Here is a 63,762-nt window from a genome sequence, read left to right as displayed (position 1 = left end):
ATTACTAGTTTTTTCTTTCTTTTATTGAATTAAAAATTTAGCAATTTTTTCTCCTTTATTTTCTTCAGAAAATCCTCAAAAGTAAAGTTGGAAGTGTCTACTGCCACTCTTAATTGGTTATTATCACTTTTTTTAACTACTCTTATCATTTTCTTCTCAAAAAATACACTTGACTAAAATGTTGTTTTATAGATTTATTTTTTCCCCGGCAAATGTTAATTGTTGTGCTCTCTTTTTCAAAATATTGGACTTTTTTTTAGGAAAAAAAATCAAATATTTTGATTTTTCTTTCATTTTCCTTATTCTTAACCATCCAACCAAATCAATATTATATCTTTATATATGTTTATTCTTTCGTGTGACTCATACACCTTAAATTTGAAGTTAATAATTACGGCAATGAAAAATATGATGAAAAAATAAGGGGAAAAAAAGAGTGAATGTAAAATTAAAAAGAACTTGAAAAAATCAAAATTAAAAAACAATGGTTTTGCCTTTTGAATATCCCATTCCGGCATGTGATTCTTTTGTCCTCTCCAGCCAAATGCCAAACTTGATCATGAAATGTCTAGTTAGCCATGGGAGCTCCGTTACTTTTTTGAAACAGAGCATAAAATTGCTCATTTCAAAGCAGCCAAAAAACAATTGGGTGATAGGAACCCTTCTTTGTATACTGATAAATTTTCCAGAAAGTTTCATTCGGATCAGACACGCTAGCTAATCAAACAACTTTTGAAGCAGCAATGGAGCTACTTGCAGTTATGGCTGGCAAAACCCTTTCCCCCGATTTTATTTTTTTCTTATTTTATATGTAATATTTATTAAAAAAAATTAATGTGCATTTGTTGCAGATTATTCTAGAGAAATAATTAAATTTTTTTTATCATCTTTATGGAGCTTTAAGCACAGTTGTTGTTTTTTAAAATAAAATTAAAATTGATATAAGTACTTAATATTATTATTAATTTTTTGACAAAGGAAGACTCAAATGATTTCATTAATAATAATAGAGTAAATATATGTTATTATTTTTTTAAAATTTAATCACTTTTTTAATGATATTGTATGATTTTAACTAGTATTAAGACAGTCTAATTATATTGTTAAGATTATGTTTGACAAAATTAGATAAAAATTAAAAAAAAATATTTGAAAAAAATAGTTGGAAACCGAAAAAACTAACAAAAAAACAAAAAAAATGAACTTATTAAATTAAAAATATTCGATAAAATTAGTTATTAAAGTAGGTGAAAATTGTAAAATAAAAAATATCATAATTTATTTTAAAAAGATAACAGAAAATGTAAATAAATATATTGAGGATAAAAATTAAAAAAATATAAAAAAACTAGAAGCTAATATTTAAAAAAATATGATTTTCAATAGTATTTCAAAAAATTAAAAACTACTAAAAAAACTATTAAAAAAACTTGTTTATTAAATAATTAAATAAATTTTTTAATTAATAAAAAATTAAAAACTAACTAGAATAACTTGTCCAACATCGTACCTATTAGATAACTAAAATTTTAGCCTATACTGCCATTGCAGCAGCACATGTTTTGTCTCAGTTGCATGGTTGTAATTAATAGGAATCCTTATCTGCCAACTATTCAATAAGATAGAGCCATGCATCAAGCTACAAAATAAGCATCATGTTAGCAACGACTAGTTGTTTAATTTAAAACACTGTCTTCATTAATAGTTTTATTATCCTTTCATAATCCAGATAAAATTGAACCAAGCATAATGTCAAACTTGGAGTTCTCTCTCGCACTGCCATATTTAATATATATAATTTAATTTTGATGGGTAGAATTTTATTGAATCACTTTTGTGAGAAGGAGGAGGTGAAGGCCGAAAAAATTAATTTAAAGGAGATGAACTGTCTCATATAAAAACATCATTATAAGTCATGTTATTTGATTTTCCTTAATTTTATGGGACTAAGTCGTGAAATCTGGCTTGAATATTTTTGAGTATCATTGCCAGCGCAATTATGGGCCTTAATAGCAGACAACTAAACAAGCATACAAGTATGAAACAAAATGAATAATGACAACAAAGGTTCATGTAATCCGTGGCGACCAATATTGTAGTTTATTCCGATTAGTAACTAAGCTATGCCTAGGGACAGTGGCCACTCTAGTTTTGGACCAAAAGTGATTCTATTAGATGCTTCATTTTCAAAACTATATAGATCAATTTGTAAAGCACGGGATGTGGTATGTTGTGCCATTTGAAAAATTTAGGGTGGGCATTTTCATTTTCTATTTTTATAATTGTTTTTATTTTTAAAAAGATTAGAATTTTGAAAATATGTTTGGTTTCACTTGTTATTTTCTGTTTTCATGAAATAAAAATACTGAAAATTTATGATATATTGACTTCTTATCTTTTTGTATTTATAGATTTGCTTAAAATTACATTCATTATCACCACAATTTTATTTTATCCGAAATGAAGTTTCTGTTCTCAACTGAAAACAGTGTATCACTCATCACATTATCAATTATCTCTTTCTTTTTTTAATTTTTTTCCCTCTCAAAATATAAACTAATATCAGATTACCACAAAACATTTTTTTTATATGGGGGATGGTTCCTATCTTGCTTTGTGTATGGTTCAAAGAACATGCCAAGTTGTTATCGGGTTATTTTTTTTACACCTAATAAATTTTTTTTACACTCAATATATTTTAAAAAAATTTAACTTTATCATTTTTCACTTCTTCTATAAGCCCAATAGCCTCATAATCCGTATAGGTTATATATAAGGATATTTTGTATTTTTTTCTGGTGTGTTGGAAAAAATATTGGATGCAGGAAAAGAAGATTCCTGTTATCTTATCTTTTGCTTTTGGGGGTCCATGTTATCAATTGATCTTTGGTCCAGGGCAATTCGTTCTATTGGGTGGGCCATTGCTATATCTGTGCTTGGGCCTTTCGGCCTTTTTGCTCTTTGTTTCGTTGCTTTCCTGATTATAGGAATAAAAAAAAAAAAGTTTGGAGCCTTGGTCTACGATTTTATTTATGAACTTTTAAACCAAATAGATGTGAAACTTGTTTATTCCTTAAACAATCAACGATAAACTACCAATTAGGAAGTTGAAGTTTACAAGAGGCAATATCAATTGTTGAGGAAAACACTAACTAAAAATTGATCTAATAATCCCAGGCATTTTCTTTTGCTGGTAGATAAGTTTAATATATTTGGTAAGGCTACCATCCAAATCCTTATTCCATACAAAAGAAAGTGAGGCAACAATCAACAAGACACCAGTCATTCTACCTGCTTATTTTCAGGAAAAGGAATTGAAGCACAACAATGATAGTATCCATTTTCGTTGAAAGAAAATCTCTGCGAAAGATGAGCTTCAGGAATAAGATACTGCCCCCAGTCCTCTGATCAATACTGCTTGAATATGCCCCGTGCATCAAAAGAATCGACCTTTCTTGTCCACTTGTTCTTGTTCCTCAACACCGGTAGCACATATCAGCAATTTAAACTGAAAATTATCTAAAGTTTTACAAAGCAAGGGAGATTGTTGAGCTGCAAAAATAAGGGGGGATAGAGTAGCACCTTTTCCTATGCCTTGCATTCATCACAGTGGCGTGTAGCTGTAAAATAAGAGAAAAATCAAGATGATCACCGAAAACGGTTAAAACTACAAACAAAATTGCACTTTTCTATTACTATTACAAACAAAATGCACATAAATCTATATTTAATGACCTACACTTAATTTAAGGAATAATTTTTTCCATCAATGAGTATGGTCAAAGACTTCATGGTAAGCATAAGGGTATAAAAGAAATTTAACAATTAATATATTTGAAAATAGGTTTATGTTTTTATATAAAGGACTAGAGGCAGTATTACTTATCCAAAAGCAATAAATGAATCTGACAAATTTAATTTACCTTCAATTTCTGTTTAGCATCATTCTCTAATACAAGTCCAGCTTCAACATATGCATCAATGATGACTTCTAAAAAGCTTAGAAAACTCAAACAATTCTTTGAGGGTAATATATGATTAAAATCAGGTACCAACACTGATTCAAATTTCTTAGTTAACCCCCCCCCCCCCCCCCCAAAGAGAAATATATATATATATATATATATGGATACGACAGACATGTAAAAGACGATCCTCACCGCCAGTCTCTTCCACAGGAGCATACAGAACACGGGCTTTTGCCAAAGAACCTTTGATGCATTCCTACAAGATTAAGCATATGTTTCCCTCATTAAAGATATTAAACAAATTACACAGAGGTCAATTTTAATGGGGTAAAAGTTTCTAGCAGACATAAAGTGCTACGAGAAATCTTTCAATGAAGGCTAAGGTTACATGAGTATTAGGATTAACATCTCATGATGCAATGCTATAAATAATGAACATCTTATTAACAAGGTTTCAAACATAAAACTTTCAGATTGTTAATAACAAACAAAAAACTTACAGATATCAACTTTTTAACTTTTATATTGTTCAGTTACTTCATTCCATAGATTTAGTGAATGTACTAGTAGCAATGTCATTGTATATCTTGTAAACAGATAAGCAGCAACTAGGAATTCATATGAATAATGTATCAGAAAAATGGAGCTCAAAGTAGATACCCAGTCCCTTTAATCTTATAGAGAGAGGCTGATTATCCAAGGCTTCCATAACTTTCAAGGAGATACTCTACACAGCTACAAACGTAAATACAAAATTCTAATTCTCAAAATAAATTATCAGGTTGAATTTAATAAAACTTACCTGCAAGACCTCAGAGGCTGTCTTAATTCGCTCTTTGTTCCATAGCTTAAGCATGAGTACTGTAAGGTGAAATGTTTTAGGCTTGATGAATATGGATTTGTCAATACCCAGGTCTGCAAAAGTGCAACATAAATCAGCAAAATTTCATATTGAAGATGAATCATGGGGGAAGGAAGAAGAAGATTAACAGAACAAGTTGTTATTTGAAGTAAAGCATAAATATTTGATCCTTGTTGAGTTTCTATCTGATAAATTAAATTTATTAGCCATGAAAATGATTGGTTACTAGGTAATATGAACATGTCTTAGCCTCTTAGGGTTCAGGAGAGTAACCAACTAACTCCGTAATATCCATATATAATTTAACAAGAATTCAGAGAACAGGCTCCACAAGTAGAAAATGATGGGAAACACATATCAAGACATACTTAAGAATATTTATGCTGCTGGGCTGACTACACAATGGATATAATTTCACTCTTGATTCAAACTCCTTAAGCTATAAATATCAGAAGCATAGCAAACCAGTTTGTTTTGATACCAGACGGAGCGGAAGACTTGGATGCTTTAGGTGCATAACTGACAAGGGGTATGTTAGTAACATTAACTTTAACCGATTTACTGTTGTCATTAACTTTAAGCTCAACTGCAACACCAGAATTTTCCTTTGATAGTTGATCCACTTTTTTGGTGTCAGTAGTAGTACTCTCATCCTCATTGGAATCAGTCTCAGTATCAGTATTCTCATCCATGCAAGAACCAATTTCCAATATTGAATGTTGAAAATTGATGAGTTTATCAACTAACTCAGGATGAATGGCCAATGGAAGGGATATGAAGTGTGAATAATCAAGACTTCGACTATTAACCGTCTGTTATCAAACACAAGCAAACATGTGAATTAGTCTGTGACTGTGAAGTGTGAAGTAAACACAAGAAACAAATTGGAAAAGGAGATAAATATAACCAAGGATCATTTGAATCTGAGAGACTGCGCGGACAGGCAACAAACCTCATCAATTATAGCCTGTATCTTCTCTGAAGCTGAATTCCCGCTGTTGATTGAAATGCCTTCAGTGGCTGCAAAAGGCATTTATATCGAATAATTCAGATAGCAAATTTCGTTATCCACTCAAAAAGTATGAGAATAATAATTATTTAGAGGAGATCCCTGTTACGAATGCAGAGCCACACTTGGGTATGAACAACAAAAACAGAGCAGCCAGGGTGGATTATGCAAAAGAGGGGGTGTCAACAGAAGATAAGCCCAAAAGGAGGATCAGAAAACCCACATACCTGGATGACTTCGTCTGAGAATAGCGACAACACCAGGAAATGCTGAGTCATTCACAGAATCTTCGAAAATCTTCTTCCAACGACATTCTTGCTCAACGTTATCCAGCCTGCATAGCAGCACTAACAAATTGGTGATTGTAATATTCCTAGGATCTTTCCGTTACTAGGAGGATTATAAATACCTGTAAATAAAGAGCAAGAATCAATGAAAAAGTTTATGAATTTCTCTCTCTCGTGTTATCCTCTTCTTTCTTAACTTCTGGAGGGGCTGGTCCTCATAAAACCCAGCACGATCGTAACAATCCCACTCCAAAAAGCCAGGCAATTAAGGATGGGGGAGCTTCTACTTTGAACTGAAGTTCTGTATCTCAGACTCAGCAAATATAAGACTCATGCTCATGTCAAACATAATTATGTTCTAGCCTTTTAAAGAAATTGGACTTTATGTTTCTATAGAGTGAAGAAACTCAACTTGAACCAAAGACCTATAACATCATTATGATTGTCAAATGTCAACACACTCAATCTATTCTTTTGAATAAAAGAGAGCTATGTTTATGTCAAATCAATCAGCTATAACTTAAAAATCTCAAAGAATAACAATAATCAAAATTAAAACACAAACACAATAAAATGATAACTATTTCAAAGCTGATCTACACAAGATAGATAGCAGATTAGGTAAACCCAAAACTTACTAAAAAATCCTCTTCTTTTGAAGTAGGTATTATGATTTTAACCCCCATATCCTCTTCTATCTTTTTCTGTGTGGATCCCCTGAAAATGTATTAAGCATAGTAAGATGTAAATAATCTACTTCACACATCATAAGCACAATATTCTAACCTTTCCCCTGATAATAACAATAGCAACAAGATTTGTGTAATTGTATCCCACTTCCCACATGGTGTTGGCAACATGAACCTCAAGTCAAAACTATTTAAAACTCCTAACATGCACAATTTTGCTTTTCACCGTATATCATCAAAGCACACTCTTTTCTCTTGTCCCTCTTACAATTGTATGAAAATTATTTTTCTTTATCACTTTCACCCATGTCTTAATAAAAAAATGTTTATAATAGGAAGAAAAGGAGGGCCAAAGGGGGAATATTCTGTCATAACAGAATTGAAAGGAAAGTTGTATATAAATAAAGGTAGAGGGTGTTTAGTGAGGGGTGGGGAATTTTAGCAAATAGAGAGGAAAGATTTATACAATCTTGAGAGCGTAGGATTCTTCTGTAATCCAGAGAAGCTTATACATTCTAAGATTGTAATTCATTCTCCTTCACATTGGAGGAGCAAGTTCTTGCAATAAAAGTCTACATTTTCAGATTCTTTCCCTGCCAGTTTCTATTAATGTCATATTGAGCCTCTCTTTATCTGAAATTTATCTACTTCAAGCTGGCTAAGCAATGTTGTTATTAATTCCATTATGCAAAACAGAAATTGAAAACTAGTTTTTACCCTTTTCCTTTAATAAAACGAAATAGGGAAGCACCAACCTGCACAACAAACGCAAAATTAAAACAGATGAAAAGGCTGAAGCTTTTGGCTGTTCAATGCAATGCATAATCAGAAAAGAGAACCAAAAGGAAGTATAGTTCTTTATTAAAACAAAACAAGACAAACTAGAGATCAAAATTAAGGACGCAGAAAGATAGTACAATAAAAAATTTCTAAAAAAGCAACAAGTGATAACATTACTTTCCACTGTAAATTAGTGACAAAAAAACAAGAAGAAAAATATCAAACAACAATAAACACTATGGTTGGATTCAAAGAAAAGCAAGGAGAAAACACATCAGTAGCGTAGCCTTGCATGCAAGTCTTCTAATGAAATCCTTCCATATTTTAATGAAGTCCTGTCATCTGATAACTGATAACAAACTGATTAATTCTAGCATTATAGTAACATTTAATGTAGATTGAACAGCCAACACTGCATGAAACCAAAACGTAATGAAAAACGACCAACTAAAAGATATATGGTAATCGCTAGCATGTAACAGACGAAATGAACAAATATTGGGTTGGTATCATCATAAAACGTAAACTACCAATTCAAAAAAATAAAAGGAAGTGGAAAATTATAATCTTGCCTGCACAGAAATTGAATGCTTTTCGGTGGAGACAGATGAATCTCCTTCTAGCACTCTGTTTTCAGCATTATCCTGCAACTGGCTTGAACTAGTAGCTGAGTCAGCAACTACCTTCGTGAGATGTTCATTTGAAATATTGCTAGATGTGCTACAGCCAGTTTCTTGAACTTTGCCTCCATCTACTGACTTAACAAGTGCATCCTTCATCAAGCTTTCTGCAAAACCACATCATTTTATATGAATAACCCCCCTCCCCGGTCTCTCCTAAGAAGTAAAAACTAAAAACTAAAAAGTATCATGCTTTTTGAAAATCACGCTACTGCATGGCATCAAGTGCTTGCCAAGTACTTTTAGGTAGCAGAAAACACATAAAATACAATAATACTTATTTTTGGTCTAGGAAATACACCATATGCAAACATCGGATAAAAGTAACTAGTTTATATGTTAAAGAATTATATTTCCCAAAATGTCACGTCATGCAAAAGAAATCATAAAAATCATAACCATAACGCAAAGTTGTCGGTACAACTGAAGTTGAATATCAGTATGTCCTGGGACAAAATAGACAAACCTTCATAAGAACTGGCATTGGTGGCAATTGGTCTCCAGATAGAATTCATTTTCTGCTGTTCCATGCTATGGTCTGCAAGACATATTTTCTTCTTTCTACCACTCATCATAAAATTGCAGCTTAAGCAATGATAAGCGTTCTGCCCCTGTTGCAAAAAATAAAATAACTTTAAGCTGAGAAAGGAGTTCAAAACTAGAGAAAATTTGATACAATTGCAACTCAACATTGAATGTAGTATAAGTATAAAACAATTTTTTTGTGAGTGTAAGAATGAGTCCCAGACTCCCCTAGTAGTAGAAGCTGGGAACCTGAAAACAATAACGTGTAGACCTTGCTGCCACATAAGTATTGGTAAACTTGAGAACTCGTTCCACTCTGCAAACCAAAAGAACATCAAACTTATAATTTTGTGAGGCAAAATGAATAGAATGGAATCAAAAGATAATTTATTTTGTAAGGAAATAGCTTTTTCAACGAACCTGATGAGAGACCTGCAAGCTATCATTCCCAAGGAATGAATGAAGATGACTGTGGTGTGCGCCGCAAGGCCCGTTTGCTGAGTTCAATTATGTTTTAAAAAAAAAAACAAGATTTTCGTTACAGAGTTTAATTGATTTGTTCCCAGAATCCAAACACGGCGCTAAGGTTAGATGCTAACGTGCGCGAGGAGAGCAGAATGAAGTTTGGACTCGGCGTGGGTGAGTCAGCAATAGACGTGGCAAGTCGTCGCTGAATTTGCGTATTTGGTGGCAAAAAGCCCCTCCTTTTCTCTCTGATAAATTTCTCCAAGGAATAGAGGGGAGTTGTGAATTGTGAAAGAGAAGAGAATGGAATCGAGTCGAAGAGCGGTGGAATCATACTGGAGATGGCGCTTGATCGACTCAGCTACCTCCGATGAAGACAAAGTCACACCTGTCTACAAACTCGAAGAAATCTGCCAACTCCTACTCTCTTCCCACGCTACTATCGTCAAGGAGCTCTCAGAATTCATCCTTAAACGCCTCGACCATAAAAACCCCATCGTCAAACACAAGGTACATACGCATGCACTGCACCATTATTATTATTCCCTTCCTGAAATTGAAATCGGATTCAGATTATTGTGTTGTGTTGTGTTGCACTTGGCAGGCTTTAAGATTGATCAAATACGCGGTTGGAAAGTGTGGTGTGGAGTTTAGAAGGGAAATGCAGAGACATTCGGTGGCAATACGTCAATTGTTACACTACAAGGGTCCTTCGGATCCTCTCAAAGGCGATGCACTCAACAAGGCTGTGAGAGACACTGCTCAAGAGGCCATCTCTGCTATTTTTTCTGCAGATGATAACAAAAACCCACCTCCTTCAGCTCCTCCTGCTGCTTCTGATCTCAATAGACGGATAGAAGGGTTTGGGAACACGAACTTCCAAGCGCCTTCTCATGATAAGAAATCGTTTCTCAGTGAGGTGGTTGATATTGGAAGTGCAACCATTAAGCAAGGGCTCAGTGCCTTCACACAGGGCCATTCTTCTCTCATCAAGAATGAGGCTGGGACTGGAACCTACAAGGGCCCCAATAATCTTCATGCCTCATTTACAGCAGAAACAGAACGTGGCGACAGATATGAACCCGTTGCGTATCGCGGTGGAATGCAAGGTGCTTCTGGACTTTCAAGGAATCATTCTGGTGGCCCTTTGAATCGGGATACTAGTGTAACTAGGATCGAAATGTCGATTGCGAAAAGTGATGCTAGTTATGCTGAGAGCAAGACACAAGAGGATAGATTGCTGGAGACAGTTGCAAGTTCTGGTGGTGTGCGCCTGCAGCCCACTCGAGATGCCATTCAAGTTTTCCTAAGAGAGGCTGCAAAGTTGGATGCCATGGCTTTATGTCATGCCATTGAACGAAAGCTCCAGTCTCCGATGTGGCAGGCATGTCTGTTGTGTTGACGTTTCTTCAAAAATACCGAATTCAATCATACATGAATGCCCATATGAATTGCTCAACGCTTCATTTGATATTTGCTGCATATTATTGATGTATTTGCCATCCCATTTTTACCTCTTTTGGGAACAATATTTTCAGGTTCGTGTGAAAGCCGTTTGTGTCCTTGAGTCCATCGTCAGAAAGAAAGACGATGACGATCATTTTTCACGTATGGCGTCTTACTTTGCTGAAAATAATGATCTGGTGTTGAGATGTTCTGAATCCCCCCAAGCATCTTTGAGGGAAAAGGCAAACAAGGTACCCTATTTCAACTTCTCGTTCATCTCATATTTTCTTCTTATATCAATTCATATCTTCTTTTTTGAATTACTTTTATTTCTTTTGACTTGAGCATTATTCTGAGCATGAAGTAATTTTTAACCAGAGTTATTGAACCATAATTACATTAAATTGGAGTATTGGTGATAGGCATGTAGTTGGAAGTCCTATAATGAGTTATAGATTCATCTTTCATCTTTACATTCTCTTAACATGATGTTAACATTTGCGTCTGAGGCACGCGTGGGAAATGACATGGACATAGTTAGACAGAATAACGTAATATCTAATGAATAAAGAGATGTAATATGTGATGTTTGATGAGTGTAAAATAGAAAAAGACTTTCTCGGTGCTAACAAATAGGTCAAGTACTAGTGTATTGCAATTGGTGTAAACCCAAGCCCACTAATACAATAAGGCTTCTCACCCTAATTAAATAATGAAATAACTCCCAAGATTTTTTCCTTAGTTTGAGTACTAATTGATTTTACAATATATTTTGAGATATTGTAACAAATGTTTGGTGTAATATATGCCTAAAGATCCAAGTTGAGGATTTAATTTCTTTCCCTTTTAATAAATCTGATAATCCAGCTTGTATTCATTCCCCCTTCTTCTATCCACTCAATTATGTGTGCCACTCGTTAAATCTGCACAATAACATGCTAGTTACTATGAGAGTATAGATACTGGCAGAGAATTTAAGTTATATCTCAGAACTCTGCAAAATATTGTGCAGTTCTTTCTGTTTTTTGGTCAAATTACACAGACAAAAGGAATCACTCTATACCAAATAGCTAAGTAGGAACTATGAAGCAGAAAAATTTTAGAGCAATCAAAATAAGAGCAACCTTTTGATTGCAAGATTAATATTTTGTAATTAAATTTAGCACTTGGCCCTTTGATGGACAGGTTCGTGGTCTTTTAGGTGGAAACCAACTAAACAGTGCTATTAACTCGGAGAAGGCTGTGAAAACGGATAGTGCTGCCGTTGCTGAGTTACCTGACTTGATAGACACTGGTGATTTGAATGACTATCATGGAACAGATGATACTACAAAGAGTAAGAATGATCAAAATATAGCACATTTGACACCATCCACACCTCCAGCTCTGGCTGATGATTTATTTGGAAATTTTATGAACTCTGGAGTAGCTAGTAATGAACTAAAAAATGATGATGATCCCTTTGCTGATGTGTCATTTCATTCTAATGACAACAAAGAGCCTGCAGATATCTTTTCAAGCATGACTGCTGGTGATGATAAATTGGGTCATCATGTGAGTCATGGTCTGGGGAATAGAACTGAACCTGAAAATGATGATTTATTGGCTGGCTTGTCCATTGATGAAAATACCTCTAGTACTAAACAGAAAGTAACATCTCCTGCCATGCAATCCGAATCTTCATTTTCTGGTTTAAACAATCATGTTAGCCATCTGGGACCTGAAAATGGTTTAGGTGGCATGTTGGGCACACAAGCAGTTGGGTTCGATGTAAATTCCATATTTCCTTCTGGTCATCCGCCTTGTACTGTACAGCCTGGCATTATGTTGAACCAGTCATATTCTTCTCAGCCACTTAATTATGGTGCCATGGGAAATCTCTTGGCTCAGCAGCAACTTCTAGCAACAATGGCTAATTTCCAGCACCTTAATAATGTCAACAAGAATGATGGTGGTACTGCTCAAAATGCTGGATCCAATGGAAAAACACCTCTTCCGGACATATTCCAATCAAAATTTTCAACTCAAGCTCCTAGCTCAATGATCAACAGTTCAAAGAAGGAAGAAACTAAAGCATTTGATTTTATATCGGTAAGTCTTGGAGTAAATCATTTATTTACCATCCAACGATTTACTTTAAGCATTGTAATGATCTGCAATGATTTGTCTGCTTTGTAGAATCCAATCTTGTTTAGATTCAGTGGAATTCAATCATTTGAATGTGATTTATCTTAAGAAACAAGTCATTTCATTTGCTTTATTGTACAAGCCCTTTTTGTGGAATTGTAGATGTCATCAGAAGTTCATAATTGAACACCTTGAATACCAAATAATAGCTACCAGGATGAACAATTTATCCTGTCAGGTCATGGTTTCTGCTTTATGGAAACTATAGCTTGAGTTTGATAAACTGGGTTGTTCCTTATTAGTGTCGCAGCTCATAATTAGATTTATTTCTTCATTATTTGTTCTTAGGACTGATTTCCTTATTTGTAGTAATCAGACCATATTTCCTGCCCATAATTATAGGCTAGCATTTAGTATCAAAGTGGTATATATTGTAACCCTCACTTTACAGTTTTCAATTATAAAAAATAATATTCATTTTTCCTCATATTTCAAGTTATAGTTTTAACAATACTTTGTCTAGTTTTTGGTTGACTCACTTGATCATGTTGTCTAACGCTTGTAGGACCATCTTGCTACTGCGTGCGATTCAAGGAGAGTAATTTGAAATTTCAATGTTTTGCTATTGTGGAGAAAGACTTATGGTGCTGTATGATGCCGTAGTGGATTTCACACGAATAGATCAAACTGGTTTATAATTTCCAATGAAAAAAGTTGATTGATTTCCTTTACCATGATGGAGCATTGTCAATGTTATTTGATTCGTCCATGTCGTCAACGAAATATGAGCAAAATTTTTGCACTTGGAAGAAGAAGAAATGGTTACTACCGGTTCTCTTATTTTGAATGGAAATGAGCATTAGAATGTTGATATTTTTTTTCCTTTAATTCTTTTTGTACGTAGTTGAGATTTTTTATCTGTATTCCAGGCACTATCAGCATTATCATATGAGTGAATTCGGCGTAATGTCTTGCTTTTTCCTGCTGCAATGTTTATGAGTTCTGTTTGGCCCTTTCTTTACAATTTTTTTCTCAATAGAAAATGGTCCCTCCCATCTCCTTAAAGTCCAGTATAAATCTAGCACCCCTTGGAAACAAATTTCATACTTGGTTCAATTGTTCGATCGGATTCAGCTTTCTTGGAGTGTTTTAAATTCTTAATTTCCTTTGCCTTTTGAAAATGACCAAATGATGTGCAGAATAGAAAAGGAAGGATTTAATGGGGATCTGGCATAACTCGAGAAAAGTAAATTGACAAGAAGGAAGGTCCTTCAAGAGCCCAACCCCCAAGTTCTTGTAAGATTTTATTCATCAAATCAAGATAGTTTTGAAAGATTTTGTTTTAGATCTTTGAACAAATTGAAAAGGCATTTTTTTATGATCATTTTAATCTTTTATATAAGTTACTTAATGAAAAAACTGAAAAAAAATTAATATGATCATCTTTTAAATTTAATTTTTTGATAATTGAACGACCAAGTTAAATTTTTTAATAATTAAAGATTAAATTGAATATTAAAATATAATTAAGTTGAATTTTTTAATAATTAAAGATTAAATTAAATATTAAAATATAATTAAGGGAAAAATTTAAATTAAATTTTTATTTTTTTTAAAATATACTTGTTAGTAAACAAAAATTAAAGGGCAGTAGTGTAAAATAGTTATATATTATCAAGTAATATAAAAAATCTGTTAGTGTGACTTTTAAATTAATTTTGTGAAGACAACAAATTTATCAAAAATGATAGTTTATGATTAAATATAAATATAAAATTATTTTATACTATACATAATTTTTTTTATTTTTTTTAGTCACTTAGCTCATAACCAAAATATAACAATGGACTATAAAAGACCCACTTCTATACCAAAAAAAAGATGGTGGAAGAATTGCATTAAAGGACCAGGTACCAATGCCACTATTTTCGTTTTAAACTTTAAAGTAATAATGTATACCAACCAAAATTACAGCTTGAAATTTAAACATTGCTTAATCAATTAGCTACAGTTTTTTTCCTGGTAAATATGTGGGATGGTTAAAAAAAAAGTAAATATGTTGGATCAAGCACAATTTTGTTTTTCATTGGCTCCTTCAGTTATCATTGGCTCATAGACAACTATAATTCTTATTTGGGGAAAAATAATAAATACATCCAAGGTACATACGTATAATACCTAAAGTAGTTAAAGATTTCAGTATGACTGTTATGTATACACCAATGTTTAAGGTTACAATGAAGGTATGGAGTGAATGTATGTTTGATAGACTGTTATGTATACACCAATGTTTAAGGTTACAATGAAGGTATGGAGTGAATGTATGTTTGATAGAGTGAAAAGAAAAATAAATAAATATAAAAACAGATAAAAAAAAAACTTAAATTAAAGTAGAGAGAAAAATGGGAATCTTAGAAAATTTACTTTTTATTTTACTTTTTTTTTCATTCTCTTTTGTCTCTAGCAAATGAATCTGAGTGTGATTATATGCAGTCACATATTGCAGATTACACGTTTGTCTAATATTAAACCGATTCCCTAGGTTGCGTTCTTTGAGTTTATACATAAAAATCACAACACTCTAATTGGGTAATTTGTTGTATTGAAATGAATTTGAGGGGTAAAGAAGAAACCCAATTGGCTGGAAACCAACATAATTTGTGTGTAAAGTAATAGTTGAAGCTTTTTTTAAATTACTCAGATAAATATTTTGGTGAAAAAAGTTTGTGTATCTCATTACTTTTCAACGTGGGAGCGATTAAATACTAATACTAAATAGTATCAATAAAAAAATATACTAAATAGTAATGCCCCCAAGTGTCACATCTTGGTAACTTGGATAGGGATAGCTTGTAAATAATCCATACCATAAGCTACCTCCCTCTAGAACATTGGAAATTCGGAATCCGCGGGAAGGAAGGAATGCTTTTGAATCAGCAGTGCGCACAGCACAACGATATAGCAAAGCATCCTAGGATGGAGATATATGTTTCTTTCTATTATTATCTTTACATAGGATAGGATGATTATGACCTTAATGGAATAATAGACTCCCTAACTCCTAATGTCCTCATTGGCTGAGATTATTGATCTTTTTTTCTTACAAAGGATGCCTAACTTTCTTCCATACCAATTAACTTCACAAGTCCTTATCCAAAAAAAAATGAAAATAATAAAAAAAAGAAGGGAAATTTTAACGAAGGAAAACAAGAACAAAGGCTAGTTAGTGGCGTCTGTAGACACCACCAATTGCTTTGTGCGGAAGACACTGCCAATTGGTTGTGAATTTCTTTAAACAAATGGAGAATCAATGAGAATTGCACAAAGCAAAGCAACGTTGAGACAATTCGACCCCAACGGGCACAAGAAAGGTGCGATGTTGACACATGAGACTTGGCCAGAAATGTAATGTTACACAATAAAACTAAAACGTATCTAGAACAAAAATACGATACCTGGGTGGGACCAATGTACCCGAGTGAGTGCGTTCATCCTTTCTTTCTTCCACACAGTCCTACACAACCTTATACTTAACCAAATTAATATATCTTTGGCAAGAAAAGGAAAAATCCAATCCTCTCCGAGTCTCTTTATGCATTTCTATTTTTTAACCGCGTTAGTTTTATTACTCATAAAGTCTTCTCTTTTTTTCTTCTTTCCCATCGTACTAGTAAACCTAAACTTAACACACTATGCATTGTCACGAAATATATTATTGGTAGGTTAAGGGTCGCTATATCTATAATCTATCCTCACTACAAAAAAGCCAACCCATATGCTCTGTTTCTCCTCTGCTCAACACCTCTCCTATGTTACCTCCCCCTACATCCTAGTACTCACACTCACTCCTCTATCATGCGCAACCCGTATTCTGCTACAAAAACATTCTTATTCTGAATAACAATGACTGAAACAGCAAGGTGTCACGAAACTCCAAGCAGCAGCACCAGCAACTCCTCCACCTCAAAACCCCTGAAAACAGAGACCCCGAAACAGAGCAAAGCAAAGAGAAACAGAGACCCCACCAAGCATTCCGATTACCACGGCGTGCGAATGCGCAATTGGGGCAAATGGGTATCCGAAATTCGCGAGCCTCGCAAGAAATCACGCATCTGGCTCGGAACTTTCGCCACCCCTGAAATGGCGGCACGTGCGCACGATGTTGCGGCTTTGAGCATTAAGGGCCACACGGCGGTTCTCAACTTTCCAAACATAGTAAACATGCTTCCCAGACCCGTCACGTGTGCCCCACGTGACATTCAAGCCGCGGCCGCCGAAGCCGCGGCGATGGTGGAGTTCGACCGGGAGAGCTCGGAGGCGGAGTCGACGGAGCTGAGCGAGATTGTGGAGCTTCCGAACATTGAAGAGAGCTTCGACTCGGTTGAGTCGAGAAGTGAATTCGCGTTGATCGACTCGGTGGATAGTTGGGTGTACCCTCCTCCAATGACAGTGGGGAGCATTTGTGACATGATGATGCTTGGGGAACATGAGTGTGGATTGTTCCAATTTGGAACCGATCACCAAACATGTTCTGTTTAGTTTAAACAGTTTCGGTTTTTCAGAGGCTATAAAACTAAACGTGTCCATCAGACACTCTGTTCTTCTGTTGTTATGAAATGTATGATCATCAAATCAAATACTGTTTCGCTATTTTTGATCTCCCCGGTCAGCGGTTGATGGTTTCGTTAGTTCCTTCACTTTTTAATTAATATCACACACATATATATATATATGACACATTACTTTCAGTTTGGGGTCCTCTTCTCTTCTCTTCTACTCCTTGTTACCTTCACTTCGTTATTGAACTTTAAGGATGTGTCAGTGGAGTGTGTTTTTTTTATTATTATTTAAAATAATTTGTTTCTAATTATTATAGATAAAAATAAAATCGGATTTAATGGAAAAAATGAAATGAGTGCTTTCTCTCCAATCCGTTATGGACGGTGGTGGGATAGAATTTCTTTCTTATCACTTTCTGTGACTACTAAAGGTAAGGAGATTTTATATTGCTAAGGGCTTTGATAGTATTTGCTTTATTTGGGAGAGGGATTCGTGGGCTGAGAGGGTAGCAAAAGTGTGGCACAGAGGGTAAATTTGGAATAAAAAATATATTATTTCATTATTAAAAAAATTGACAAATGTCATTTTATAACGAGAAGATGAGTTATGAATTTACAGTGTAAATTTGTTTTATAATTGGGTTAATTGTTTTGAGAGGAAAACTGTTGAATTCTTTAGCATTTTCTCTATTTGAATTAAAAGGGAAATAAAAGGAATAATAATACATAAATTATTCTTTATTTTAAATACTTCATTAACACAGTTTATTTTTCTTTATTTCTCTTCTTATCATATCATAAATCATATCATATTCATATGTTGTTTTTTCTTTTTTTTTTTCTTTTTATTTAGGTGTTGGATAGCATATTAGGTGTTTATTAAACATTTTTCAAATAAAAAAATGAAAGAAATAAAAAATATTTTGATAAATAGAAAAGAAAATATTTAGCTTTCTCCATTTTAAGGCAAATTGGAGAGGATTTTTTTTGTGAATGGAAAAAAAATCCCTTTCTACTTTTTTTCTCTAAAATAAATAATAAAAAAACTAGTCTTTTCTCTTATTTCTTTCTATACATTTCGTTCCAATACTCACTAATTCCTCTTTAAATAAGTAATGGATTGAGGTGATAGTCATATGGCATACAGTACTTTAATCACTCGTTGCTAAATAAGTTGAATTTGCATAAATAATTTATCGTTGTTGTATTTTAGTGGTGATCCATTCTTAATTTTTTTTTATTTGTTATGTTATTGCACCAAAATTGTTTTGATCGGAAGTTATTTCAAACATGATGGCAATTCATGTATAATTAATTTAATATACATCAAGTTTTTTTATTTTAATGTATACGAATGAAATATCAAATAATTTTAAATTAACATAAACTTTTGTAAATATAATTAATGTGAAATAAACTTTTAATTAAGGTTTTGAGATTAAATTGTCTATTTAAAAGTGATTAAACAGTGTAAAAATAATTTTTTTTGGGTAATGTATGAAATAAAGTGTAAAAGTGAGTATAAGTTACCTTTAATTCTTTTAAACTTTACTCATATTTTTATCTTCAATTATGCATATTTTGTTACAATTTTAAATATTTCTATTTATATTTTTCGATTTTTTCATACGTTGAAAAAAATCTTACATGATATACACTTATACAGAACAACACTTGTTAGTTTGATTCAAACACACACTTAACCAGTCATTATGTTTTTATCTATAAGTTTATACAAATGTTTGTATGTTTAATATATATACATTTTATAAAGATAATTATTAATTTAACTTTTGATATACCTTTTTTTTTAATGTATGTGGTTACTCTGACTTATAACTAAATTAGAAAGAAAACCTAACGCTTCTTACAGTTAGCGTTAATAAGTAGGGTTGAAGTTTTGTTTCTTCTTTCTCTTGGAAGTAGAATGAAAAATTTAAAATTTTAAGTGGGGTTTTTTTTAGATAAAACTAGCTAAAATACAAATAAGGTTTACGTGTGGTTCATGTCAACTGATGTTTGGTACTGCCAGTACGTATATGATTGTTTCTTATCACGTAAGGTTTTCGGAACTTAATATGAGCGTGTCTCATTCTAAATAAGGTTTTAAAGTGGATCTATTTAAGAATTGAAAAGTTGTGCTTATAGATTGTGTACAATAACAGTTTATAATATTTTATCAATATCTCATGTAGATAATAATAAATATTTTAACTAAAAATGTATTAAATTTAATCTTTATTCATACAAAATAAGTGTAATTATCTTATTTAACAGAGAATAGAATTTGAAGTTTATTTTGTAATAATATTTTTTTATCGGTAGTTTGTGATAATATTAACTCGACACTATAATATTATCGTATTTAAAAAAGCGAGATAAACCAATTTTTTAAAATTAGCAAGAATTTAAATCCACTAATTTTATTGAGTGCATGGCTTCTATTTGTTTTTACTCAAAGTATTACCTTGCAAGTTGGGAACAACTTACTCTATTTGTTTTTTAATTCACCATCATCGACATTCGAAGCAGGCGAAACAGATACAGATTGGCATTTGCATGTCCACAAAAGAAGATAAAGCCTTCGAAATTGGCTTTGTTTTCATCACTTACGTCTGAACTACTCGAAGCTTTAAACTGTTTTATCTCAATATATTACTAATTATTAATATTTAATGTGGTTTGGGGCAATCACACTACTTATATATGTAGTAGGATATGATGTGTGTGCGAGACGGGCATGTAAGGACTGTTTTTATACAAAAATGAAAGGAATAAATGCAGGTTGTTAGATCTTTCGTAAATAATTAATATTAAGATATAAAAGTTATACAATATTTAGAAGATTTTTTTGTTTTACAGAATGTTTAGAAGATGTTATATATATAAATATATAATTGAAATGTATTAAGATTTGAGAATGTATATTTTTTTATACCATCGTATAATCACATATAATTTATATGATAAATTTATTGATTTTTATAATTAATATTTATCTTAAGAGTTATATTTAGGATAATTTTTAAGTGATTTACAGTGTGAAAATATTTACAACAATTGGCATGAAAATTAAACTTATGGGAATGCAAAACTGAAACCTAGATCTTTGAACTATTGCAAATAATTTTATCATATGAGCTCGTTGAAATAATTTCCAATGTAAATATTGCTTGGTTTTTAAAGTGTAAATTTAACTTAATTAAAATAAATACGCTCGTTTTTTTAAAAAATATAGTCTTCAAATAAATTGTCGATAGCACTTCATTTTTTTAAAACAATCGATAATACTTCATAATCACCATTTTTCTCTCAAAATATCAATGGTTGAATAATTAGGTATGACGAAGCAAACTCTTGTGTGGCCCCTAATTACAAATTTGAAAAGGACAAGGGACAATGAACGCGCGGCAGTAGTTGGTGGCTTTGCAGTGCTTATCTGTCAAATGTAACAGCGATGTAACTATAATTAATTAAGCCTTAGGAATTGTACTAGAATAAAACTTCAACTTGATCACTAATACAGTGCAAATAAATAAGTGAAACGGAAAAAATCTCCTTCCATTGAAAAATTCCGCAGGGTTGGTTGTTTCAATTCACTTATGAATTAATTAATTGACGATCTTGTTGGGATAAGTATAGAGTACGCATATGCTTCTTAGTAACACTTAAGCATACGTGCTATCAAAGGGACACTCCAAATCTGTGTCGTGTGTCATTTGGTAGGTCTCAGGAGACTCCTCAATGCATTTATACCAAAGTACACTAAAATGAATCTCCCAACTTTCTATAGTCCAGTCGCTGTTTAGGACTCAGGCTGGACACGTTGCTTCTTGTTCATTTCTTAATTAATTTATCGTAACAAGAGATTAGCTTAATTAATTAACTGTTTCTGAGTCTCATAAACTATTATTAACCAATGATTATTTGTAGTCTTGCATATCTTTCCTATCTTTTTGGTAGTTTATTATTCTAGATAGCCAAATTAGCAAATGAAGATTTTTGTTGAAAGTGATTGTAATTTAACTTAATTACACTTTCGATTTATGATTGAGCGATTTTAATTCTTTCTATATTGACAGTGGGAATCAAATTCAATATCATATCATAATTAGCATAATTTTTAAAATAATTATTATATAATTTATTAAACTCATATTTATATATATGATAAATTATTATTCGATGATAATATAAAATTATTTTATTTTTCTTATAGTTTTTTTCTCAAATTATATTTACATGCATTAAGATTTAGTGATATTACACATTATATTTATTTATTTTTATATAAAATATAAAAATTACTCATACAAAGACTAAAATGTAAAAATTTTAGGTATTGAAGAATTAAAACGAAAAGTTAATGCAGACATATTTAAGAACCAAAAGATATATTAAACCTTTATTTTATCTATTCAACATTATTTTTCTATAAATGTTGTTTGAAAAATGTATCTATACTATTTCTAAATGAAATAAGTGAATTCATTGTAACTATGAAATCTAAAATATCTATAACAAAAATTTAATTTAAGTTAGATAAAATTATAGCAATTAAAAAATTAGTAGCTAACATTTTTATTAGCATATGAAATTTTTTATAATAGAAAAGCACTGTCAATATTGGAAATGAAAATTAGTATTCTTATTATCCCAAGGGGAAGGAGAAACATTGCTCGGATCACACTTGTAGAGGGGAAAAAGCTCACAATTGTAAATATACATTGCCACAAACCACGGAGAGCAAAATGAGTATTTTGTTGAATTAAATTCCAAGAACAGACACTTTTCCTATACTTTAAACCAATGCATTAACATGTGATGGGTTTTGTTGGCATGCCAAAAATTTAAAATATAAATTATTCGAAAATAAAAGTACATTAATATATTAAATATTTAAAATTGTGTTATATTTTGATTCCCGCTCATGAGTCGTTTAAAACTGGTTAGAAAATTTCTAAAAAAAATTAAAAAAAAAATCACATTTGGATTTATTGATAATACCAAATGTTATATTTTTCATAAAAAAGATTTTAAAAAAATTAACTGTTGTGCTTAAAGTACTAATAAGTAATTTCACGTTATATTTTTAGACAAGATATATAATAAACCTTATTATTATTTTTTTACAAGACTTAGTTAACTAATTCACTTTAGAGAAAAAAAAATTATCGTTCATAACGATCTTATCTGATTTAAATAAGATTATTTCTAATGAAAGATACATGTGATTTAGGAAAAAAAATCATAAATTTATATGTTTTATTTAAATGAAAAAATAGAATTTATATTATTTTAAACAATGTATACCATTAAACTATTTTAAAATTATCCCTAATATTAATTAGACATGTATACTCTTATATTTTTTTCAAATATTTTTATTGACTTTAATTCTTTTAATTTCTCCCATTAGTAATGTATTTATTGTTTTAATTTTTATTAATTATGTATATGAAGAGACAACATAAGCTTTTCACGGGACAAAGTTAAACTTTCAAAAAACTTAAAACATTAACATTTTACACCTACTGTTTACTAAATTAGAAGAAATGACCCATGATTAAGACTACTTTTATAAAAATATAATTAATATAAGAGATATTTTAAGTTGATTATTATAAAAAAAAAGTATATTGCTTTTTTTTTTAAGCAAAGAAAGTATATTGATATTTGCCAATTTTCACATTAATATAACTTGCCTTACCAACAATACAATTTTTCTTCATTTTTTTTTCTCAGATTTTAAGGATAAAAAAAGGTTACAAATCCGAAGGTAGCACGCTAAAATTATAATGTAGTGTACTTCCTTGACACCCACCCGAAAAGGGCGAAAAAGGAAAAACTCAAACTCTCATATTGACATTACAATTATTGGAAGTACGGCAGAACCCACCATTCAAAGGGAATCAACAGCCCCTTTAAATTATTGCCAATTGCCAATGTCTCTAAAATTTGTGTGATTCACAATGCAGATATTGAAACTAAGCAAATGCATAGTTGGAATCTACAGCTAATACGCTTTTAAAATACAAGCCAACACTTGTTTTTTAGTTATCATAAGAAGTGCCTTTTCATTTTTCAAGATGATTGACATAAAATGTTCTTAAGTATCACATGGCAATATTAACTTTTATATTATAAATTAAAATATATAATTTAAATATATTTTTCATCCTTTTTATTCTCTTGTTTTTTTTCTTTTCATTGGCTTTACACGATTAGCAAAAAAAAATAAAATCCTGTCAATTATATCAAATAATTCTCATTTCATATTTATCTACATATTAGATTTTTTTTTTAAAATGATCTCTTTTAATCTATCTTTTTTTCTATCTCTATCTCTAAATTCAATTTTAATATTTTTAATATATATATATATATATATATATATATATATATATATATATATATATATATAAAAGAAACTTTACTAAAAATAATTAACGAGTTTTTCAACCAAGATTATAATTGATGTATATTTTTTACTAAAAAATATATGCTAATTAGAAGGCTAATGGAAAAGATTCAATTTTTTAGCAGAATTTGTTTTCTTTCATAGTCTTTTTGAAAGCTTAGATAGACATATCCAACTTCCCGCTTCTTTAATGGGATATGTAGCTATTGTCACTAAAAGCTTGTTTCTTAGCAACCGTTCACTTAAAATTTTCTTAACTATTGTGAAATGATAAATAATAATTAATCATAAAGAGATTGGGTCCATATTAATTAATTAATAATAACATATTTTATCTTACGACAAGTCCAAGTCCTGTGCACCAATCATAGAAAGCACACAACAAAGTTATGAAATTCAAAACAACAAATAGCATCATGATCAGAAAAATCCATAATTTGATTCACGTTTTTCTTTAAGAAGGACAAGTGTGTCCATCTTGGCAAGTTACATCATATTGAAAATCTTTGTCACTTTTTTTCTAGCTAACAAGCTTCAAGGACGACATATTGTCCTACAAGGTTAATTGATATAATTAAGTTAGCAATTATGATTTCTCGATAACTTTTGTTTTCATGAAGATTGAAGTTGACTAATGCTCCAAAGGTAGGTGCCGATTGATTATTAGAGAGTTTTATTTTTTTCTTAGACGGGTTAGGAGTTTTTATTTAATTATTATTATTTTAAGAAAAAAAATAAAAATTTTACGATAATTCATACATTTTTTTTGAAGGGCACAATAATTGATATATTCTTCAACCTCTTAATTAAGATAGGTTATGAATCATCCTATAAATTATCCTAAAATTCCACCTAAATTAAATTTGAAAAGGGAATTTTGCAGGCACATAACTACATAGTCACTTCCTTAAAAAAAAAAAAAAAAAAACTACATAGCTAGTCATAGAAAGAAGGCAGAAGGAAAATAATCATGTGCTAGGAGTGTCATAATAATAATTTTTTTGTTATTTATCTAATTAAGTAACATGTTAGGGGTAAAGACAGAGGAAGTATGATTTATTTATTTGAAAAAATGGACGATCATAACCTGTACTTAATGCCACAATAGGCATATACTAATATATATTTCTTGTTAATTCTTAATAGTTTCTCTTTTTTAATTGATAAAATAGTATAATTTGAGATTTATAAAAAAGATCAAAAGAACTTTACACGCCCAGTGGGACTCGAACCCACAATCGCTTGATTAGAAGTCAAGCGCCTTATCCATTAGGCCATGGGCGCTGTTGATAACTTAGCACAAAGTAATTTATAAACCTATATCCAGTGGCCGTTATTCAAAGTTTAAATAAAGAGTAAATACACTTGTATCCCCTCTATTTTTTTTCTTAAATTGCACTTGATATTCTTTTTTTTTATTACTTTTATCTATATTTTGTTAATGTCATTAATTAACGTCAATTAAAATATGTGAACAGACGAAATTGTCCTAACATCTTTGTTATATTCACACTCACTGTGTTTTCTTAATTTACACCCAGTACCCCTCCCTTTTTTTACATTAATTTTACCCCCTTCTGTTAACTAACTAACGTCAATTGAAATATGTGAGCAAATGAAGTTATCTTGATATCTTTGTTAAATACTCAATTACAAATTAACAATTGATCCTTTGAATGGACATTTCTTAAGGCAATAACATTTTTTCCTTTAATATTTAACTCTTACTTCATTATTGCTAACACTTGAAGGAGATGCAACTCTTGATTTAGATATTATAACAAACACCTAACCATCAAAACTAAATATTTCAAAGAAATGAATTAAAAACACAAATATAGGAGCAAAATACTAAAATTTGAAGCAAATGACCATATTTAATCAATAGACATTGCTGGAAATACGTCAAACAAAAACGTAACAACTAAACGATCCAACACACACCCAAAAAAATTAAACTAAAAAGAAGAAGAAGAAAGAATGATGTTAACACATGCGTACCAACAAGGTAGATTCATATCCAACAAAAAGTCGAGTTTACATCCAATTAGAGAGAAAAAAAGAAGGAAGAATGTTAAAATATTTTTAGATTGAAAATGATGTCATGTCTTTTATGGAGTTAAAAAAAAAAAATGAATGTATCTTAGACATAAATTTTCATTAAAAGTCATGTGACCAGTATGTATCTACGTTCTGTTAAATTATTAAACGATATTTGGAAGGAAGGAGATTTAGGTGTAATGTGAGCAAAATAATTAAGTAGTTTTTGTAGGGTGCAAAAAAAAAAAAAAGAAATATCTGATGCAATTTGAAAAAAAAAACACAGAAGGTACAAGTATAGTTTACTCTTAAATAAATTTAAAAGTAAACCTAAAAACCTTTTAATCCCGATAAAATAGGATATTTTTTTTAATTTTCATTGTTTAAAGGTTTAGTTTAGTTTTAGTCCCCTATAGTTTTTTTATTTTATTCTAAGCATTACTATCAAATAACAATGTTGAATGGTATCATGACAACAACATTAACAACTTTTTAATTTTAAAAAGTTTGACAAGATAATTATATATATATATATAGATAAATTATGCTTTTAAATCTTTCATTAACTAGTATGACAATATTTATTGTTTTGAGTGTATAAAGATTTAAATATGATTTTAAAAAAGTATATAAATATAATTTTAATTATTGACAATAAAAATATATAATCCATAAATAATATATACTCGAAAAAATCTCACGAATGTAATTAAATTAACAAAAATTGTGGAAATAATATCAAACAGTGAAGATAAAATTGGAGAAGAAATAAAAACTTCTATAAAAAAAATCAAGTAACTGTTGATCAATAACAGAAAAAATATGCAATCAAAATTAGTGGTTGATGAGTTACTTATTTGATAGGATTGTTTAAGGGTAGTTTAGGAGTGTTCGTTGTGCGGTTTGACAAAGTTTTAATTTAAAATTAATTTGAATCAAACAAAAAAATTAAATGTGGTACAGTTTGGTTTGATTTAAATTATTTATGAAATCCAAATCAATCTTTTACGATTTTGTTTTTGATTGATTTTTGCGATTTGAAAATTCCTCTAGCAAGTATTAAAAAATGCTAAAAAAAGTTTATTATAATTGGACAAAACTTGAATAATAACTAATCCAAGTTACAAAGACTAAAAAAAAATAGTAAGACAATATTCATATTACTTGCTTCCAACCATAGTTTTAGAGTTCTAATTTTAGGCGTTGGATGAGAGAGAGAGTAGAGAGTAGAGATTAAATGTTAAGTGTTTTAGTCATAGGGTATGACTTTATGTAAGTATCATTTTCACGTAAGGTTAAACTTAAACTGCATGTTGTATACACATAAGTCTTGAGTCTTATAATAATTAAACTTAAACTAATAAGTGTGATTTGGTTTAGTTTCCGCATATTAAACTGAAAACCAAACTAAACTGCTTGATTTGAAAAAAAAGTCAAACCAAATTGATGCTCTTCGATTTTTCCGCGGTTTGCGGCTTTATGTTCAATTTAATTTAGTTCTGAATGCTCCTGGAAACTCGGTCATATTAAGAAACTAGTTTTTGTACTCGTGAAATGCACTTTTTTTTAAAAAATATTTAAGAATTATTTATAATATCGATTTCAGAGATAAAAAATAATGTCATGTTATATTATACAAATTTGACCAACATATTTAAAGAAACATAACAAGTTTACTTATCCAAAAAGTATTTATTAGATGCCCAACCAACAAAAAATTAAAGATATTTGTCTCATTTCATTATAAAAATTAATTTTATGAGAACGGATTTATTTATATAAATATAAATAAAAAATAAAAATGAAAACAAAACAATCAAAAAAAATATTCATGTGTCTTACTTATTATAAAACAATAAAAAACTTGAGTTGATTCAACATAATTTATCTTAAGTACAAATTCTCCCCAAATAATCGACATTAAAAATCTCTCAAACAAAGATGCATATTGAAAGTTGTTGTAGCTGATGAAGTTTATTCAGAATTTGGATCCTAATCTTGATTTTTAATTTCAGATATTCATTTTTTCTAAAAATAGTCAAATTCAACAAAGAATACATTTATAGTTGAATTGATAAAATCATGTCGAAAACAATAAAATAAGTAACGCCAAAAATAGGTATCAGACTAATTAATAAATAAAAGTTTATGTAATGTAAATTCTAAAATCAACATTTAAAATAGACAACATGTATAAAAATATTGCACACATGTCCCTTTATTTCAAGTAAATAAGGACGCATAATCATATGTGGTTTCATCGTTACATTATTTTTACCAAGCATAAAATTTATTTTAATCACCTAAACCTACTAATTGACTACCGCTGCTTTAATCATCAAAAACTTGTTTCAACTTGCACCAAATGAAGCACACTAAAATCTTCTTGTCGCACGAGGTGGACTTAGTATAGTACAAAATGGGTTTATACAAATAATTATATGGAATCTTGAATAATCCACATAACAAAACATGATAGATTGATTCTGAGTGAGGTTATAAAGCATCCTTAGATCAGATCAACCTTGTGTTATAAAAGGTTGTTTTCTAATCAAGTTTACACTCACTCTATGTCTATTTCTTTTGGCATCATACAATGATTATCTCCCTACGAAGTTCTTGCTTAAACTCATTCTAGAAATGTGACTCAATTTCTCCATAATGTGATTCTAAAAAAATAAAATAAAGAAAGACACAATATTACTTGTAGGTTTTGTTTTGGATAAATAAAATAAGAAAGTACTTGTTGATTCTTGTGTATGGTGAAAAGTTTTCCTCTGATTCTCCTACGCAAAATCATTCGTGCTTTGTTCTTATATTTGATAGTTAAACAATAAATTCCGTTCAAAAAATTTCTAAAGAACTTTCAAAGTTGGCTAATATACAAGAAACAACACGTAATTACTCATTTATAAGAAACAACACCAACCTTTAAACATCAATAGGTTGTGACTCATGACTCTTAAAATTCTAATTTAATTATCTTGAAAATTACAATTTCTCAAGTGTGTAGCGCATTTTCCTTTGGCTATAGATTGAATCACTTAAAATGGGTCATAAATTACATTCAGCCCAAGTTGAAAATTCTTCAATCTATGATTCCTTTCATTGCAAGACTAAATTTTGTGGAAAAAATTCATACATCACAAAATCAATCATAAAAAAATTATTTTAAAGTTTTAAATTAACGAACTTCAACATAGATGAATCAAAGAAAGAAAAATAATACCACAACATTACAATAGAAAATGCATGTTGCAAAAAAAAAAAAACAAAGGCTAACATTAATTCCACAAAATAAAAATGCATCTCAGAAAAGAAAGAAATAACGAAAATAAAAACTCATCTTGAAATAAACCTAGCTAGGGTTTCAAACAAAAAATGATCCATTGAAGCTTTTGCCATGTCCGTCCATAGCTTTTTGATGTTGTTCGTGTGCTCTTCATAGATGAGTTTTTGGGAAAGGTTTTGACCACAATGTTCTCCATTGAGAGTGCTAGGGAAAAAGAGAGTAAAGTTAAGGTAGATAAGATGATGTTGGTATTTTCTCAAAGTTTTTTTAGGGGATATAAAGAGGAGATGATGAGAAGGGCGTTCGTTGATTTGTTCTTCCAAATATCTACCTGAGGAGGTTGAAAACGAAATAGGAACTAGTGGTAAAAAAGAATCAACTTTGAGAGTTTTTTCGAGGAAAAGAATAAGGATATATGAGAAAGAGAAAGATGTGTGAGTGGATAGCTTTTGGTGATTATTAAAAAAAACCTAATTTAAGTAATATTGATTTTGAGGACAATGGATAAAATATATTTTTGTAGGAAACAAAATGAAATTCATCCATATAAAATATCTTGTTGATACTAATTAAAAAAAATATTTTAAAAGTATATGTACAGATTATTTTCCTTAAATTTATTTTATGGAATAAGTAATATGTGTTTTGAAGTATTAGATATTAGATATTTAATTTATTTTGTTCTATTTGTAAAAAAAAATAAAATTAAAAAACACCTTACCAAAGAGGTGAAATAACATAATGGCTACGATGTACAAAAATAATATATTTTTATTACTTATGTTGAATAGTCCCTTATTCAAACTCATTCGAAATGAATATTTTTTAAAACACACACATTATAGGTTGCTTGACAATAAGAATGAAAAATTAAAATGAATTGTCACATAACTAACTTGTAATTTGTTAAGTTAAATTATTATAAATTTGTAAAATCATCCTCAAAATTATATGAATCATTCTAGCATTTTTTAGTCGACACTTGTAGATAAACATTTTCCCTCATATTAAACCAAAAATCAAATTGAACCTTTTGATTTGAAAAAGATAAAAACCAAATCAAATTGATCTCCTTCAATCTTTCAGTGGTTTATAATTTTATGTTTGATTTGGTTCAGTTTTGATCACAATTTGAAAAAAAAATGAAACTTGATCATATTAAGAAATAATAAACATTTAGAAAATAGTAATATTAATAACTCCATTACATTTTCCCTTTTTTGAGTAATTTTGTTTGTCTAACATAACATTTTCCCTTCGATCAGATGTTGATATTCTTTAGCTCCTTAGTAGAAAGTGGTCTGTTGAGTTGAAAACTGGCTTAATAAAGGGGGAGTTGTATACCATCCAAGTTTTATATTGCTGTAAAAAAATAAATACATATTTGAGATATTAATAATAAAAAAATTGTAATCACGCCCAGTGGGACTCGAACCCACAATCGCCTGATTAGAAGTCAGACGCCTTATCCATTAGGCCATGGGCGCTTCTTGTTTTACGTGGCCATCTTAGTTAAACAAGACGTGATTAAATTAAATGTCGTCGCTTGCTAAACTTGGGAATTCATGAAAGAACTCAGGAAAAAAAATCAGTATTTCAACTTGTTTTTCTTCTATTAAAATATTGATATTTGTTATATATATATTCTGCATCTTTAGGCTCTTAGTATTGCAATTGTATGATTTTGATTTTCAAATTTCAATTCGGCTATGCTGATCAAGTTTTTATTTTTCCTATTTACAAATCCCTTCAATTTGATTTCATCTAATATTTAATAGAATTAGCTGCCATGACAAATTAGATATGATATGACAATGAGTAAACACAGTGTACCACTTAAAAAAAAAAACACAATATTTGACCTACAATAATCTAAAAATGTGTTGTAATATATAGTGATTTAATTGTCATGTTGATGATACTTAAATTATTGTTTTTACGAAAATAATGAACAACAAAAGAGATGTCTTTTTATTCTAAGTAAATTAAAGACTTATTATGGTGTATTCGGGTTATAGTTTAGTTAAACATAACTCACATTTTTCTTCTTCTTTCAATTTAGCAATGTTATTATTTATTCATTTTGTGCATTGGAATGCACATTTGGATGTTTGGTGCTTCTGAAACAACAATTAATCTAAAAACATTGTAAATAAAAGAACGAGACAAAGTACAATTAAACCGGTAAATAAAGATTAAACTAGATCTCTTCAAAAAAACATGAAACTAGACGAAACCATTGTAAATAAATTTACTCGGAAAAACTGATCAATAAATTTGACTTTTTAAATAATTATAATTTTTTAATTTTAATCTAAAACCAATGTTAGAGTTAGACCATTCCCTCATAGAATCACTTTACAATAAATTAATTGAACAATTGTTTATTTTTTTATCATTATATCTTAATTAAAGGTATCAGCCTATCAGGTTTTCATGCAGCAAATATTGTTGAACATTGAATTGGCGTATAAAGCAGTTTGAGCCTTGGCGTTTATGTAAGTCAAAAGGATGATCCACTTTGCTCCTTTTTCTTTCGGTTTGGTTTAGGGTCGATGAACAGAGTGCAGTCACATGGGGATCTGGCGCTGTTGTCCCCCTGAAGTGCAATGTTTAAAGCCAAGCACCGACGAATCAAACAGTACTTGCACTAAAACCAAAGTACATAATGAAGTAGTTGATCATATTCATAGATGTTATTGTTAACCGTCACTATCAGTGCCACCAAATTGAAGCTATTCAAAATATGTTAAACTGGAAGTTATTTACAGCACAGGATTCCATTTATATCAAATGGTAAACTAGTAGTTTCACCAGAACATCATCAGTTTTTAAGTGTAGTTGGACAAATTTAGATTAGGTAGATCATGCACCCTTGACCAGAGAGTTAGTTAATAGTAATTAGCTTGGTCATCTAATCTTTGTGAGGACTAAGGAGGCTTCATATAGTGGCAGGGAGAAATGCATCATCAGCTTGGCTTGTGATATGGAACAAAGAGGCAGAGGTAGAGTGTGTGTCACCGGGGCTTCAGGCTTTCTCGCCTCTTGGCTCATTAAGCGACTTCTTTTGTCTGGCTACCATGTCATTGGAACTGTCAGAGATTTAGGTTTCTCTCTTCCATATGTCATTTAATTACAAATATACAACATTTATGTATTATGTACATACAGGGAAGCAGAAGAAGTATGAATACTTATGGTGTCTAGAAGGGGCAACAGAGAGGCTCCAACTAGTCCAAGCCGATTTGATGGAAGAAAGCAGCTTCGACAACGCAATCATGGGATGCAAAGGAGTCTTCCATGTGGCCTCTCCCGTACTCAATACTATATCTGATCCCAAGGTTCTTAATTAGTGTGTGACATGGCACATGGTAGCATTTAATTAGCTTTTTAATTTCTCTGTTAATCTACAACCTCTCAAATTAAATTATCCAAACTTTCACATAACTGCTAGTATCTCTCACCATGGTATTTTAATTTGGTTATCAAATTTGACAAAAAATAGTCAGAAATATTGGAACCGGCAGTTAAAGGCACGCTGAATGTTCTTCGCTCTTGTGGAAAGAACCCAGCCCTTTGTCGTGTGGTATTAACCTCATCATCTTCAACTCTTAGGCTAAGAGATGATTTTGATCCAAACACCCCACTAGATGAATCATCCTGGAGCTCCTTGGAAATTTGTGAGAAACTCCAGGTAGGTACTATTGCTTAACCTTAAGTGATCCTACATAGTACGTACATAAATATGGGCACACTCAATTATTCACAAGCCCAATTTTTTTGTCCCTCCTAGCTAGGTACATGTTAATTTATGTTTTTTAGGCTTCAAAAGAAACTGCTAAGTTGTAACATGTATTGAAGGCATGGTATGCGATGGCAAAGACACAGGCAGAAAGAGCAGCGTGGGAATACTGCATAGAGAATGGAATAAATTTGGTGACAGTTCTGCCATCATTCATCATTGGACCCAGCTTGCCACCAAATTTATGCTCTACTGCATCTGATGTGCTAGGCTTGCTCAAAGGTAACACAAATAAATATGCTTAGCCCCCCCAAGGTTGGTACATTTTCTTTGAATAATTGTTGGTTATTATTCTAATAATGAACAGGAGAAACCAAGCGATTCCAACTACTTGGAAGGATGGGATATGTTCATATCGATGATGTTGCCCTTTGCCAAATCCTTGTTTATGAAAATGAAGGCTCCCATGGTAGATACCTTTGCAGCTCTACCGTAATGGATGAAGATGATTTGGCTGCATTGCTAGCAAATCGTTATCCTACCCTCCCCATCTCCAAAAGGTTGGTTAATGCTTTCTCATTGCACTATGTAAGTAACCATGTTAGTATATTAACACTGCTTTCAATTTTTAGTGTGAAAATTGGTATTAAAATTGTCTTACAAAATGTAATTACACACGCACATTTTTGTGTGATGATAAAAAAAAAAAAAATGTATGGAACAACCGTAGCTTACTATCTTTTATTGGATTTTCAGGTTCGAGAAACTAGATAGGCCAAATTACGAACTAAACACTGGAAAGCTGAGGAGTCTAGGATTCAATTTTAAGTCTGTTGAAGAAATGTTCGATGATTGCATTGCATCCCTTGTGAAGCAGGGCCATGTCACTCTTCAGCAAGGCCACGGTCCAATTTAATAAACTTACATAAGTTGCTAGTTGAGATTGTACTCTGAATCCAAATGATCAATAACATTGTTAGGTTGATGGTACTTGCTTGCCAAATTAATGACCCTATATTTCAAATGTAGAACTGTGATATTATATCGAGACTCGGAAGTAACTCATGGGGATTTTTCTTTCCCTCGTATAAGAAGCTCCTTATCCTACAGTAGTAATAAATATACAATACTGGACAGGTAAAAGATCAAACACTCACCCAAGAAATAAAAGATCAAACATAGAAATGGACATATATACAAAAATACTAAATTATTTTAAAATACAAAATCCCCTTAAAAATGAATAGAGGTTTATACTTTGATCTTTTTCAATAATTATGAAAGCGTCTCTCAATAGTATTTTATATTTTTAAGCCTTATAATTTCACCAAATATTAGTTTTGGGACATTAGTTTCAGTATTTCTAAAGATAAAGTGAATTTTTCAATATCTCTTTTATTGACTTTTTATATTTTTATTTCCCGTTTCTAAGGTCATATAATTAAGGATAAAATATGTTCTAGGTCCTTCTAAAATTTAAAAACTATTAATTTTGTCTTCATAAATTTTTTTATATTAATTTGATTTTTGTAAAAATAATTTTTTTTCGCTTAGTGATAACTCAGTTAGACAATTCTTTGATGTGACTAATAAATTTAATTAATTTTTTTTACTTTCTTAAACACACTTAGAAGACACCAAAAATCACTTAGAGAGGTGACGGAAAATTACAATTTATAAAAGTTTTTAGCTGTTAAAAATTATTTAATTCATTTTTAGAGAGTTCTAACCGCTACAAATTATTTAATTCTTTTATAATCAAATTACACATGTAAGCTTGATAGTCATTTCAAATTACTGTTTAACGGAGTTATCAATGAAAATCAGAAAAAGTATGTTTTAATTTTACAGGGACCAATTAATATAAAAATATTTATTGAAAATAAAATTAATATTTTTCAAATTTTAGAGAAATCCCAAACATATTTTATCTTATAATTAATAATAGATGTCCAAAACTAGTTATTAATTACAGTAAAAAAAACTAGTTATTAATCATGTTTAGAATCACTTCGAGAGAAAAAGAAGAAGAAAACTCTAACCTATTCATTTTACATTAAAATATTTTTTTATGAAAGATATTATTTTTAAGAAAGTGAAATGTATATCTTAAAATAAGATGAAAGGAGAGTCAATTAAGTGTATTTTTTTTTTATAATTTAAGTGTATCTTGAATAAGACAAAAGTAGTTTATTCTAAAAAAAAAATGTGATGTGAAATAATCAGGTCACTTGAAAAAAAAAATGAAAGAAATGGTGTGTGAATGGAAATATCACAATATGGCATACATAACTGCCACGCCGGAACCTCTTCTCTTGACAATGTTAACCCAAAAGAGTAGATGTTGTTGTCCCATGCAAATTGCTGCGTAGTTTATCACTATTCATTTCGAGTTACCTCTTTTCTTGACTACCAAATGGGGATGCAGCTGAAGACTACCAAATGGAAAGTGAAAATTCAGATTTTGAGAGCTCTTATTTACAGGGTTACCATTCATACTGATTAATTTGGCTTTCAAAATGAAAATGTTTTGTGTGTAAAAATGTGCATACTACCACTTGTACCATAATAATGTTAATGATGTACATAAATAAATAGTCTTTTAATTAAACTATTTCACAAGCCAGAATCAGACAAGAACAAAATCTAAAACTGAAATGAGAGCTTTGGAAAATGAATTTATGAATGTTAAATCAATTAATTTTGCTAGTCAAAGTTGTATTCCTTCTCTTGAGCAATGCTAAAAAATAACAGTAATAACATTTCAAATCCAAAATAAAATAAATTCTAATACAATAGTACTGTAAAATTTTGGATTCAAGATGATTTATATTTAGGTATATATGAAGCCACGTAAAAGGTTTTTTTTTTTCATTTTTTCTTAAAACCCCGTCGAAATTTCTACCTTATAAGATCGTAGAAATAGTGGAAAATATAATATATTCCCTCTAAACCGTTTAATGGGTGAGAGTATACGTGGTTATGGAGCTTGACCTTACTAACTAACTTTGACATGGTTGCCCACAGGCCACAACCATTGTCTTGGAAAATGTTGTATGAACCACTTCAGCTACGTACTTTACGTCTAAGGAGAGAGAAAAAAAAAATAAGTATAATAAGTTTACTGATATAATATGATAGAAAAATAGAGATAAAAATAAATAAAATAGATATCGATGGATTGTTTGTAAATAGTAATGTCTATAGTATCACCCTATCCGTAGTTCTTATATATTTTACTTGGTCTTCTCTAGGTACCATACGATTAGTCAATTCGAAGACGATGCACTCCTGCTGGACATGCTTAGAATTGATTAATCTTTCCCTTGGCAAATCCAGCGAAAGTGAATCTCAATACCAGTCAATTCAATAACTTACCCTGCTCTTCCATAATATGTTTTCATTTTTATAAATGTAAAAACTTTCATTTTTATCCTTTCAACTTCCTTTACACCCCACTTTCACAAAAATATTTTCAACAATTTTTTTTAAATAACCAAAAATGTATTCACTCCATTATAACTCTTAAATAAAATTATTAATGTTACAGGTGAACGTTTAATTATATATATACCTCGTGGATTCTAGAGCATGAATTACACCATTTGTACGTTGAATTATATATATACATCGTGGAGTGGAAAATGGATTCTAGAGCATGAATTATACCCTTTGAACGTTGAATTATATATCGTGGAGTGGAAAATCCTGTGATTAGATGTAGAAAAGGAACGCTCAATAAATTAAAAGCTAGAATGATAAATGTGTTTGGCTCTAGCTTTTACTTTTCCTAGTCATCCATAATCGTTTTTTAAATATATTTTTGTCAGGATTCTAGAGCATGAATTCACTTTAAATGTTGAATTATTTAGCTAGAGTTGCATTGCATATTCCTCACGGAGAGTGAATGGTCTTAATCAGATCACGCAATAAACTAATGCAAATGCTTCAATCCAAAAGCAAAAATTTACACAAGAGAAAGTCAATCCATGTTCATAAATACAATAAAAAAACCAACAATGATATTAATTAAAGTGACTAGAAGAGTAAAAAAAATTAAATGTTGGAACGATAATGCCTAACCTAAACAACTGACACTCGATCCAGAAGCAATAAACAAAAGAAAAACAACTAGTTGTCAATTGTGACCTTAACAAGACATTCAGAATGCCAACAGCATGACACTAACAGATGTGACGAAAAGAGACATAAACATAAAAGTAAGAAGCACTGAGGCTGATGAAGCCTCTAGGCTTTGATCATCAGAAGGTGGAGGAGCCATTGGTGGAAACCCTTCTGGTGGAAGGGAAATGGGTGGTGGAGATTTAAGGACAGTATGTGGGTGCATCACATCCACAAGTAGTTTTTGGCCATTCTTGCAGTGATCATCGGTTCCACTGATGAAGTAGAAGTTCCCTGGCCTGTCAAGATTAAACGTGCTCTTCCCATTGTCGAAGGCAGTGATAGGATTACTTGCATCGCAATTCATGTAATCAAATTTCTCCACACTAAGAACCGAGTCATTCTGGTACTCAAAAACTGCGTAAACAAAAGCATTGATTAATACATCTTTTTTTCACACTTACATATATTTAAAGCTAGTTCAGTTTTCATAGAGTTCACTTTACCTCTTTATTTTAATTTATTTTGGTGTTGGAAAAATCATGTCACACAAGAAATGCGACTAAGAAAAGTTGCACTATGCATGATGTAACTTCAACGTAAGCAAACTGGCATAATAAAAATCACACAATATATATAATGCATCTTCAAGTGAATAAAATAAGGCATGCATGTGAATTGATATGATACAAGAAGCTTACCAAGAGCATCACCAACTTGAAATCTGTTCCTTTCAGCCCATTGAATATAAAGTTGATCAGTATTGTTGGTGCCTGCAGGTTCATGCCAACCGAAGCTACCACCAACTTTGAATTGCACGGAAGCTTCAACACAAGTATTGGTGGCAGCCATGAAAATGATCACACAAGTAGAAAGGACGAACAAACGGGATGCCATGGATATTGTCTAATTCTTTATTATAGCAAAATGTATGTATAGAAATAGAAGCAATAAATGATGGTAATCCAATGCCAACAGTAGAGAGGAGTATATATAGAGCACATGAATATTTGAGGGAGAAAAGGTTTAGTGGGCAGTTTTTGTGATAACGTGGGGGCAGTACGTAGTGGCGGTTACACGTTGTTGTTGTAGCTCAATTCATCCAGCTGCAACTTACTCACATTTTTAAATTAATTTCGCATTTGTATTTTACCGGCTTATTTTCGGGTGATAAAACATGGTTTTAGCATAATAATCAGATTCAATGGTTTAACCGTTGAACCATTTTTATATTTTTAATATTATATAATATTTTAAGTAATAAAATATTTATACTTGTAAAAAAATCAAGATCTAAAGAATTGTAAATTAACATAAATGACTAAATTATATGTGTTATTAATAAAAATTAATAATAGAAGATAAAATAATTGATTCAAATTTAAAATACCTAAATTAAGTATTTTTACTTATCTTAAAAAAATAGATTAAATAAAAACAAAAAATAAAATAAAACTTAAAAAAATTAAGAAGACCAATTGAATTCCGATTCTGTGTCAATTCAACTCTGATTTTCACTACTCTAATTTTCACTAATTGATTATTTATCGGTTCTCACCAGTTCTAAAATATTCCAATTTTTAAGAGTGTCCGAATCGATCACCAAGCTAATTTCCACGGTTGGTTGAACCAATTAGTCCGATCCAATTTTCAAAACATTGATAACAACATATTCCGTAAAAAAAAAACCCTCATTTTCATATAATCATTTTAATAAATTTAAATAGGAAAAAATCACACCAAGGATTTTTTTTTTAAAGAAAACCAAGGATGTGGTTAGGTAGTTATTTTTGTTGCTAGTTCACTATTATGACAATAAAGGCATAATCAGAAATCCGGAGAGATTAGAGGTACTTAAAACAATAGTTCAGGAATGTCTAGATCTACACTTGGCTTTAATTCAGGCTGTAACTTGGCTTTCCACCCAAACGTAGGAAAACAAAATATACATGTCCCCCTCACGGGCTAGCAAAGGCTACCTACCTAAAGACTCGACAAATTATGGCCATACTCCGTAGAGTTGTGGTAAAGAATATAATGCATGAATAAGGTACATGAAATCAGCATATAGTAGAAATATTCCCCAAAATTGGTGGGGCATTTGCCCCTGCAATTTGTTATGCGTGGCTACTCAAACTAGTTGTTTCCTTTCCACTATCGATCAATTTTTGGAATTCTCTACACTTAGCAACTCGTATGTCAAGTATGCTGAGAGGCATTGGTTTTAGGAAGCCGTGCAACTCTACTAGACGGACGAACTCTTGTTTGGTTAAGCTTTTCTTCTCAACAAGCTCATTCACCAAAGCATCCATCAGCGTTCTATTTTGCTCGAGGATCTGACGTGCAAAACAAAGTTGTGACAATAAAGAGTTATGCAAAATAAGATTGAGACTTTGTTACTAAATCAAGAGAGCATAAAGTTTTTTAATCCATCTTCTTTCCATTCTTACATACCTCTTTTGCACGTTCATAACACGAGTTGACAATCCGCATTGCTTCCGAATCAATTTCCTGACAATGAAATATAATGTAGTCATAAGTTGGCCAGATGTTATCATTGCCAAAAATAAGGGCAAGTCATAGTAGAAAACATTGGGCTACATTCCTTACACTCTTTTATTCGAGATACTTTACAAGGAATTCTTGTTTCAACTTATAATAAGAAACATCATAAGAAAACAAAGTTGAGACAGAATTCATACATTAATTCGGTCTGACACCCAGAAATTGGACATTCCGTGATACTTCTCAGAAAGCCCACCAAGAACAAATGTCCTTGCTGCAGACCTAGCATTGTCTGCAGTTTCAGCCCATATCGTACTCAACTGAAAGATTGCAAATTAAGTTAAAATATTTCTACATGTCCAAAACTGTATCCATAATCTGACAAGCAGATAAAAAGGACGCACAAAAGTAAACATTTGACATAGATAACTTGTGTACACAATAGTACTGATATAAAAACTATAATTTACAATGGAACAACAAATAATCAATAAATCATAATGAACAAAATCAATAAAGAACTTAGAAAAAAGCCATTTCTCATTCTCTCTGGCCGTATAGGAAATCGGAAGTCCATATATTGTTTTTTTTTATTTTCCTTCTGATCTCTCTAGCAGATTTTATGGACGTGTGTTTGTAATCCCACTCATAGAAATCCAAAATGTCCCTAGAAAAATCATATTCATGCCATTCATTTAGGCTAGTTAGTTAACAAATATCTTAAAACGTATGTGCACAAAGTTATAAACAAATTTTGTTCATTGCATTATTTGTTTGTCCTGCTACTGTGTTTACATTTAGCTTTACAATTACAATAGAGTGAGGAAGTTTGTAGAAACTAGAAAGCATGTAAAACTATTCTATTACCTGACCACTCCCAAACCAAAGTTCATCAGCTGCACGGGGAGCTAGTTGAACAGTAATATGATCAAGAAGGGATTGACGTCTGCACGACATTAGCAATTTAAAATTAAGAGGAAAATAATATGGGAGGCACTAAAAACAGTTTTGTAATCCAATTTGATCAAGCACATAATTTAAATCAAATGCATAAATGCAGGCAGCATAGAGCCTGTGCAAACATTATCATCAATTAATGCTAAATAATAAACAGACAAGAATTTCATTCGGAGAGCATTCTCCAATAACTATATTTTTTAAGGAGTAAAGGTTTAATTGAAGAATCCATACGTGAGCATTCCTTGATTAAATTTGACTGAATCCATCTTCACCCGAACATAACCCAATTCCCTACCAGCTCTAGGAGCAATTGTGACCTACATCAAAGCAACAAAAAGCTAAAACATCACATTTCTTGTCAGCAACAGTCAGACAACGAATATTCATAGAACAAACTAAAGAGAAAATATTATTTTTATGTGAATAAACCCAATAACAAGTAGATTTTAAAAAGAAATAGAGCAAAAACCAAACTCTGAAGGTCAACTTCCTTAAGTGCATGAATTTTAATGTCTACTCTAGAGCACTGAGGATGCATACAGATAACCAGACAAGAGGACAACCTTGAATTTTGCAATCCATTGTTCTTAGATGCAGCTATATTCCATTCAATTTAACAGTCAATTATGTTTTGGCTACATATTCTTTACAGCATTGCATTTATGATGTTATATTTCCAGCTTCAAATATCATCCATATGTACCACATTATATGATTCAAACACAAATGGCATGGCACGGTATAATATTTACAGAAATAGGAATAGAAAAGGCAGGAAAGACAATTATTTTTAAGAAGTAGTGCAAGCAGAATCTTGTTTGTTTCCTTTTCCCCTCAACTTGGTTTCTTTCAAATTGACTTCAAGCTTAGTTATATTATTTTGGCTAATTTTTGGCATCTAATATGTTCAGAAATAATTAGCAAGAAATATTGCATGCAGATGGGATTTGCAAATGACAACATTCGCAAGAACTATTCAAGAGAAAAATATTTTTAGAGTATTCTACAAATAATACAATTCAATTCTAACAGATTTCCTCGTTTCAGACATGAGAGAAATGAGAATATCGCCAACCAAAAAACAAAATGGATAATGTAAAGCCCATACAAACTCTATATTTTTAAGATCAGGAAAGTTCACAGCCACAACAGCCATTGCAGCTTCATTTATAGCTACTTGTTTCCATGTCTCAGTGCTTCTTTCCTTTCTATCTAGCATTCCTCTTTCTTCCATTTGTGCAGCTTGCAATAAGTCATCAGTAGTAATCTGCAATAGTGAAAAGAAGAAATAAAGAGCTGCCAGCTACCATGTTACTGCAACGAGTAAATCCTTTTCTTATTATTTCCTCCTTTGATCTCTATCCCCCTTTTTTGCATCCTTTAAGAGACTTCTTATTGAGGAGACTCGACTCGAGACACAGAAATTGTTCTTATGCTTTAAGAGTTACAAAGTACCATGAATATATTATTCAATGAAGCATGCATGCCCTTATAGTCAGATAAATACTTTTAGATTAAATTACTCATTTGGTCTTTATAGTTTCACAATTTGTATCTTTTAGTCCTCTTATAGTTTAAAAGTGATTTTTTTAGTCCCTATAATTTAAAAGTGGTCTTTTTATATAGTTTGTATTTCAATTCTCTTTTAGTCCCTATAGTTTGAAAGTGATTTTTTTAATTTCTATAATTTGTGTTTTAATTATCTTTTAGTCCTTACTGCAAAAATAAATATAAAAATAATTAGCTACAAATTAATTATAAATTATCAACTATTTTTTTATTACAAATTATCTTACGATAAATTAGTTACGAATTACTTGCTAATATTTTTGTAGTTAATTGTAATTGATAATATTACTCATGTTTTGATGGTGAGGACTAAAAGGAAATTAAAATATAAAATATAGGAACTAAAAAGAACACTTTCAAACTATAGGGACTAAAAGGGAATTAAAATACAAAGTATAAGGACTAAAAAAATCACTTTCAAACTACAGGGACTAAAAGAGAATTAAACTGTAAACTATAAGGACTAAAAAAATCACTTTAAAACTATAATGACTAAAAGGTACAAATGATGAAACTATAGGGATCAAATGAATAGTTAAACCATACTTTTATTTGCATGCTTAATTTTGGAAAATGCTAAGGAGATTGAATGTGTCATGTCATACATGATGCAGAAAACAATATATCAATTTCCTATAAAGAAATACCTGAACAATAACTATCTGGAAATATTGTATATCAAAGCTATTACCTCAGTCCTTGAATCACGCATCATATTGATGGCAGCAACCTCAATTATGTTTGCCAGCTCTGCACCTACCATTCCATCAGTCATACTAGCAACAGCCATGTAATCCACATCTTCAGCCATTGGCTTTTTACGAGCATGGACCTATGACAACAGGGGAAAATTGAATAGGCAAACTACTTAATGTGCCATTAGTAACAAATCAACAACTATGAATTCAGTAAAAGAATAACCAAATCCTAAATGCTGCATGCAGGTGAAATATTACAGAAGCTGCTACCTTTAGAATTTCTATGCGGCCAATAAGACCGGGTTTGGGGATATATATTTTCCGATCAAACCTGCCAGGTCTCACAAGTGCAGGATCCAGAATGTCTGGTCGGTTTGTGGATGCAATAGTGATCACCTCTCCCCTGCCTTCAAATCCATCTAAGGACACCAGGAGCTGGAGCATTCAGTCAATAGGAAACATCAACCAATATATACACAAAATTTTACTTATGAAAAGCAGTTGGGAAGTTCAGCACTGCCAGCTTAACCTGATTAAGAGTAGCATCACGTTCCTGTCCACCTGAACCTTTAATCAAGCCACGCTCCCTTCCAACAGCATCCAGCTCGTCAATGAAGACAACAGATGGGGCCTGAAAAATATAATACAAAAATAGTGGCCGATTAGAAGCAAACACTGACTGAAGCTGGAGAAATAGGTAAATTTCAAGAGACGACAACAAAATGCAGTAATAAAAAAGAAAGGACTCCAATCAGCTTGAAACAAATATAATGAGGAATAACAGGATGTGTCAAGGTTACATACTAATTGACAAAATAAATTATTTTAGTGGAAATCAGTTGCAAAAACCAAACTCTCATAATTTGACTTTAAACAAATAAGAAAAATTGTGAGAGAACAGTGGAAAAGCTAAAAAATATCACATACATTTTCCCTGGCTTCTTGGTAAAGTGCTCGGACACGAGAAGCCCCTACACCGACATATATTTCCACAAACTGTGAAGCGGAAATAGAGAAGAAATTAACCCCTGCCTCACCAGCCACTGCCTTTGCCAGCAATGTCTTTCCCACTCCAGGAGGGCCACAAAGAAGTATGCCACCTAGTGAAGTGACCAATTTACATTTCAACCTTTAGTAAGTCAAGTGTAAAACAATGCAAAATCAAATGTTTCTTGCTTTCCTTATTTTTTATCAGATAAATGAAATAAATACTATGCAAATACAACAAGTTAATCAAATATTTATCTAGGTGCAACATTGGCAAAATGCCAGAGCTGGTTCCTGAAAACTGTCCTTTAAAATTTCATAAGTTTTAAGATTTCCTGAAGGCCAAGTTAGTTCATTCAAATTGTTCTGTTAAAAGTTTATGAAAGTTGAGGTGAATGAGACCTGGTATTTTCACTCCCCTCCTTCGGTACATCTCTCCGTGAGTAAAGAACTTGACAATCTCCTCAAGTTCAAGCCGAATTTTACCCAGCCCAGCAACATCACTAAACTTCACATCCACACCTCTCTCTAGATACTGAGGAAGCCTCTTGTTCTGTGCTCTCCTCACACGCGCTCCCGATTTCATAAACTGCTTGGCCATTTTCAAATAAGCATTCTCCTCCCCTTTCCCCTGCTCACCCTCCTCATCATCACCTTCAATTCCCTCCATCTCCCTCTCCAACTCCCTCATCTTCCTCCTCTCCTCAGCCTCGGCCCTCTCAATCTTGAGCCTGTCCTCGTAGTCCTTCTTCTGCTTCCTATAACTAAGCACCACAGTCCTGTAAAAAATGTAGAAGAAAAGCACCCCAAGTGCATTGGCCACATTGCTATTATTTGCCAAATCAGACCAGAAATACGCCATTCTCTCGTTTCGGTCACTCGCCTGGCGCAAGGATTCCTTATACTTCCTCTTCCTGATCTCCCTCTTCTTCCTCCTCTCCTCCTCCTTCTTCCGAGCCCTCGTGTTCCTCTCCATGGTCTCCCTCTCTTCCCTCGACTTCCTTAGCTCCTCTTCCTTCTCCCTCTGCAACTGCATCCTCATTTCCCTATACTCCGCCGCTTTCTTGGACTCCTTCTTGGGCTTTGTTTGCCTCTCTTCAAAAACGTAAGTAATGAATTTCTGCACAAAAGGGGGCACCCAAATGTTTGCCAACAGAGAGGTAGGCAACTCTGGACTCTTGATGGGTGGCGTGTACGCATTCACACACACTGAATCAATCTTCAACTCATCCCATGAATCCCAAAACTTGCTATGGCTCTCAAGCGAGGGCAACACTGTCCTCAACACTCTCGAATCGTCCAAAACTACAAGAACTGCTTCGCCACGTTGCCTCAATTTCGCGGAATTAGGTTTAATTATGTGCTTCAGCTTCCCGCTCTTCTTCAGTTCGATAATTTCGCTGTAGGGAAGGCGATCGGAGACCACGGGAAGGCCACTTGTCCATGTTTTTAGCTCCTCCGGCGAAAGACCTTCGGCTTTTTTGGCTGATTGTTTTTTCGGTGACCGTTTCTTTACCTTCCTGGTGGCGGCGGCGGCAGCGGCAGCGGGTTGAGGGAGGGAGGCAGAGATGACAGTGAGGGTTACGGAGAGTTTGAGGAAGTCGAAGCGGTTGTCGTTTGGGGTTTTGTCATTGTCGTCGTCATTGTCAGGTTTTGGGGTTTGAATTCGCGAGGAAATGGAAGGGTAATAACGGGGTTTGGGAAGTCTTTTGTATTTAGGGTTTAAGGAAGGAGGAAAACGAAGGAAGCAATGTGAAGCCATGGAATGTTGAGTGTTGTTACATTCTCATTCTCTTCGTCGCTGAAGCCATTGCTTAGAGGACCTCAAGCTTCCCCCTCTTCGTTGTTTTCGGATAAATAGTTCGTAAACTAATAAGTCATAATTAATTAAAAACAAAATTGAGTAAAATATGTTTGACTTCCCATAAAATTAATAGCAAAAATTTTATGAAATTAAAATTAATATTTTTTAAATTTTATAAAATCTTAAACATAAATTACTCAAACAAATATTTTAGACATTAATTAATAATCGTTTATTTTTTAAAACAAAATTTATAGATTATTTAGACAATAATTAAAAATAGGATACAGAAAGCTAAAAACATTTTCACGTGGCAAGAAAAAAAAAAACATGAATATGAAAGAATTAACTTTTTTTTTGAAAAAAAATGCAGGGTGATGCAGTCATGAAAAAAATATCATTCTAATTTCTATCTCATGTTTATTAAATTTTTTAATTATAAAATCAAGGGTTCAGATTTCATGAAGTTGAAAAAGCAACCGCAGGGATTAGTTTGAAGGAAATGGCTGAGGCTCAAAGCAGTCGGCATGAGAATGGTAAAGTTGGTAATTCGACAAGTAGGGACATTTTCTACATGCGTCACGATTAATTTGCCTAGATTTGCACGAGATCAACTGCATAAGTTAAACGTCATTATGCACTCATCCAAAATCTCAAGTGCCATGGCAATGATCAGATTTACATCCACATGAAGTTATATACTATTTATGTTCTCATTTCTCAAAACATAGGCTAATGAGTACTGTTCTTCTATACTATAACCATCCATAAGATTGATATATTAAAATGCCATATATTCTGACAATTGAGATCCATAGAGTAAACATTCCAACTCAATTCAATGAACAAGACATGCCGAACACTTCAAAAAGTATGAATAATCGAGAGAATAAAATCATTGCTTACAACAAACAGAAAGATATTAGTTTGATTCAGCAGAACAGCTAATTTAGACTCCAAACATCAAGTCCATGATCTTGGACACCAATGATTTTGTTGGGGAAGCAATGGTTCCTCCAGTCTGCCGTGCAGTTGAGTTGCCATTCTGCAGATAGTAAGGTCGAGAAGGAGCTTTCAATGTGCTCACTTCTGAGTTTCTGGCAGAGGCTAGAGGTAACGGCATAAATCCCTGATTCTTAAGCCTTTCATTTAAAGCTTGGCGTTGCATGGGATCCAACAGTTTCACACCAACAATTAGTACTCCATTAATTTGCATTCCATTCTTGTTGAGAGCTTTATGGGCATCAGATCGATTCTGTATTAAAAATAAATTTGTTAATTGGTGTACAGGCAAACACCAAGTTGGTTAGCAAACAATAGAAAAATCACTTTCAACAAGAGTATTGCAAGGTTTGAAAAACGGTATTAGGTCCTGATATATCTATAAAATAGAAACAAGTACTATCGACTCTTGAATTAAAATATATCTATTGCTTTATAAATAAAAAATTAATCAATATATTCATGCAAGCAAAAGATTGCAAACCTGATACAAAATGTGCACCCAGTTAGCATCTCTAGGACCAGGAACATGTTTCAAAATTTCACCGCATTTTTCAAACTCCCTTAACACCATGTTAGTATCACCGGGGGAAAATCTGCACAGAAAGAACATTGTTAGAAGAATGTATAATGGTATATAAAAAATACAATGTTTAACTCTATAATATCCATATGATCTAAGAAAAAGTTCTTTTTTCACAGATTTGTTTAGCAAACAGTGAAAACACAAAATACCATTTTTCACTATTCCACATATAATTTTTTGTTACCCCCTTGGCAACAATCAACAATGTCGCGTGTCAAACTCTTATGAGTTGTTTTTAAACCAAAAATCCACACCACTCTTCACATTAAAACACAGTTCGCGTACTTCTATGAATTTGCCACAAACACTCTTAATTATTGTTGATCCGCTATATAATCAGGATTCTCAAAAAACTCATAATTTTTTATCTCCCAAGAACTTACTGAAAATATCATACTAAGAGGAATTCTTTCTATTACACAAAACTGGGAATCTAACCCAGAAATTACAGAATCAGAAATGGAAAATAGCAATCACTAGGATAGCTCTTTGTGGTGCTAACTTCCTCACTGCCTAAAGGCCTGATAACTGCTTAATAAATGTTGTTTTTGATAATAAAAATAGAGTTAAAATATCTTTAAAAATAATTATTTAGCAGTTATCCATGCTTAATTGGTAGGAATTGATGGTTTTCTGTTTACGGCTTGCAGATATAAAAATTGGAGGGATTAAAAGCAAAAAGATGCAGAAAATGTGAAAAAAGATGAAGATTTCAACATCAGGCTCAGCCCAAGACGCGCACTAAGCGCAAAAACAGGCACCTGCACTAAGCGAGAAGAGCACGCTAAAAGGAGTCAAGTCAAAAGAAAAAGACACACCGAGTCTCAGAGCACTTTCATACCTACCTAAAGCTTGAGAACTCTTCCTTAGGGAATTCTCTTCTCTCTCTCATCATTTTTTCTATTCCCTCCATTTCAGTGTACAACCCTCGATAGCCATGAGAGGCTAAACCCCTAGTTAGGGCCTGACAGGCCTAAAAAGCCAAAGAGATGTATGATGTACTCCATATTTATTAATGCATATATTTTCTATCCTATTGTCTTTTCTTATTTATATTTTCATGCATTACTCATCTTTACATTATATTAGGGGTTAGATGCTCGACAGAGGGTAACTCTTAATAAAAATATAAAAAAGATATGCATGCATTAGTTTTATGGGTTAAACGCTCGACAGAGGATAATTTCTAATAGAACTAAAAGGAAAAGATATCATAATGAAATCATTGCTAGACATAGAGTGATAACATTATGCCCATGCATTAAAGCACACATCTAGAATCAAGGCTTCATGTCTTTTATCTATTGAATCTTTGCAAAAGCATTTGGGAGGTAGATAGGTAAAATAGGCTTGTCATCGTGAGACATCATGGACAAGTAAATGAATAGATATGGGTAGGATAAATTCACCTAATTGATAAAGAAAAATCTAAAAATCATGCATCCTAGGCAAGTAAGGCATGCTAGGTCCTAACATCCTTATTCTATTGAATTCTCTAATCAACTATTTTGCTCTCCATTATTTTTTCGCTATAATTATTTGTTATTATTTACTGTTCTTTTACTTATCTTAACCTCTTCTCTTACAAATTGAAAATTATACAATAAAAGTACAAAACAAAATCACTGTGGAATTCAACACTCGGATTTCTAAATTTTACTACTTAGACATTTGATACACTTGCCAACGAGTTAACAAGGCCTCAATTCCTCCTTTGGTCTACCCTCCCCCTCTCTCCTTGTAATAATTTTCACTAACAAAATTCACACCTTCCTTGGTCCTCTCTACCACATTGGGATTCTCATGTGAATTTTCCCTTCATCCTCCACCATACTGTCCACATGGTCATCTGGTGCCTAACGCCCATTACTCCTATATGCCTATCACATACAAATGTGGCAATCCATTTGCAGCCTTTCAGAGAATTATCAATAGTTTTCCACAAGATATCCATAAATTAAACTTCCTAAATGCAGTAGTTTAACCCTCATTGAGAAAGGTTAAACCAACAAGCTGCTGGTAACTCTCTCTTGGCTATCACAGGATTTTTCATTTTATCACTAACAATTCCGAAAATAATAATAAGAAGCCTCTCCTAAAATCAAGTCCTATGTTGGAAGACAGAACAGTTATAATTAAATAAACTAATAACCAGTGAAATATTACAAATTTGCATAGTAAACACTTTTTCCTTTACTAATATGCACAATTATGCAAGATGAATTTAGTCAGAAATAGCTGTACATTTGTTCTTACTTCTTACATTGCCCCACAGTCTTTCCATTTGGAATAAGCTCTTGTTATGCTTTAGGAAACATGGATTTGCTCTCAAGTGTTTGGACTTTGGGGAACTTCTCTTGATTTTTTAGGAGTAAGGAAGCAAAAATCTACGCTGATATTTTATTCACACTTTTCTAGGTATGATTGTAGTAAAATGTGCAGAATTCAAAGGACAACTGTTTATAATTAGATTAGATTTGTAATGGTCATTGCTTGCATTATTCAACAATAGACAAACATAAATGCTAAAGCAGGGTTAAGACATACCCATACACAGTTACCCATTCTTCCTCATTGAGATTCCCTGCTGGCAAAGAATTTCTTTGAACCTCAGGCCTTGCCACTTCCAGCGGTGGAGGAAGAGTTATCAGAGCACCAGGCTGAACCACACCCTCAACTGGCGAACTTCTTCCCTTCTCATCTTGTTCCCCAACACTCTTTGCAGTTGTAGGTGACCACCAACTCAAACCCGGCGAGCCCTGTTGGTTTTGTTGTACCCCTCTCAAAGCATAAGATGTGCTGGCCTCAGATTTGCTTTTCAGTGGAGTTGAAAACTCCTTATTTGAAGTTTGGATGGGAGTTCTAGTGTCTGACTTAGCCTCAGGGGATATTTGATAATCTAGTATGCCTGATTCAGGAGAAAAATCGGATCTGTCTTCCAAGGTGAAAACAGGAGGCGGAGGAAGGTCTGAACTACCAAAGTTCTCACGCCATAGTGAAGATACTGCAGCTGCTTGACCTGGACTCGAAAATTTTCCTCTACGGGCAGAAACAGGTGAAGCCAAATCCTGGAAAAATAAAGAATGCCTGCTGGATCTTGGAGTTCTTTGCACTGTGGTGCTCATGTTATTTATTCAAGGGAACGGAATTACTACCTGCAAACAAGCAGGCAGAACAGATGCATGAAAACCAAATTGACTGAAAGAGCTGAGCTAAGACGAGTTGGTTCCTCAGTATTGACTATTGAGCAATGAGGAGATTTAACACAGCTAAACTCACGAAATGATTACAAAGTACTTACTAGGTAAAATATTGGCACATTTCAGAACCTAAAAAATTTATCTACTAATTCAATTTTTTATTTTCCCCAGCAACATAAACCAAACAAAAAAAGAGTAACAAAACAATGATTGACATTCCAACGTATTCGTGATTTATTGTGCATGTGCACATAATATCAACCATTTATTTTCTCATCAACAATTGAGATTACTTAATTTACCTCAGAGGAGCCTAATCCACGAAAATAAACAGGCAATCAGCAAATTGCACTGTTAATTCGTAAAAAAAAAACATTCAAAAAAATTATGAAATACGCATATAAACAGTCATTTCGCAAATTAAGATCTAGAAACAGAGCGAAATTCACAGAGAATTGAATAGAATTTGCCCCAATCCCAGCCAAAAAAAATCGAGGTCGAAGAACATGCCTATGAGCTAGGTGGAGCCGCGATTTGGGCATCTAGAAGCATCGATACAGCAATAATACTTGAAACTACACCAAACATATATAAACTACACCAAAGGGTTCGGAATTCCTCCTTGGGGAGCTGAAATTCAAACGGTATAGACTGTGCACGAGAAAAAGAGAAACAGACAGAGAGAGTACCTAATCCTGAAGGGTGGTATTAAATGTGATCGATTGGGATCACAGACGTTGAGTTGATTGAGATTGAAATTTTTTAGGTTTTAGAATTTTCCCTCCCAAACCAAAACGCTGAAGTTCGGCAAAGAGACCAGTGCCAATTCGCCGAAGGAGCAATGCAATTGTATTTTGTAATAACAAGTCCTATTTAAAATTTTCATTTCAAAACCCTAATTCTCTTTTTCTCTTCTTTTTTTTTTCTTATATATTTTTCCTTCTTGACGCGCCGTTTTAATTGCGAAACTCGTCAATTTTTTTAAAAATTTAAACCTTAATAGGATTTAATTTAAATTTGAAACACACGTTTTTATAATTTCAAACAATCATTATTTTTTATAATTAAAATTAATAATTATTTTTAAATGTTATCTAATTAGTTGAAATTTCAAAATATTTATATTACCAATACATTTAAATTAAATTAAATTAAACAGAATCAAAATTAAAAATACTATAAAATAAGAATGTAGAAGCACCGAGGTCTAAAAATTTACACTCAAGATACTTAATTGAAACGTCTTTTTCTTCAAAATTATCTAAAATATTTTTTAGTATCTCTTATTCAGACTCGCGGTTAGTCCGGGACATACTCAATGATAAAGATGTAAATAAATTAAATTATATGTGAGTTATTAGAGTTTGACTTGTTTTATGTTTGTTTAATTGATTAAACTTGAGCTTGAGATTGAGCTTAATTAGTTTTAAATGATTCAAATTCAAAGTATACAAGACAAGTCTACGTTAATTGCTTTGTAAATAATTCATTTATTTAAATTGATGATGAGGATCTTACCAATATTTGTAAGATTTAATTGCATTTTTTTGTCCTCAAAATATTACTTTCTTCTGAATTTTATTCCGATTTTTTTCCACACATTTTTTAGGCAAAGATTTTTTCCCACACATTTTGTCACTTATTTTTCATAGTGTTGTGAATTTTTTTGTCAAATAATTGTTATTTTCGTTAATTAACTGCTTACGTGATAACATTGACAGTTAACATGACAGTTTTGTTAACAGGTAACATGATACTTTGATGTAATGATAACACATCATTTGAAGATAAAATATGTAATGTTATGAAACATCAACACTTTGCTTGGAGAAAAGAAAGGGTACTACAACAGCAAAACCCCCCTCCATACCAGCGTAGAATTGCAGAAAAGATAAATAATATCCAAAATTTCCAAGGCATATATACACTCTTATGTTTTGGATTTACCCTATGCTTACATTTGGATGGATCATGTCTCTGTAACTCTGTTTATGGAAATGTTTCACATGCAGAGATTGTATCCAATGCAATTTTTACTTCCTACCTTACCCAACCAACTAGATAAACATTAGTTAATGATATGTTAAGTTGCATATTCACATTTAGTGAAACTTTTGGCTCCGACCGATATTTCAGGAAGAGCCTTATATTTCAGACACAGATGTTTGAGTGTATTAATTTTGTAGAAAGTATGAGTGTAGTGTTGTAGAGTGTCAGCCGCCAGAATTGTTGGCTCTCAGAGTTTGTGCTATGGTAGGGATTTTGTTCTCTCCCCTATGATTCACGTACTTTTTCTCTCTGCATACTCAGCTTCTCTTAAGTAAGAAAAAAAAAACGAAAATATATAGTAGCACTTTAAGTGCAGAATGCCTGAGATTTCTGATGAAAGGGTTCAAAGGATGTTCAATTATATGGGTTGTATTGTAGTACATTGCACAGATTTTTGTTTGTCTTTTGCCTATAGCATAGACCATTTTGTACTTGGTACCAATTATGCCTGTTAGATTTGCAAGTCAACTATTGATAATTCTAGTTATTTTATGAGTTGTGAATTATGCATATTTTTATTCTTTTACCTCAAAAGTATAACCTTAAAAGGAGTTTTTAATGTCCAGTTTGCAAGACAACTATTTATACTTCTGATTACTGTATCTTCTAATAGTCTGAAAGAATTTTAATTGAACTTGGCAGTTACAGGCATTGCTGGTGTTAATCACTTCAATAGGGCTTGACATACTGGAGACTACCTTAGTTGCTTTACAAGATACTCCGTATAACATTAGAGAAAATATTTGACGATCATGGCCGAAAGATTCTGTGCTCAGAGTTTCCCCCAAATGATTCAACAGGTATACAAATTAAACACGCACATTTTTTTTCTCTTATATAATTATGCTTCACTCTCCTGTTAATCCCCATGAAATAGTTCCTTTCCTCCTGCATTGGGAGTATGCCGAAAGTAGAGATAGCATCATTCTCAAGCTTTTTATATATATTGTCCTTTCTAATTATTTTCATTCTATTTTTGACAAGATCTCGTATGAAAGAGTAGTGGCTTGGAAAGTGTTGAATGAAGAGAAGAGAATGCTCATTGTATTTGCTTTATGTTTATGAACTAGTCTTTTGTTTGACGTATAGGATTCAAAATGTTGTTAGAGATGAATAATGAGACCTCTTTGTTGCTTGGTGTTTTGCTGGATTGCATGTAAAGACGACTAATATCGCTTATTTCCTTATTCAGCTTCGTTTTATGTGTGATGTACGTGGTAAGGGTGAACAACTGAACAAGAGATGAATGGAATGAGTTTATCTGTTATATCTCCAACAATCCAACTCAATTTTGACGGAGTCAAATCCAATCTCAACTCGAAATATACTATAGATAAGATGAGCTTAATTTGATTTTTTAATATATATATATATATATATATATATATATATATATATATATATATATATATATATATATATATATATAGATATATATATTAGCATTATGTATAGTTTATATGTAAAAAAAATAAAAAATTGAAATTAATGTATTTATAATATATATTTTAAAATAAAAATATTATTATAAATATAATCCTAGATTATAAAAATATTATTTATTAAATAAAATTTATTTTTAATACACGATAGTTAAAAAGAATGTATCCCTTTCTTAAAAACATGGAAGAAGCCTTGGGCTAATCTACATATTTGGGACACAATTTATAATTATGAAACAAACTTGGTTCTCACCAACTGACGCAATAATTTCTGCTATAAGATATTGAGGATTTTGCAAGGAGAAATATTTTTTATCAAAATGAAAAACTTGCCCCTCATTTTGGTTGCTTCGATGCAGCTTATTCAACAAAGTGGTTAAGGTGAAAATGCTATGCCGTTTAGCTAACAAATGAAATTAATGCTCTGATGTTCAGTTTTAAAAACAAGAAGAAAATATCAATATGGTATGAAATAGTTCCCAAATAATTTTAATTATGTAATCGCGGTTGATCTTAGCCAGTCTTTCTGTATGAAAAAATATTTGTTAATTAGGAGAGGTTTTGAAAAAAGTAATAAATAAATAATAATGATCACATACATGTATACTTAATTATCATTCACATAATTATATACAGTAAAATGATTCTTGAATGTATCTTTAAGTGTCTATATCTTGAGAGAAATAAAAAAAAGAAAAGAGAAATAGATGATTAATTTGACTTGTGACCGGCAGAATTTTATGTTTTTGACCTAGTTAAGGCTTAACGAGATTTTAACTAATTACTGTAACTGTATCAGTAAAATTAAATGTTATATTTTTAATAAATAATTCACTTTTTTATTTCTTAACGAATATCCTCGTTACTCATTTTTTTTAGAGAAATCCTCTTTACTCATTAGGAACTGATAATCAGTGGTTAATTTCCTTAATTTTTTTAATTACCGCAACTACATTTATGCGTTGTTGCATTTGCATTTAATATCTGTCATATTTATGTTTGAGGCGCATGAACCAATTCAGTACCTTTAATTTACAGCCAGACCCTATTTATCAGACACTGACTGCAACTTTATTTAGTTGATATCTTAATCGAACCGATTTCTATGGTTTTCCTTAAGCTCCTCGTGAAATAAAAAGTCAATGTTTGTGGAATAAGACTCGTGTGATTTTTTAACACAAAAGCAGAAACTAGTCTCTTTCCTCCTTCATGTAATTTTTTAACACAAAAGCAGAAAGTTTAGGCAAATATGTGAGGATTTACCATGCCAGCATGTGAATACCGCCCCACAAGCTGTACTGGTGCTTACCTCTACTTTATTTGATGACATCCAATCGTTTTGCTAAAAGCAACAACTTTTTATTAACGGCAACCAACTTTTTTATTGCATGGTTATATATATAGATACCAAAAGGGGGGGGTGAGTTTTTCTTCTTCTTTTTTTCCTATCAAGATTCATTTTGGCTATCATTCTACGGTTGGATAGAAAAAGTGAAAAACAACGTAGTTAAGTAGATAGCAAACTGGATATAGAATGTGTAGTTTATTTTTTAATGTTTCCTATTTTTGTAAGTATATGTCTTGTACATTTATACTCTTATCTTTCATGCACATTATCTTATTTATTAAGACAATTGAGAAAGGAAAAATATATGACAATAAAGGGCATATTTTCAGCTAAAGACAGAAATGGTGCACGTGAACCTTGCAGAATTTCAATACCATACCATATATTCTAGCAGCCACAACTACCAAGCGTGGAAGTTCACTTGAAAGTAAAATATGTGCGAGAGAAAAAATGGCACACATCTATCACATTGATATACATGCAATAATTACTTGATTGCATTTGTCATTAAATGATTTAGATCTTTCTCGAAAAAATCTAGCAAGTTCACGGACACTGAAACTGACATTTGCGTTTCTAAGATCCACACATGTTTACAATGTCAGATTCTCGGAAACAAGAAGAGCTACTATAAATAGGACTGTTCCTTCTAACTTGTTGAACAATTGTGGTACATGTGTATGTATATCAGTATCAATTCTTCTTAAACTCCATTTAGAAGAATCGATCGATCGAGTTCAAATATCTTTCTTAGATCATTCAGCAAATTACACCAGTAATTATAACTAGCAATATGGCACCACCCCATGGAAAGTCTTTGCCTAGCTCATTCTCTAAGTGCAACAACAACAACAGCGTTAGCATGTCGAAACCTCCAAGGCTCTCATCTGATCATCACATTCAAAGAACAATCTCAGACATGTCGTTTGAGCTAACCAAGGAAGGGATTGATTTGACGCTTCCACCAATAACTGAGGTTGTGGATGCCAAGTGTGAGTGCTGTGGGATGAGTGAGGAGTGCACGCCCGAATACATAGAGCGTGTGCGTGACAAGTTCTTGGGGAAGTGGGTGTGTGGGTTGTGTGCTGAGGCAGTGAAGGAAGAGTTGGAGAAAAATGGTGGGAAGAAGGAAGAGGCATTGAGTTCACACATGAGTGCATGTGTTAGGTTCAACAAATATGGAAGGGCTTTCCCAGTTCTGTTCCAAGCTGAGGCCATGAAAGAGATGCTCAAAAAGAACAAAATGGAAGGGAGAAGGGCCAAGTCCTTCAACCCAAGGGACAAAGGAGGATACTACAAAGGAGGGATTGCAAGGAGTTCAAGCTGCATTCCAGCAATTACAAGAGAGATGAATGGTCTCACATTCGCCAATTAAGTTCTTATTACTATAACCTATTAATTAATTAATTCCTATGTGAAGGGGACATGGTTTTGTATCTTTAATTAATTATTTACCTGTTCCCATAATTACTTTTTTTACTACTGACTAGTGACTGCTCCAAGTTTTAGGGGATGAACATGGCCCTATGTTCATGGAAAGAATTGAGACCCAAGTTACCTTCTCATGAGTCCAAGGTTTTTTGGGGGTCTCTCACCACATTCTTGTTTTTGGAAGTTGTTGGTCCATCTGACTCGACTTCTTGTCCAAGTTTTTTTTTTTTTTCTATTGGGAGGGTTATGGTTTGTTTTTGGTCAGTGGCTTTTCTTGTTTGAGTTATTCAATGTAATAATGTATTCTAGTATTTTCAATCTCATTCTGGAATAAAATTTACTTGATGCATTAATTTATAAGTAGCTTGTTTGATTCTGTGCCGTGTTAGATGTTAAGTGTGTTTAAACAGAAGTTACATTTCGTAACTTTTGCGTGATTTTATGTTTTCGAGGTGTGTCCAAACACGCGCTATAGCTTTGCCTCCCGTTTCAGAAACCTGGCCAAGAGAAATTCTGTGGCTTGGAAAGTAACCGAGACATTTTGTTAAAAAGAAAAAGAAAAACTCACCAGTTTGTCTAAAACTTGAAGAACGATTCAGATATAAAAGGAATAAATACATAATATGTATTTTAAACTAAAATCATTTACACACATAATATATACACTAAATTTAATTTATACTAAAATTATAATATACACTACTTAAATAAATATGTATGTTATTATTCTTTTATTTCGCTGTAGCACAATTACATTTGGGTATTTTGTATTTGATGTTTACGAAATACAGAATTGGGTATCCAGGCAATTATTGATAGGAAACATAAACGAAGAACGATATCGGTCATGATTTGTTTGTATAAATAATATGTATAATTTTAAAATGAAATCGAATTAGTTATCAACACAAACAAATTATAATAGTACTACACTCTAGGGCTATTGAAAAATTGCCTAACCAATAATCTTTATGCCACACAATAACACATATCTTGAAGGCTAGAATATACACGATTCAAAAGGATACAATCTAAATTGCGGCCATATGAAAAAGGGAAATAATAAACGTGAACAAATGAAAATGATTTAAAAAAGCAGAACGGTTACTTCTTCCGTTCACTAACTTGCTCATAGGCTCTATCTCTATGTACAAGGTCTCATCAAAATACTCGTGACGAAGATTAAGAAAGGTGTTGTAAAGTATCATTTCCGGAGTACCAATTAGCATTTGTAGAGAAAAGATACTTGATGTGATTTTGATTGCAATAGTGGACAATGTCAAAACAAATAGGGAGTGAGCATCTAAAGTCCTAGATTTAACAGTTATATACCATAGTAAATAAGAAAGATTACAAGGTATCTGAGAGAGGAGAATGGTTAGATAGGTGTTGAAGTTGGAGGTGGGAATGAGACAAGATTTGTTCGTTTTGAAAGAAAAAAAAAATGATGGAAGAGATTTCGGCATATGTCTATAATATAAAAATAATTGCTCTGACGTTTAGTGTTGGAGAGGGAATTCAAAGGGAGCATATAGGGTTAAAAATAATTGTCAGTGAAAGTGTGGCAGCACGAAGCCTGAGGCACCTTTACCGTAAAAGTAACAAAGAACATGCTCTGCAAACGGAGGTTGGAGTTGTCTCACCGGCAATCCAAACAAGCACTTATACTAGGTATATATGTACCTCCCAAAATTAAATTGTTTGGACATAAGGTAACTTTAGACCATTGCGCAAAAGCAACATCTATACTTAGAAGAAGGAGAGTTTTGCATCGGTCTGATATAGTCTTTGTGAAAGTTCAGTGTTAACGCATTTTCTTTTAATGCAACATTTTTGCAAAAAGCATGGATGGATTGCATTTCTTGGTGTGCAATTGATGCAACATTATTGAAACTGCTCAAATTCTCACTTCCTGCAATTCTCTGTTTTACTGGGATCAAGAGGCAGAGGTTTGCAACTTTATAGTCAGTAAGGTTAGCAAAAATAAAATAACATTTGAAATTTTCAATATATCACATTCAAAGTTAATGAAGTTAATCAATTTAAGGTCTTGGTCTTGGCTAATTCAAGGTGTACATAATTTATATATCCATTTATGAACTGGTACAACAATCTATATATGGAGTGTATAAAGGTTTCTTATATGAAGCAGTAAGTTAGATTGACATATATTGATGGTTTCATTCAATTAAAGACAATTTTGGTAGGTGGTAATGTGGCTGAATTCAAGCAAAATGGTAGGTGGCTTTAGTGAATTTCAAGCAAAATTCTGGTTGTTTTCATGCAACAAGAATTTCAAGCAAAATTCAGTTGGTTTATGCAATAAAATGGCGGTTATAGTGAATGTAGCTCATTTATTAATTTATTAATTATGTAGTAGGGTAGGTAAGGGTCTGTACTCAATATAGGAAGGGTAACCACTAAAAAGTAATTTTCGATAATGTATGGTTTATGGGTAAGAGTATGCAAGATACCGTCTTTTAAGTAGAATTTGAAATGGTAGTTTGTGGTTTAGGGAGCTATGTAAAAGTTTTTTTATTTTCCTTTATTTAAGACTTTTTTTTTTCCTTTCAAAAGGAACTTCATAATTAACCTTATACGAAGGGAGAAAAGAAAAATACGGAAATGAGGAAGACTAATCAAACCCACATGCGTCACAATTTAAGTCAATAAATTTGACTTTAGGAGGTGAAAATTTTATTTTGGGCATAATGGTCCGTGTCAACGTCATTTTCAATCATTTCAATTACATAATTAAAAGTCTATGATTGAAGTTAATAGCAATTAACTTAGAGTGGCTGTGCCTTTGGTTAACCCTAAAAATTTCTTATGATATAGTTTTTTAAAATCTCTTTTTAGCTCAAACAAAAAGGACTAAAGCTGACTGTTTTTTTTTATATTCAATTATCATTTTTTAAATTATATATTTTATGATTAATTTTTTCAAAGAACTTTTGAAGGAAATTGTGTTAGGTTGCACCACAAAATATGAAAAAGAAAAAGAAAACTCAATTGATAAAACTAATTCCTCCATATATAACATGCATGTAAATATTTCCCAGTTAATATTAAAGTCGTGGTTTCATGAAAGATATTTATGGTCCCAAAAAAAAAAAAAGATTGCAGCACGAAATCTGAAACGTGAGGAGTGGTCTAGTATGCATCGGAGGCTGCAGAGTCTGGCACTTTGGCTACCTAAATAAAGGTTCCACTTCAGTTCATACATAGTACTCCTTTCGTCCTCTCATAAAGCAAAAACAGCGCCTCCAATAATGTTAGGGTCAAAATATAATAAAGTAACACAGAATATGCATGCACCCAGCGGTCATTCTAATTCAACACGTTTTCCTTCTTCCCTCCCCCACTATATAATAAGACCACCCCCTCTTCCCCTCTTCACCTCTCTCTCAAATCGCAATAGAAATGGAAAGTAACGCACCAGTACTAGCAGAGAAAGTGTGGAGCATGGTACGTGTGCTGTTGTTCATGCTTCGAAAAGGCATATCAAAGGGGAAGCTAATGATGGATCTCAACATGATGCTCAAACGCCGCGGCAAGCTCGCCGGCAAAGCCATTGCCAATCTAATGTCCCACAACCACAACCACCGTGGGTCCCACAAGTCGCAACTTCGGTTCTCTGCTCCAAGGGAGTACGAGTTCAGCTGCAGCAACACTCCCCACAACTTGTTCCCCACAGCAGGGAAGCGCCACCGCCACTTCTTCGCCTGCGTCCACGCGCCTCCCACGCAGGACGACGACGTCGTGACGGTGAACGCAATGAAGGCAGTGTTGGAGATGCTCAACAACAACGACGTCGTTAAGGTTGAGGCGTCCCCTGCGCTGCCAGGGTTTGGACGGAGCCCTATTGTGAGGCAGCTTAGGGTTACGGACTCCCCATTCCCTCTGCGAGACTCCGACCATGACAACGACCACCAGGTCGATAAGGCGGCGGAAGAGTTCATAAAGAGGTTTTACAAGGACTTGAAGAAGCAGGATTAATTATTTATTTAATTAATTAAGCCTATGCCTATCTACCTTGTTTAATTGTCCATCTCTACGTTCCATATTCTCCCTTTGTTAATAACAAGTGTGATTATATTGTTGATTTACCAACGTTAGTTCACCATCATTTTTGGATATTTCCATGTTTTTGTTGTTGTCCCACTTCTGATTTAAGATGGGATTATGCATGTGTTGTGTTTAATTATTTCTTACATACAATAAAAGAGGAAAGTGCAGAGTATATATATGTTTAGATGAGTGATCCATATCGTTTTCTTTCTTACCCAACTATCACTTTTTCTTTGTCTAAGGCCTCAAGGGAGTAAGGAGTTGTCGATAGCCGTGCATGCTCATCTAAACGTCCTTTATGAAAAGCAGAATAATTGAAGGTAAGTGTAAGGTAAAACCAATAATGTGGTCAAAAAATAGAAACAGCATGCAGATTTTATTTTTTTTTAGAAAAAGTTTTGAGAAATTTTTTTGTGTTGGGAAGGTTAAAGGATAAGATTCTCGATCGCATTTTTAATTGAACTTATGAAATATACGAGTGAATGTCCGAATTTTGATATTATATATTCTGATTTCTTACAAAAAATGGAAACAATTATTAGAATCTGTCTTGGGTATCCTTCGTACTCCTTTTTGTACTAAAAAAGAATAAATTGAATCTATGGATTTAGAATTAAATATGAGTGAGCACTATCCTACTTGCCGAAGTTTGGGCTGAAATCAGGCTTGGTTTTCTCTCATTCTTGTCCTGATTTGTTATTTATCAATAATCACGCTTGATTTTCTCTTCTTTCACTAAGTTATTATATGATTTGAGATCATGTAGTTTTGATAATCCTTACACGACATATTATCATTTGTTTTACAAAAAAAAAAAGTTAATAACATGCATGTAATACAATATAGAGATTTATTGAGACCTCATAATTATTCTTAGACAAATTAAAGTAATAATTCCTGCTTGCTTTCTAATAATTAATATTATTACATATTTTAAATGGAATTTGCCTGTCTTATCTCTCTATATATCTGTAAGCTCCGGAGTACGTATATATATAGACGTTATTTGGTAACAAATTATTGCATTACATTTTTGTTCCAAAATTTTGAAAGACTTTGACCTATAGCATTTGGTGTGATTGGTGATCCCTGGTTTGGTTTGAAGTTAAATTGGCTTTTACAGCCACTCCCACTTCGTTGTCCTAGTGTCTTAATATGATTCCACTAACATGTCCAAGTTAAACTATTAATTATACCTGGTCCCTCCAAAATATTGTTGTCTTTCTCAACTTTTGCTTTTTCTGTCTCTCTCTTCCTCTAATTTCCTCTTTTTACAATTACATGCATTATCGAGTTATTCTAAGTTTTCTAAAATACCAATGTTTTTGTTGCTTAAGCTGGTTACTGGTTATGAAAGAAAGTGTTCTCGCCTCCATAGAGGAAGATGGCCCACACATAAAGAATAGGAGTATAGGACGACTAAATTGGAATTGTTTAACAAATAATCCTTTTGATGTTCCCATTACCACGTACGTACTTAAAGATATAGGATAATCAGAAAACATAGAATTATAGCATTAGAGTTTTTTAGATTAATATTTTGATTGATTTAGTATGGATAACTTAACCCCTGGCATTTCATCTCATATTTCAATAATTTGTAATACAAATAAAGTGAGGTGGCTGATTTGATTAATTTGTTGTTTCTTGCAGACAAAGATGGAACACTCAAAACAAGCGCTAGTAATTTTTTTTTAGCTTTTTCAAATCACAATGAAAGGTGGCAGTGCATAAAGCCAAAAGTTTAGGTGAAGTGTGTGCAGAAACTACTAAATTTAAGGATATGTAATAGATTCATTGTGAGACACGTGTACTTCTTAGAACTACTACCTCTGTCTTTTATTTTATTTTACATGTTTCACGTGTAATTAATTTACATGGTATCATAATCTTTTGTATTTGCATTATTTAATATTTATTGCTATATATTAGAATGGTAAAGAGAAAAAAACAATATAATTAGAAAAGGTTAATTAAAACAAAATATGGAAATTGAAGTTTTTTAATAATATATTGTGCTTCTATTCCTTTGCGTGCATCAATTAATAACCAATTAAACGTATATATAGTTTTCTACTTTTTAGCTGTCTACCAGCAATGTGTTGAGCACGAAACTGTACATTAATTTCTCTGGTTTTACCGTTTTAAACGTGAGCCCCCCTGCTTTTTGGTTCATAATAGCTCCCTTTATTTAGCACCATGGAAAAGCATGAATGAGATAGATAATGGAGTTAAAGTTTCACAGGTTGACCCCGACTCAAATTCCACATGACGAAAATCGATGTAGCCACGACTGATAATGCATGCCGTGATATTAATATATATGCTATGTATATATGTGCACTCTTTTCTTTTCTACGACCTTTGGTTAAAGGCTTAAAGCTGATTTATACGTTCTCCTGAAGAAGCTTAAATGTTGCTTGCATACAACATTGTTTCTAACACTTGGAGTTGGAGTCTTGGGGCTCTCGAAACAAAAATTATTGTTTATAGGTACGTTCTTAATTTATTCAGATGAATAAGAAAGAATAAAAATTCAAATACATTAATTAGTCCTTAAAATGGGTATATGTGGCTTAATTTCATCCACGTTTATAGCAATTAATTTCAAATACATTAATTAGTCCTTTAAATGACGACTTTTTTTTAATATTTGTGAGGTTCTTGTAGAAGATATTTAGTTCACAATGAATCTAGCAACTGATTACAATTCAATTGTCGGACTTCAAGTGTATTATTCTACTCTATTTTCCCACCTAACACTTTGAAAGTAAAATAAATACATTCACGTCCTTTTTGTAATGGAATGTTTGTTTTTACATTGTTTTGTCTTCTATGATTGGAAGTAGTTGATAAGTCGAAATCATTATAATGCATACGGACATGGATCATGGAGCAACCACAATATTCATGATTTAGCCTTCATGGAATTTTTAATTGATTAACCAGAATGATGTTGAAGTGAACGTATTAAAATCTATGACTTAAGATTGTAACCCTGTCATTTTGTACACCGAACTTTGAGACAAATCCTTGTTCCACTTCTTTGAGTGATCCCCGAGGTAATGTCCAAAAATTATGACTATATTTTTTTGT

At 32.2% G+C, this 63,762-nt stretch overlaps 8 protein-coding genes, 2 non-coding genes and 1 pseudogene across 11 annotated transcripts; 5 read left to right on the top strand and 6 right to left on the bottom strand.

Annotated features, from left to right (window-relative positions):
• Positions 1-3,065: 3,065 nt before the first annotated feature.
• Positions 3,066-9,550, bottom strand: LOC100785482 (uncharacterized; annotated as a pseudogene).
• Positions 9,551-9,568: 18 nt separating this feature from the next.
• Positions 9,569-13,805, top strand: LOC100784950 (protein MODIFIED TRANSPORT TO THE VACUOLE 1). The gene is made up of 5 exons (XM_003542043.5): positions 9,569-9,775; positions 9,870-10,649; positions 10,804-10,962; positions 11,897-12,802; positions 13,404-13,805. The coding sequence occupies exons 1-5, from the start codon at positions 9,569-9,571 to the stop codon at positions 13,443-13,445; spliced, it is 2,094 nt and encodes a 697-aa protein (XP_003542091.1). The 3' UTR covers positions 13,446-13,805.
• A 2,593-nt stretch (positions 13,806-16,398) lies between these two features.
• LOC100784419 (dehydration-responsive element-binding protein 3) lies at positions 16,399-17,654 on the top strand. The gene has a single exon (XM_003542042.5). The coding sequence runs from the start codon at positions 16,742-16,744 to the stop codon at positions 17,375-17,377; it is 636 nt and encodes a 211-aa protein (XP_003542090.1). The 5' UTR covers positions 16,399-16,741; the 3' UTR covers positions 17,378-17,654.
• Positions 17,655-25,029: 7,375 nt separating this feature from the next.
• On the bottom strand, positions 25,030-25,102 carry TRNAR-UCU (transfer RNA arginine (anticodon UCU)). Its single transcript has one exon. It is a non-coding gene; the product is annotated as a tRNA-Arg (tRNA).
• Positions 25,103-30,564: 5,462 nt separating this feature from the next.
• On the bottom strand, positions 30,565-30,637 carry TRNAR-UCU (transfer RNA arginine (anticodon UCU)). The gene has a single exon. It is a non-coding gene; the product is annotated as a tRNA-Arg (tRNA).
• A 1,208-nt stretch (positions 30,638-31,845) lies between these two features.
• Positions 31,846-33,940, top strand: LOC100804211 (tetraketide alpha-pyrone reductase 1). 2 transcript variants are annotated; one of them, XM_003543582.5, is made up of 6 exons: positions 31,846-32,257; positions 32,322-32,491; positions 32,656-32,844; positions 33,012-33,174; positions 33,260-33,452; positions 33,649-33,940. In XM_003543582.5, exons 1-6 carry the CDS (start codon positions 32,137-32,139, stop codon positions 33,806-33,808), a joined length of 996 nt encoding a protein of 331 aa, XP_003543630.1. In that variant the 5' UTR covers positions 31,846-32,136; the 3' UTR covers positions 33,809-33,940. The 2 variants fall into 2 exon arrangements, with proteins under 2 accessions (XP_003543630.1, XP_006595128.1); XM_006595065.4 differs by having other exon boundaries at positions 31,849-32,155.
• Positions 33,941-36,894: 2,954 nt separating this feature from the next.
• On the bottom strand, positions 36,895-37,911 carry LOC100783893 (early nodulin-like protein 1). The gene is made up of 2 exons (XM_041008563.1): positions 37,716-37,911; positions 36,895-37,461 (listed from the first exon to the last, which is right to left on the bottom strand). Exons 1-2 carry the CDS (start codon positions 37,909-37,911, stop codon positions 37,055-37,057), a joined length of 603 nt encoding a protein of 200 aa, XP_040864497.1. The 3' UTR covers positions 36,895-37,054.
• A 969-nt stretch (positions 37,912-38,880) lies between these two features.
• Positions 38,881-45,631, bottom strand: LOC100803682 (probable inactive ATP-dependent zinc metalloprotease FTSHI 2, chloroplastic). Its single transcript, XM_003543581.4, has 11 exons — positions 44,136-45,631; positions 43,674-43,846; positions 43,276-43,377; positions 43,017-43,181; positions 42,740-42,880; positions 41,588-41,746; positions 40,711-40,796; positions 40,387-40,465; positions 39,717-39,839; positions 39,469-39,525; positions 38,881-39,350 (listed from the first exon to the last, which is right to left on the bottom strand). Exons 1-11 carry the CDS (start codon positions 45,493-45,495, stop codon positions 39,132-39,134), a joined length of 2,664 nt encoding a protein of 887 aa, XP_003543629.1. The 5' UTR covers positions 45,496-45,631; the 3' UTR covers positions 38,881-39,131.
• A 657-nt stretch (positions 45,632-46,288) lies between these two features.
• Positions 46,289-51,228, bottom strand: LOC100803145 (nuclear pore complex protein NUP35). The gene is made up of 4 exons (XM_003543580.5): positions 51,015-51,228; positions 49,673-50,280; positions 47,024-47,135; positions 46,289-46,792 (listed from the first exon to the last, which is right to left on the bottom strand). Exons 2-4 carry the CDS (start codon positions 50,248-50,250, stop codon positions 46,487-46,489), a joined length of 996 nt encoding a protein of 331 aa, XP_003543628.1. The 5' UTR covers positions 50,251-50,280; positions 51,015-51,228; the 3' UTR covers positions 46,289-46,486.
• Positions 51,229-55,829: 4,601 nt separating this feature from the next.
• Positions 55,830-56,643, top strand: LOC100783355 (uncharacterized). Its single transcript, XM_003542040.4, has one exon. The coding sequence runs from the start codon at positions 55,958-55,960 to the stop codon at positions 56,537-56,539; it is 582 nt and encodes a 193-aa protein (XP_003542088.1). The 5' UTR covers positions 55,830-55,957; the 3' UTR covers positions 56,540-56,643.
• A 3,255-nt stretch (positions 56,644-59,898) lies between these two features.
• LOC100802625 (uncharacterized) lies at positions 59,899-60,838 on the top strand. Its single transcript, XM_003543579.5, has one exon. It carries the CDS (start codon positions 60,019-60,021, stop codon positions 60,592-60,594), a length of 576 nt encoding a protein of 191 aa, XP_003543627.3. The 5' UTR covers positions 59,899-60,018; the 3' UTR covers positions 60,595-60,838.
• Positions 60,839-63,762: the final 2,924 nt, after the last annotated feature.

The sequence above is a fragment of the Glycine max genome, chromosome 13, assembly GCF_000004515.6.
Source record: "Glycine max cultivar Williams 82 chromosome 13, Glycine_max_v4.0, whole genome shotgun sequence".
In the NCBI taxonomy this organism is placed as follows: Eukaryota; Viridiplantae; Streptophyta; class Magnoliopsida; order Fabales; family Fabaceae; genus Glycine; species Glycine max.
This window is presented reverse-complemented; position numbering and strand designations above follow the sequence as displayed.

Coding starts and splice junctions, on each gene's coding strand:
- LOC100804211 (XM_003543582.5), top strand. CDS start 32,137: ATGGAACAAAGAGGCAGAGGTAGAGTGTGTGTCACCGGGGCTTCAGGC. Junction 32,258..32,321: donor TGGAACTGTCAGAGATTTAG/GTTTCTCTCTTC, acceptor ATGTACATACAG/GGAAGCAGAAGAAGTATGAA. Junction 32,492..32,655: donor ATACTATATCTGATCCCAAG/GTTCTTAATTAG, acceptor GACAAAAAATAG/TCAGAAATATTGGAACCGGC.
- LOC100802625 (XM_003543579.5), top strand. CDS start 60,019: ATGGAAAGTAACGCACCAGTACTAGCAGAGAAAGTGTGGAGCATGGTA.
- LOC100803682 (XM_003543581.4), bottom strand. CDS start 45,495: ATGGCTTCACATTGCTTCCTTCGTTTTCCTCCTTCCTTAAACCCTAAA. Junction 43,847..44,135: donor GAGGGGAGTGAAAATACCAG/GTCTCATTCACC, acceptor TCACTTCACTAG/GTGGCATACTTCTTTGTGGC. Junction 40,797..41,587: donor ATCTTAAAAATATAGAGTTT/GTATGGGCTTTA, acceptor GCTTTGATGTAG/GTCACAATTGCTCCTAGAGC.
- LOC100803145 (XM_003543580.5), bottom strand. CDS start 50,250: ATGAGCACCACAGTGCAAAGAACTCCAAGATCCAGCAGGCATTCTTTA. Junction 47,136..49,672: donor GAATGGGTAACTGTGTATGG/GTATGTCTTAAC, acceptor CTTTCTGTGCAG/ATTTTCCCCCGGTGATACTA. Junction 46,793..47,023: donor GGGTGCACATTTTGTATCAG/GTTTGCAATCTT, acceptor TTTTTAATACAG/AATCGATCTGATGCCCATAA.
- LOC100784950 (XM_003542043.5), top strand. CDS start 9,569: ATGGAATCGAGTCGAAGAGCGGTGGAATCATACTGGAGATGGCGCTTG. Junction 10,963..11,896: donor TGAGGGAAAAGGCAAACAAG/GTACCCTATTTC, acceptor TTTGATGGACAG/GTTCGTGGTCTTTTAGGTGG. Junction 12,803..13,403: donor AAGCATTTGATTTTATATCG/GTAAGTCTTGGA, acceptor TAACGCTTGTAG/GACCATCTTGCTACTGCGTG.
- LOC100784419 (XM_003542042.5), top strand. CDS start 16,742: ATGACTGAAACAGCAAGGTGTCACGAAACTCCAAGCAGCAGCACCAGC.
- LOC100783355 (XM_003542040.4), top strand. CDS start 55,958: ATGGCACCACCCCATGGAAAGTCTTTGCCTAGCTCATTCTCTAAGTGC.
- LOC100783893 (XM_041008563.1), bottom strand. CDS start 37,911: ATGGCATCCCGTTTGTTCGTCCTTTCTACTTGTGTGATCATTTTCATG. Junction 37,462..37,715: donor TCAAGTTGGTGATGCTCTTG/GTAAGCTTCTTG, acceptor TGTGAAAAAAAG/ATGTATTAATCAATGCTTTT.